Consider the following 72089-nt stretch of genomic DNA (forward strand, 5'->3'; position numbering starts at 1 on the left):
TTATACACAAGAGACTTAAAAATCATCTTTTGATTTTTGCGTGGAAGGAAAGGTTTCAGATGGGAGCATTGTTATCAAAGGGTCACTTAGCAAGTTGTTCAAAACACAGATTTTTTCAGACTTACTAAGTTCACATTCCTGGATAAAAGCCAATATTCTGTTTGAGCCACTACCTAAATTGAGAGCTTTTTCAAAGTGTGGCCACTGTGCATTGAATTTGTCAAATCACAGAACTCTATAAAAAATTTCTACAGGAAATGGTCACCGCTTACTTAGTTTGCTACACAGAACTGTTGTACAAATCAGCGCCTGGCTGAATGAATACTCCTTTGGGAATATTAGCTGGTGTTGGTACTGTCAGGGGCAATTAAAGAATACACAAGTAGCCTTCTTCAGCTGTAATTTTCTTGAGAACACCTCCAGTCTCCTCCCTCTTGGGGGCAGGGACATGGAAGTATCAGAGAGTCATATGTTCACTGTGGCCTTCCTACTTTGAGTTTATGTCAGTGGCAGCTCCAAAGTCTGTGTGGAGTTAACCATAAGCAAGATTCCATTTGTGCACTTACAGACTTGAAAGGGGACAGGCCTGGTGTTCTCTACTGTTGATCAGGGACACAAACAAAGCTATTAGCTCTACGTTCTGGGAAAGGCAAAAAAAAAATCACTTTTCATATTGTGCAACCAACCCTAAATCAGGTCAATCTCTCCTTCATTGCTGGCTAATATCCAAGCCACAGCGAAAAGCTGATGTTTTTGTTTAGAATGAATTTTTGCAGTGTTTATAAACCAAGTCTCCTTGAAATTTTCATTAGGAGGATCATACAGCTCACCTCTTCCTGCCCTTTATCCTTTCTGCTGGAATAGTTGAGTGATTTTGAAAATTCTCACTAGTCTAACTGATTAGTAAGGAGAGTTCGTTTTGAATGTCACCTTCTGCAAGGCAGAACTGAGATTGACATCCAGCCCAGATTCTGTGACCAAGGAGTGAGGAGAACATGACTTTCATTACAGCTCGGGTTAGATGAGGAGTAGGAGGGAATGGTTACGTATCAACCGAATGGCACATAACAGCCACATGTCACTGGATCCTAACAACTTAGAATCCTCTAATGTAGATATTTTTGTCACTATGTTTGTAGGTAGGGAAACTGAGGCTCAAGTAGTTTCCTTGTTAGTAAGTGATAGAGTCAGGATTTTTTTCTGTACAAAATTACCTCCAGATCTATTAAGTTATAGTGATAAACATCTATTATTGTTTATAATTCAACAGCCAGCATCTATTGATAGGCCAGCTGAGCAGCTCTGCTGGTCTGGGTCAGACCTAACTAATTTTGCTTGAGTGTGCTCATGCATTTAGTGTTGACTGGTGTGTGTGTGTGTGTGTGTGTGTGTGTATGTAGGGGTGGAGGGGATAAGGCCTCACTCATGGGTCTGGTGGTTGGTTGACTGTTGACTAGTGTGTGATAAAAGTGTGGCCATTTGTATTTTCTAAAGATACCTATAACAGTTGAACTCAGGGCCTTGCATTGGCTCAGTTTGCTTGCTTGGATGATATTCTACCATTTGAACTTGTCTGTAGTTTTTTTTTAAATCTTTAATAGTGTACAAAGGATTTTCAGTTAAACATATTAATTTATGGGTACAATGTGTCTTAATCAACATCACCCTTTTCATCATTCTCCCCGATCTCTCCCAACCCCACCCACACCCTCCACTTACCTAGTTCCATTTTCATATATGTACATAGAATATTATTTGCTCCTCCTCTTTCTCTCCATTTGTTTATCCTCTCTCTCCTTGACTACCCCCACTTCTGAAAACACACGTTTCATTTTCTGGTATTTATTTTGTGAAACAAAAGGAAGTTACACCATTACCAGGTTGGCTGATTATTTTGGAAGGTGAAGTCTTTTGATCCTTTTCTGCCTGAGCTAAAAAGGATCAAACTATGGTCCTTCAGATTTCAGCTTCCTGAGTAGCTAGGATTATATGTTGGAACCATCAGAGTCTAGCTACAATCATATATCTCTCATGCTGACAATGGGACACTGATCTTTTTTCTCATCTATATGTGCCTTTCACTTGAATTTGAGCAGACATTTGTGGCTACCTTTACCAATAGAATATGGTAGGTGTGAGGCAAGTCCAACTCCCAGTCATAGACTTGGGAATTTGGAAACTTCTGTTTTCTTTCTTTCATGATCTTGCTTTTGGATTGGATACATGCTGTTGGATGGAATCTGGGCAGCCACATAGACAACTCACGTATAGAATGTCCCAGCTGAGGTCCCATCTGAGCAGGCAGCATCAACCACCACATCTCACCAAATGTGAAAGTGAGTTCATGAGCCTTTGGATGACCCCAATGGCTTGGTGCCAAGCCATGCCCAGCTATAAAATCACCCTGGCCTTTGAGGTTTCCCAACAGATGTCAGGAACAGCAGAACTGAGCTATCTCTACCAGGCCCTTTACAAATTGTGGATCTGTAGGTAGAGTTTTTTGAGCTTCTGGGTTTGCGGTTGTTTGTTATAATAGCTAAGTAAATAGAGTGCCATGTGTTTATATAATTTGGCAGGATAGATTGAGTTTATTTTCATGGGATCCAGGAGAGAGGGGTGGGGAAGGAGGGGATAAGGAGAGGGAGGGAGAGAGAATGAGAAGGGAGGAGGGAGAGGGAAGGAGATGGGGAGGAGGAAAGGGGAAAGAGGGGAAGAGGGGAGGAGGAGAGCATAAGGTCTCTTGAGGCTCCAACTGGCACACTGTCACTTCTACTGAGTTCTGTTGTGCAAACAAGTCAGCCCAGATTCAAGACAAGGGGAAATATACTCTACAGTTTGGTGGGAGGAGCAAAATGTCATATTGAGAAGAGCTCGGCTAAAGGGAGGAATGAAGTTTTATGGTCTTATTTGCAACTTATTACGCCACCTCGTAAGGCATGTAGACTATTTAGGTCAGTAAGAAAGATGAAATAACACTTAAAAGAAGCCAAAACATTGTGATGATTGTGTTTCATATGACAAATGTATAGAGGGTAGTGCCTAATTTCTAACCAGATCAACCATATAGAATGCTATTTGTGTGAAAAAAACAAAAAAACTGTGCATGTCAGGAAATTGGTTGTCACAAATGTATGTTACCCATGCTGGATATGCAATTCCTAGCAAATAAAGTTTAGAAAGTATGTGAGCAGTTTTATTCCTTATGTTCAGAACACACAGGGCATATGACAAGGCCTGATTTACATTCATTCATCTGAGAATCATGTATCCATTGTGCTTGGTAAGAGATAGAAGCAATGGTCTGAAGACTATCGCTGAAGCCCTCACCCTGTCTAAGATCTGAACATGGGTTATGTAGTTCAGAAAGCTAGTTTGAGACAAACTCTATATTTGGGTCACTTTTGGAATAAATTTGGGTACTCTAATAATGGGTCAAAATTTGAGAGGGCTTTAGTCATGAGTTTGCTGGGTGGGGGAGGGGCCACAGGGATGTCTTCTTTGCTTGAGTAGACTGAGGAAGACTAACTCACCAGAATTATCTGAACAAGACTCATTGCAGTCAAGAAGTTCCAGTCACTGTTGAGGAAGATCAACACACAGAGCCAAAGCAATGTCTGGGCCTTTCTTCAGAGGTGTCCCTGGTCTTGTAAGTGAGTAAATGAGTTCCTGTCATTCAGTAGGCTAAGTGTCACAATCAGATGATGGAGGCTGCAGGCAGGCAGCACCACCGAGGGCACTGAATATATAGCCTGTGGCTTGGGAAGGTCTTCAAGATGAGAAGGCATTTTCTGGGCAGACAAGGAGAGTCATCATATACAGAGTTCTAGAAGCATTTGGAATGCCAGCTAGTACAAAGTATGTCTGTGTGAGAGAGAAAATGCAAGAAGCAAGCCAGAGAGGATGACAGTAGCAGAGTGAAGAGATGAGAAAAGTGGGGAACGTGAGGAGTGGATTCCAGGGGGAAATAGGCAGGACTCCTACAAGTGGTAGTTGTCATAGTCAGGCCAGCAGCAATGACAGTCCTGCTCCCAGCGGTAGTCCTGGGCCTAGATATGAGAACACATCTAAACTACTGGACCAGTTAATTGTGCTATTCAATAGTAGGCCTGATAAATGGAACGAAGGAAGATGAGCAAGATGGTGAGTGTGGCATGCTGTATCAGAGAGATATATGAGACTCTAGTTCTGACAATCTGTACCTTTTAGTCTTTGATGGGTTGTTACATTTCTCATTTTTCTCCTTTTTTTTTTTTTTTGCCTGTTTCTATCGTTGTTTTCTGTACCTGCAACAAGCAAACTCCTAAGCCAGAATGGTGAGATGTGGATGTGATGGTCTGTGTGCCCAGATGGGATCAGGTACAGGTCTCTACCATCCTCAAGGTTAAGCTGTATCTTCTTTACAAAGGCCTTGTACATCCCATTAATGGCTGTTTTTATAAATATCCTAACGCATTAAAGATAACACATTAACATCCATGCTCCCTGTCACATACATCCTAGAGGGCAGGGATGGCTATTTTTGTCCCTTTGTGTAAACTACTTGGTATTCTGTCCCCGGAACTAATTACTATATGCTTCTCCAGTTTCACTGACAAAAAGTTACCTCTTGCAGCTTTACGCCATCTCACAATTTATAAATTAAAAGTATAATTTGAATTTTAAATGATCATTTGAGGTTTGTAGGAAAATCTTATGAATTTTATTTTCTTTATATAGAGACTGAGGCTCGGAAAGTGTGTGAGTTACCTACCGTGGCAAACACTGAATATGCACTTGGATCACCGATTCTAAGTCCAGTGTTCTCTCTCTCTCTTTAAGTCCAATGTCCTCTAGCATCTCCTTGGGAAAGAATAAAGAGATAGGTGAGTACCTACTTTGGCAGGACAAATAGTCAAATTGGAACGATACAGAGAAGATTAGCACATCCCATGTACACATCCCATGCAAATTCGTGAAGGATTCCATATTTAAAAAGAAAACGTGAGGGAGGAGACAGCGACTAATTATTTATAACTTGGCTTGTGTGACTATACTAAATAATAAAATGAGGGTTTCTTAAAAAAAAAAGGTGGCTTTTTAGGGCCAGGTATTAGATCCCCTAAGTAGGCATAGCATGATTGTTCAAGGTACATGGAACCCAGTGTAGTCTAGCCTCCTTCTTGGAGGTGAGCCTTTGCCATTCACTTCCTGTTTATTCCGCTGGTCAGAGGCTTCGGAAGGCTGCTGCATTTGACTGCTGTGGTGAGGGTGGAATTGTTGCTGTCGTTTTTGTAGCAAAAGTTAACGTTCTACTTTTTGCTTTTATGTATAGGTATTTTTCCTGTTACATGGCATTTGTTTCTGGTTCAATAGGGAGAGAAATTGAAGTAGTACCACTAATCCAAGGGCAAATTTTACATCTGAAACAGATCAATAGCAGCCTTTCACAGATAGCCTAGGTCAACAGGCCAGTGACTGGCAGAAGAAAGCACAGGATAAGAATATCTTGCTTTTGGGATTTCTTGTTGGACGGGCCTTGTTAGTTCACTTACCTGGCAGCTAATTCACACAGAGCATGTTTGGGAGAGTGTGTGTTTTAAAAGGGTATTTCATAAACATTTGCTGATGATCTCAATGTTTTCAATGATGCTATGAGGATAATATCACCCATGACTGGTCCCTTGTGGAAGTAACACTGTACTGTGTTCTCCTTTTATGAGCTTCCTGTGGAGCTAGTGAAAAACTAATTATAAAGGACTTTAATTAGTGTAAAAATAGGATGTTCAATATAAAAAATAAAAAAAATGAGTTAAATGGGAATGTAAATACAATTCCCACCTTAATATATGGCCATAATCAAAACTCAAAGTATCAATGATTATATTTATTATTGTTGTTGGCCAGTCAGTGGCTTTGGACAAAGATGAGGCAGAAGTAGAATATCTGTCCTGCGGTTCCCAGATGCCACAACAAAACAGGCTTTCTGAGTTTCCTTGGTGCCTGCCCCACCCCTACCTGGTCCCAACTATACATGTTCACTGCTGGACTTCAATTGACAGTTCCTTGAGGGTGCTGTCAGTTCTCGTCACCTTGATAAGTAGGATCAACCAGTTTTCTGAATGTTTGGCAATGTGCCCAGTTGGCCTTTCTGAGACTCTCTTAGATGTAGCTACTGCCAGTAAAGCCATCTGACTCTTTCTCCAGGTTCACTGGAAGAGCACAGAGAAGAGGATGGTTGGTGTTAGGTGGATGCCAGTTGCAGAGGGTTTTAATGATACTAATCACAACAGCAGCAAATACCCATTAGAATATCTGTTATGGATTTAGTTGGTTTCTCTTATCATTTCATTTAACCCTTATTGTATTCTTTATTATCATGCTTGTTTATCGTCACGCCTAATCAAACATGAGGTTGAACATCCTTCCTTTCAGGATTTGCAAAGCCTGATGTTTCAGAATGATGTATTCATTTGGGATCAACTAAGGAGCCACAGAAATAGTAAGTCTTATTACCTGATAGTCATAGCCGGTTACCTTGTAGTACCGATCTGCACTCTATTGCATATTGGACAGTTTATGAATATTTTATACATTTCAATATGTGTTTATTATGAGAGTCTCCAAAGCTGTTCTGAGTCATTCTGGACTGCCACCGCCCCCTGCTTGAGTTTCTCTGTGTCTTTCAGGAACATAGCCAGGCTCAATAGTAGGAGTTGCAAAGAGGATCAGCTAGGAGAGAAGTTCCCTTGCAGGTTGGCCACCATCCTTAAAGAACAAGCAGGGAGAAGAACTCTGACTTGGATCTGCTTGTGTACTTATGAGACTGGTTCAAAATTCAGGTGTGTGTGTGTGTGTGTGTGTGTGTGTGTGTGTGTGTGTGTGTGTGTGTGTGTGTGTGTGTGTGTGTGTGTGTGTGTGTGTGTGTGTGTGTGGTTTGTTGGGTTTCAGTTGGATGATTCACAATCCTGTTTGGCCTGGGGCACAGGACTGGGGATGTTAGAATCAGGACATTCCCAGGCAAACTGGGGAGGCTGGTCACCTTAATGTATGAAGGAATCGTGTATTAATTGTTGGGGGGGGCAATGTACCATCTTGGTTTGTGGTGTTGGGGCTAGTGTCAAACCTAATTTAAGGCCCAGATCCATCACATACCATAATACCCTGAGCAAGATGGACCTTGTTTCTCAATCTCCTTATTTATAAAGTGGTGATATTAAAAATACCCACTTTATAGGCTTGTTATTGAGATTAAATAACACCCCACATGTAAAATCCCTGGCACATAGACAGTCTGAACCACTGATAGCCTTTGGGCTAGTCTTACCTGAGCATAGAATATCATTTGTGTGGGCACTTCATGTTGAGTCCAATCTACACAAGATGCCCTGGTGTTAGCTTTGATACAGTATGTCACCTGCATGGCTGTATGGCCACTTCCTGTGGGGGTGATTGCTACCCAAAAGCTTGGGCTGGACTAAGGCTTCTCCCGCACTTAACATCCTTTCCATGGGCAAGAGTCTGTGTTCTGAACACCAACGATGATAATTATCATAGCCTAAAAGAAGAACCTTGGGTATAGCAATCAGAAGACTTCTGTTTATGTGAATTTCCTTCACTGAAGAAGGTGTGAATGGGGAGAAGACAGGGAGGGTGTATAAATATGGTAGCTAGTGAACATGACAGCCAGTCCTTCAAAGGCACAGTAGGCCAGGCCATGTTTGTTATCTGATAGTCACACTGCACACACACACACACACACACACACACACACACACACACACACACACACACACACACACACACACACACACACACACACACACACACAGACTCCTTCTGGAAAGCAAGTTATAGGGCTTGCTTCTCCAGTTGCTTGCTCTTTCTTCTCATCTCCATGTCTGCATGGTGCAGACATTACAGACCTCCTCATCTAAATTTCTCCTAGTGCCTATTTTTGTCTTGTGCCTGACTTTTCTTCCTTTTGCTTTGAGGAGTGGGGACCCTGCTTTGTCGGATAACAAATAGAACTGTCAAACCCATCAGTGCTGCCGCCTGCAAAGATAAATGGGGCGACACGTGGAGCAACCTCTGCGGATCCCGGGGCCCCAGCAGGAACTGACATGGTGACAGATGGGGGGACAAGTGGCACTGACACAATCGGGTCGCGTGAATGTCGTGAGTGTCGAGGGGGTGAGGGTGGTGTCTTCTCCCCTGTTGGCACCCCCCCCCCCCCCCGCCATGGACACACTAGATTCCTGGGATCATAAAGACATCGCAGGCAGTTTGCTGCCTCCCTCACAGCCTTGCCAGTCTTGCCCGTGAACAGCACAGGGCAAGGAAGCAGGTTTTCTGCAGAGCGCTCTGCTCTCCCAGGGGTGACAGCCGAGTTACCTTGTAAAGAAAGCTCTTCCTGGGCAAAGGACCAGGGCTAAGTTTGTCTTTAACCTTCAACCTCCTCTTTCTTCAGAATTTCCCTGCGTGCTCATCTGTTCTCATCAGTCTTTTCACACGCTCAGTAGGCTTACCTGCTCTCTGGCTCTCACCCAGAATACCCTCCCCATCTTAATCTGTCAATCAGCCTACACATTAGAGCTTTCCATGTGTTTCTTGTATATTAAAATCACCTTCTGTGTGAAATGTTCCATTTCCCTGCAGACGGAAGTAGACTCCCCAGGAGAGGCTGGGTAGGTTCTTTGGGGTCCTTAATGGGGGTGGTGGCTCACACTAAGGAAAACTCTACTTTGAGAGTATCCAAATACATTTTGGGCGGTAATTGTTCACTTTCATTTTCCCTTTTCATTCTGGCTAAACCAAAGTTATCCTTTGAACAGAGGTGCAATTCTGAATGGAGACTTTTCTCTTGAGTCTCTGCCTTCAGTAGCCTAATGTTGTTAATGGCTGCCTGGGACCTCAGTGAATTCAATTCATTAAACAGTCTGTGAGGACTCAGTTCTTATCAAGCAATGTGGTGACTGGTATGAGTTGGAGGAGGCAGCAGAATGGTTAGAAAGATAAATAAGACGTGGGCTGTTGCACTTCATGACTTGTTGAGAAGAGAGTTATATGTGTGAGTAACTTTCATACATGGCCAGCCTCAAGAGGGGAATTCAAGTGGCAGAGTAAGACCAGGAAGAGGAAGACTAACCTTGACTCAAGTGGAATGGGACATCGTTGAGGACATTGTTGAATCGGGACAGGGCCTTGAAAGATGAACAGGCTTTGGACAGGTTAAAATGATGGGGAAAACCTCCTTATATTGGAGGAAGAGTCTGGATTTAGACAGATGGAAAGTGTGAGTGTACTAGGGTCTGGATGTAGTCAAGTCTCACTTAGGTACAAGAGGTATGTGTGTGTATATATGAGAAAGGGAGACAGGGAGAGGGTGAGAGGGAGAGAGGGAGGAAAAAAGAGAGAAAGGAAGGAGCTAGGGAGGGAAAGACAGAGAGAAAGAGAGAGAGTGAGTGGAGACAGAGAGAGTGGAGACAGAGAGGGGATATAGAGAGGAGAGAGAGAGAGAGAGAGAGAGAGAGAGAGAGAGAGAGAGAGAGAGAGAGAGAGAGAGAGAGAGAGAGAGGAGAGAGAGGAGAGAGAGGGAATATGAAGGAACATTTGGTTGGAAGAAAAGATTGTGCCAAGGCTTAGAAATTTAAATTTCTTTCTATATTGAGCTTTGGGTGAGGGGACAGAATGGTTCTTCACCCATCATTTCATTTCTCATTGCAGAATTCTCAGTACAATTGGATGCTGCCCTTGGTGATGAACAAGAAAATACATAATCAATCACACAGTTTTCTTTGATTTCTTGAAAAAGAAACACACAAAACAAAAACAAAGCTGAGAGCAATGGGCAATGAGGAGGGGAATGGGCAAAGCGGGGAGCTAGTGTGGAGAGCCTAGGAGTAGAATGCATGAGCTTGTGTCAATTACTTAATGTCGTTCAGCCTCAATTTCCCTGTCTTACATAGAGAGGACATATAATACATGACCTAAAATGATATTTTCCCCATGTAAGGCTCATCAGAGAAAAATGCATATAAAGTGTTTAGCACACTGCATCTCCTATCTGCTGGCTATTGTTATGATTATCTTCTTAACTTTTGATCCCTTTTGAGCAGGCAAGTACTCTGCTAATGGGCAGCTGTATGAAAGGAACACGTGGTTTGTCCACAGGAATAATGCTGTGAAGGGATGCTCAAAGTCTAGATGATGAGGAGACTTAACAAGATCAATACCACTTTTGGAAAAGATTATATGCTATACTAGGCAGCAAATAGACCATTGAAACTGGATTTGGGAAGCATTTATGGCATCTATTAGAGTTGGTTAAACATACCAACACAGAGAAAAATAGTGAATTATATACATCCACCCCCCTGGGCTATCTCGTTTTCTTTGGTGTGTGTGTGTGTGTGTGTGTGTGTGTGTGTGTGTGTGTGTGTGTGTGTGTGTGTGTGTGTGTGTGTGTGTATGTTCCTCTCCTCTTCCATCTCTTCTCTATTTTCAGGATTAGGTAAGTAGGACTGAGAAAAGTTGGAGAAAACCATAATGGTATTATGGCTGTGCATATCTAGTCTATTTACAGTGTATGAAATTTTCAGGAGCTGACTAGGAAGAGATGCCTTGATTTACTGCAGCCAGTGGATGAGTTCTCCCTGATTAATAAACTGATAGGCTTTCTACAAATAACCTAAGCCTTTTGGTTAGCTTTTGAAGGTTACTAGTGAGCAATTTAGTGCACCGAAGCAGTAATCCTGTGATCCCTACTGGCTTGAAATAATTAGATTATTTTGTGTAATGAATAAATGAGAAGTTAACTCCCTGGCATGGATCAATGTGGTAACATGATTTATTTCTTGTAAAAGTAAATGCTCTGGAGTCTTAGACCCTGCAAATAATTGTTTTTGACTCCCTCCCTTTTCTCATCTATAATATGCTTTAGGTCATTTTGTGAGAGAGGCTTCCCAGTGGGATGGGAAGACCATATGGACTTAGAGATCAGCCAAAACTGGATTCAGTTTTTACTAAGTGTGTGACCTTGGGTAAATCACTTAATATGTTGTTTCCTGCTTTCTTCTTAGTAAAAGATGGTGATACTTACCTTCTATGGAAGGTGCATGATTTAAATTAGTTACCAATAGAAGAGGTCCAGCCATGGCTCCTAGTTCATACTGAACAACACAGACATAAAGGAGGTTTTCTTTTTCCTCTCTTACCACTATATTATTTGAAAATGATGAATATTTATAGCAGGATAAATAGAAAGCACATTCATTAGTTCTGGTTTTACTCACTTGTTAGGTTAAAAAGAAACTCTGCCTTGATACATGCTTTAATGAAAATGTTTACCGAGCCTGCATTTTTGAGTGTTGTGAAAGGGACTTGAAACTGAAGTATTCTTGTGAAAATCTAAATGAGCATTGTATTTTATGGCCACTAATGACCTAATTTAAGGTAAAATCTCATAAAATTCATAGCAAGCAATGAATACCTTAATATATAAAATTTAGAGAGCATCTTGATGGGGGAAATGGTTTTACAATCTCTTCTGTTATGGTATTATGTACAGTGGATGTTCTGTAGCCCTTAGATAAAGTACAGAAATGAAAAAAAATCAATACCCAAGTAGCATTTGGAAATTGGAAGACGTTGTATTTTGGAAAGTTGGTGATGGAAGCAGACCTCGCTTTTCACAAGTTTGCTGGTTTTTGGATACTAGCAGACTTCCCAGCCCCAATGGGTTCAAATGAATTCAGCAGGGCCGGATTGAGAGGTGTGCTCTCTAGCCCTGCTGGGACATTACAACATTGGAATTCTTGTTATGATTTGTGGCAAACCTTACATCTGTGTATCACTTATCTGCTGCATTGAACAAATTGAAAGTGATCACATTTAGGGGCTATTGGTGGGAGGTCGGAGCTTCCTCCTTTTTAATAACATCCTGAGTGCAAACAGGGCTCTCCAATGTTCCTCAAATTCATCCTACCTCCCTCTGCACAAATAAACTCAGCTGGAGGTCGGGTTTATTGATGTTTAAATGAGTATATTTGGCTCACTGTGGTGTCTAAATGAACACTGCTTTGGCGCATTGAAACAATGATTTACTCTGCATCGAGGTGAACGAGGGGGAAGGTTGTGGCATTCTAATGAGGGGAAACACATATGGAACCCATTACCAGCAGCCAAAAATAATTGCAACTTAAGTTAATTTTTTGAATATGCCATAGAAGGTCATTTTGATGTTTGGATGGAGAACTGTAGGAATGTTCTACCCAGGCGGGTAAGGCAAAACAACAGCCAGGAAAGGGGGAAAATTCTTGCATCTGGATTATTGCAACTACCTCTTTCTTGGTCTTTTTCTTTCCCTTTTGGTTTTTCTCTATATTGTAGTCATTGTCTCCACAGCAGTAACTTCCTTGTGCAGAACCTCACACATTTTCACTCTACCTCCAGAACACAATTCTAGCTCCTTACCAGACTTTGCTTGTTCTGTTTTTCTTGCCTTCCTTATGTTTTCAACTTTTTTTAAAAAAAAGCCACATTCCCTCCTCTTTTACCATGCTTTACTGTCTTCCTTCCATCCCTTGGACATTTCATATGCTCTTAGACATCATGAGCTTTGTGTTGGGCCCCCTTGGAAGGGTAATTTCAACTCTTATCAACATTATCTTTCCAACTCCTCCATGTCCTATCTATCAACTAATCTGGTCAACTCAACCCTATGTTATGCCTTGCTATTTCCATTTCTATGGCCATACCATTTCTAAGTGCTTTCATGGAGTGATAGATTAAATTCTCCTGTCACGTACAGATAGGAACTGTGTGCTTCTATTTGACAAATGAGGAAACTGATTTACAAGTTACTCATTTGAATGCTCATTCTCCCTTTTCATGTGTCAAGTCCTCTGATTTTTTTTTTAGGTCTTTACTTAAATATTCCTCTCCAAAGATACTTTCCTTGACCTCTCCACCCTCTAAAGTGCTAATTTAATCCTCACTCCTTGCTTAGCCATAATTATAACTCATGATTTCTTCATTTAGTTGTGTGTTCTGTAATGTGAAATGGGGTTAGGTCTCTTCCATTCATTGTTAGACCCTCATGACTATTTCCTTAAATCTTAGCTGAATGAATGAATGTGGGAATGAAAGATCATATTCCTTAAACTTAGGCAGAGAAGAGGAGTGGGAAAGGTATGGTATATGGAGTCATAGCTGTGGTATTTAGGTCCACATGCTCTGTTCCATTCCATTTTTATTCTTTCTGAAACAAGCATAACAAACAAAAAAGAGAGAGAAATAGATTGAAAAGACTTGTTTCTTATGTATACTTCTCTGATCACAGTTGATTTGTATATGCTCAGTGGGAGAAATGGCATAGGCAGAAGTGTTAAGACTAGAATCAGGATTGAAGGATTACCGGCACCAGGTTCTCTGGGGATTAGGAGATTTGGGACTGATTGTGTGTGTAGGAAACTTCAGGAAATCAGATCAGAGTTGCCAATGCCAGCCTAGGGAGCGCAGTTGTGAACCATCATGGGAAAACTCAACCAAGAATCTTTGCACAAATAGTTTGAGGATTGACAAAAATCACAAAACCCTCAAGGTATTATGATACTAACTCTAAAGTCTTTGCTTATATATGCTGGACTTGCATTGAGGGAAGTTGTAAGAAATGTATTTTCGCTGTGCTCACTCACTATCCTCTCTATCAGGAACCAGTTTCAGTGCCGGTAGAGCTATGTTAGATGATTTACTTCTAAGCTAGCCATATTTCTGCCTATATTTTAGGGGGAAAGGAATTTGGACATCAAATTTTAGTGACTTGTTCAGATCTTTTCATCCTGCAGTTATCACTCTGATTTTATATTGCTGTTAAATCTTGATTTTCCTTCATTGTATTGCTAATTGTTATGTTTCTTACTGCATGCATTTTCATAATTCCAGCCCCAAATCCTTTTTGGCACAAAAGAGTATTGTTTGATTAATATATCCAGACATTTTGACATGAGAAGTTTTTTAGGGGACATTCTAGTCTTGCTAGTGTGAAGGTGACAGTATTCATTTGACATGGAATTTGTCTGTGGATCATTGATTACACCTTTTTCTTTCAGCAAACTTCTTTTACCCTTGTGAGTCATTTGATCTATAAGAGGACTGAATCAGATTAACAAAGGGGAAAGACTAATGTAGCAAGACCCTGCCTCAAATTTCATGAGGTTAGATGTAAAGAGTATTAAAAGTTGCTAGAAATGAGACAAGGATGTCTTCTCTCTCCATTCCTCTTCAATACAGTACTGGAATTCCTAGACAGGGCAACGAGGCAAGAGACAAACATAAAGGGGATACAAATAGGGAAAGAAGCAGTAAAACTCTCTCTCTTTGTAGATGACACGATCCTGGATTTAAAGAACCCCATAGATTCTTCTCCCAAGTTACTTGAGCTGATTCAATACTTTGGCAAAGTCACAAGGTATAAAATCAACCCACAAAAATCAATAGCTTTTCTGTATGCCAACAATGAGCCAAGAATGAGGCTGAAATTAGGAAAGCAACTCCTTTTGTTATAGCCTTAAAAATATCTAGGAATTAACTTAATGAAAGATGCGAAAGACCTCTATGATGAAAACTTTAAAAACCTGAAAAAGGAAATTAAAGCAGGTTTAAGGAAGTGGTAAAAACTCCTGTGCTCCTGGTTTGGGAGGATTAATATCATGAAAATGTCAATACTCCCCAAAGCTACCTAAAATTCAATGCAATACTCATCAAAATCCCAGCAACATTCTTCAATGATAGAGGAGAAGCAATATAGAAATTCATATGGAATAATAGAAGACCTCAAATAAGAGGAACAATCCTTAGCAGGAAGACCAAGTGGAATATCAATACCAAACTTCAAACTATATTACAAAGCTGTAGTAATAAAATCAGTTTGGTACCCATGAACAGGCTTGAGGACCAATGGAATAGAACTGAAGACCAATAAATGAACCTATAGACATATACCTAATCTTTGATGAGAGAGCCAAAAACACAGAATGGAAGAAAGACAGACCCTTTAACAAATGGTGTGGGCAGACTGGACTTTGTCAACCACTCCTCTTCACATCCTCCTTTGGCCACAGTATGTGAATGTGTAGATTCCTATATAATTTATCATACCCCTATGTATGTGTGTGTGTGTGTGTGTGTGTGTGTGTGTGTGTGTGTGTGTGTGTGTGTGTGTGTGTAGTGTAGATGGGATTGTATCAAACTGAAGAGCTTCTGCATGGCAAAGGACATAGCTAGCAAGTTAAGTAGAAAGCCCACAGAATGGGAGAAGTTCTTTACTATCTATGCATCAGATAAGACCCTCACTTCCAAAATATACCTAGAGCTCAAAAAATTAAATCTCCTCTAAACAAGTTTTCAAAGAAACAATAATTCCATTAATAAGTGGGCTAAAGATTTAGAGACTTCTCAGAAGAAGAAATAAGAATGGCCAATAGAAACATGAAGAAATGTTCAACATCCTGGTCATAAAAGAATGCAAATCAAAACACTGAGATTCTAAAACCTTACCCCAGTTAGAATGACTGTTATAAAGAAAACAAATAATAACAGATGCTGGTGGGGATGTGGCTAAAAGGGAACAATAGTACACTGTTGATGGAAATGTAAACTTGTTCCACTACTCTGGAAAGCAGTATGAGGTTCCTCAAAAGATTAAACATAGAGCTTCCATATGGCACAGCAATCCCACTCCTGGGCATTTACCCAAATGACCACAAAGCAAGCCACACTAAGGCTACCAGCACACCCATGTTCATTGCAACATTATTTACCATGGCTAGGATATAGAATCAACTCATATGCTCCTCAGTAGATGAATGGATCAAGAAAATGTATGTATACACAATAGAATTCTATGCTTCCATCAGAAAGAATGGCATTGCCCCATTTGTAAAGAAAAGGAGACTTGGAAAAAATCATATTAAATGAAGTAAGCCAGAGCCTAAGAAACATAGGCTGCATACTTTCCCTCATTTGTAATAACTAGAATACATCTAGGATATTCTTAGGAGAGGATCACAATGGCTCAATACCTATGTGCATATGACCATATAAAATGGTGCTTATTGAAATGAACAATGGTGCTTATTGAAATGGAAACAAGAGGGTTTTTTTCAATTGTACTGTTTGCAGTTGCTTCTTTTTTTCTTTTATTTCTTTAGTTTATTCCCTTTGTCACTTTTTGATTTCTGTATCCTTTATCTTGTATATAAGTTTATCTTATTTGGGGAAGGGAAGGGAATCACAGAACCAATGGGACAAGGAGTAAACCAATTCAATACTCACTAGACACTATGTTGGAAATGAACTTTACAACTTGGGGCGAGGAGGAGAGTCGAGAGGGGAAACATGGGAGAAAATGAGGTGGAGAATAACACTTTTCAAAAAGAAATCTACTCATTACCTGACTAGTGTAACTGTAACCACCCTGTATATCAACTTTACAATAAAAGTTAAATTAAAAAAAGTAAAGGGAGAAAGAGAGTTGCCAGGTAACCTTAAAAAAATCATTAAGTGGTTGTAGAGGAAGATAACATTGGTTGCTCAGCTTGAGTTTCTACAAGCTGAATGGGCAGCTGCTTAGAGGCTTGATACACCTAGGCATTAACTTATCTTTTTCTTTCATAACTTCCCAATTTCCCTCTTACTTGTTTTCATTGCAAGAGTGGAGGTTGTCAGAAGTACTCTGGTGATTGTTGGGGGAGGGTGGAGGAAGGTCAATAAGACCTCCCATGGCATTTAAACTATTTTCACAACATAACACTAGAATGCTATTTGCTTTCTTTTTTAAATACACATATTCTGATGGTAGATAGGTTTCCCAAAGGCTACATGCTATGTACTATCTATCACAAGGGAGTAAATAAAGAGGTGGACCCTTAAAAAACAGAAAAACAATGTACATAAGTGGTATAGGAAGTGGGAAATGTGAAATGAGTGAGGGGGGGTACAGATGGTATAGGGGAGGAGGAATGATGAAAACGGTGACTCTGGACAGGAAGCACTGGACACTTGGATGGACACATTAAATTGTAATCCTGTTGTATAATCTTCTGACGTTCAGGAAAAAAAAACCCAAAATTAAATTAAAAAACTATAATTTGAAAGTTAAAAATTGATAGTCATCTAAACAAAACAATTCCCTGAACTCATGTACTACAATTATTTTCATTTTGAATGATATACCTTAACATTAAAACTGTTAAAAAGCATTTTTTATATTTCTAGTCAATTTCTTTTTGAGCTGGTCCCAGGGCTTGAACTCAGAACCTGAGGACTGTCTCTGAATAAACTTCATTTGCTCAAGGCTAATGCTCTTCCCACTTGACTTCCTCAAATGTGTTTTTGACATTTCTCATTTTTATTTTGATAATGGCAGCTATGGACAGTTCTTATGGAAAACCAGGAGACTGCATTAAGAAGAATCCCTTTGTGGTTCTCAACAATTTTTTAAAAAAATACAAAAAGAACTGGATGCTTATATCTCATGTCTATAGTCCTACCTATGTAGGAGGCCGAGATCTGAAGATCACAGTTTAAAACCAGCCTGGGCTCCTTTTAATCTCCAATTAACCAGCAAAAAAACCAGAAGTAGAGCTGTGGCTCAGATGGTAGAACACTAGCCTTAGTGCAAAGGCTTAGAGACAGCAGCTACACCTTGAGTTCAGCTCTAGTACTGGAGGGAAAAAACAAACAAACATATTTCTATGTGATTAGCTTTCTTATATTAAAAATAGATTCATTCTAGGACCAAATAGTTTGACTACCACCACTTCAAACCTGCTGGCATATCACTAGTTTCTTTTCCTCTGTACTATGGGGAGTCATGCGTTAAAGGATGAAATATGAGATAGTATTGGTGAGATAGCATATAGGAAGAATAGCAGGGAAGTGTGTTTTACCATCACCCTGAAGATTCTTGGAGAGCAGAGATTGTCCCTTGCCTCAGCCCATCTTGTCCCCTCAGCATCTACCACTGTATCAAGCACTTAGAAGCAGCTCAATAAAATTTGGGTATGGAATGAGTTGTCAAACAATTTCTCCTAGTAAAGAATGTGTTTGATAGTGTGCAGATAGGACCAGTTCTGTCATCTGCAGTCTGGATGAGCTTTCATTCACTAAGTTTCCAATTCGTTCCTTTAGCTAACATGTATTTCTTGACTGCCTATCATGAGTCAGGCCTGACACTAAGTCACATTCCATCTTTAATTATCCCATCTCTAAGAAAGAGCACCAATAACCATGAAACCCCTTCTAGCAATGTCTTCTAGATAATATAAAAGCTATTCTCTCTGTCTCTCTTGGATACGCTAACATTAGAAGAAAGATAACTTCCCTGAGGCAAGAAGTATGGTCCATTCTAAGTGCTCCTGAAGAAACTTAAGTGGCAGATGGTCCACTGACTTAGTGTTTTTGCAGATAGAAATGGTCAAGTTTGTAAATGAAAAAAAAAAACTTAAAGCATGAAATCAGCTAGCTTAATCTTATTTCCTAGATTTATTACTATTACACTTAGACTGCATGATTCCAATAAAAAGAATTTAGACACTCTACCCATGTTTCTGCTCTAATAGAAAGATCATGTTCAAAGGTCTTTTGTGAGAATCTGAGAGATTTTATATAGTGCATATGAGTTATAAGACTGTTTCAATGCTCTAAATGGGCCATGACTTGGGAAGAATAAATGCCTCTTTTCCTTTAGTCATTTGTCCACATTTTCATTCTAGTTGGCAAAGTCTTTAACATTAAACTGCCATATGGAGTTTTAGATGTCTAGATCCTGGTATGGCTAGGTTCCCACGTGCTAGTTATCTGTCGGTGATGTAAAAGTAACAAGTAACCCTCAGATCTCAGTGGTTTACCACAAAAATTATGTCATAATCATATTTCTGATTGGCCTTGGGAGAGTGACACAGTTCCTTCTCCAAAACCAGCTTCCTTAAAGAATTAAAGTGGTAGAGATGGATGTGGTGGTGCATGCCTGCAATCCCAGCCACTTTGGAGGGAGAGACAAGAAGTTGGTGATCAGAGGCTGGCCCTTGGAAAAGCACGAGACCCTATCTGAAACCAAACAAATGGACTTGTGGGAGGCCCCAAGGTCAATGGTAGTCTTTGTACATGCCAAAGCACGTCACATATATCCTGAGGCCAATGGGCCAGGGGATATACTCCTCCCATGGAGCTTCTGAAATGATAAAGGGCAAACAAAAGAGAGCATAAATAATTTCAAACAATAACAAAACCTTATATACCATTCCTTCTTTGCAGAATAATATACACGTGGGTTTTTACTGTGCGATATTTAAGAAGTAGAGAATCTTTCCTTAGTTCATGAACTTAGAAATATGCCTATGACAAGCTGAGCACCTGTGGCTCACACCTGTAATCCTAGCTACTCAGGACTGAGATCTGAGGATCACAGTTCAAAGCCAGCCCGGGCAGGAGTGTCCATGAAACTTTCATCTCCAATAAACCACTAGAAAATCGGAAGTGGTGCTGTGGCTCAAGTGGAAGAGTGCTAGCCTTGAACTGAAGAGCAGAGAGACAGTGCCCAAGCTCAGAGTTCAAGCCCCATGACCAACAATAAAAACAACGAAAAAGAAATATGTTTATGACTCTGCTGGAGCAGAGTTCTGGGTTATTTCTTCTCCTTGGACATGGATTTTGGAATTAAAAGATAGAGGAAAATGGAAAAACAAACAAAAAAAAACAACCTATGATCCTTCCCAAACAGAAACAAAAATGTCCTCCCACATGCTAGGATGGAAAGAGGCAGTGGAGAGGTTCTGTCTAGGATACACGTCTTCTTCATCCTATGCCTTCTTTGTGCAGACTCCACCTGCTTAAGAGAATACCATTGAACTTTAGAAAAGAAAACGTGACCCAGAAATGCAAAATGTACTCATTATAGCCCCTTTCCCTAAAAAAAAAACCCTCTAATTTTTCTGCTTCTGCTTTAATTGAGGCCATTAATAAGTTGAACCTGGACTATTGCCCTATTCAAATTGGCTTCTCTGCCTTCATATTTATATCCTGATAATCTATTCTTCACTTAGGAGCCTTTCTAAAATACAAACTAAGTCTTGTTATTATTCTGTAAAAATGACTCCCCATTCCCTACATTCTTTGAGCCAGGATTTAATTACTTGAAAAATTGAAGAATGTCTGCTTTGTAGGGTCGAGAATGAAGAGAAAAGGAGATAATATATAAGAAGTGCCTAAAATGGTATCTCAATAAGTGTCGATTGATAGTGATTATCTTGATGAAATTCAAAAAACCTTTATCTATGACTAGATCCCCAAGATGTGCTTGCCAATAACTTCATCATCTGTGTTTGGTCACCCAATCCTATCCCCCATTACCACCTGTACCCAAATTATGCTTAGATGCCTATTCAGCCATCCTGTCCTTCAGCTCTATGTCATTGTCTTTGAACACATTCTAAGAGTGCTTTCCATCATCCAGTCCATTTGGGTCCCTGCTTAGGATGAAGACATGTTTCAATAGTGACACTTTGATGATGCTCTTGGCCCTCCATTGATAGACCTGGATCATGTCATTTCTACCTGCGAAATGCCCTGTTTTGCTTTTGTATTGGTCTTTTGCTGCTAGACTATGGATCCACTGCAGGCAAAGACTGTCTTTTTTCCACAAGGAAGACAATAAGTGCTCAGCTACCTTCATTCAACATGAATGAGCATGGTTAATAGAGAAAACGGACAGACTGCAGAAATTGATTGATTAAAGATAGATTAGTGTTAAACAAAGGCCTCACTAACATTTGAGGAGTTAAGGCGTGGGTTGAGAAAACAGAACAGGTTTACTTCTTGTTTTGTGAGGGTTTTGACACGTTATTGTGTTGACATTAGGACTTGAACTCAGAACCTTGCATACTCCCTTAACTTTTTCACTCAAGGCTAGTGTTCCCCCCAATTGAGTCATGGCTCTACTTCAGGCTCCACTTGCTGGTTAATTAGAGAAACCTCACAGTCTTTTCTGCCTGGGCTGGCGTTGAACCATGAATCTGAGAGTTCAGCCTCCTGAGTAGCTAGAATTGCAGATGTGAACCACCAGCACCCAGCCAAAAACTGGTTTTAGTCCTAAGTTCTTAATAGGATAAATCCATTGGGAAAGAAATTTTAAAAGGATCTACAGATGGGCTTCTTCCCTACCTAGTAACTAGGCCCTTTCTAGATGTGCTTCATAGCTTCCTAAATCTTGACCTGTCACCATGCTCCTGAGCTTAGCCAGCTGCCTTAAGTGGAGCAGGCATGCAAGGGTAAGATTAAACAAGTAATTCTATTTGCCTGCTGCACACACCATTGTGCAGCTAGAAAAATTAAATTCCTATTCAAGCCTCTCAGCGTGGTTAATAAATGTTTCAGGTGCACAGAACCGTGTGTGAGGCAGGAAGGGGCCGAGCCGTTCCCTGAGAATGACATGTTTATTAACCTCACTGAAGGATGCAAGCCTGGGGCCTGGGATGCTGCTGCGGACTGGGGCAGCAGCAGCCAGTGGACCTGGAAAGCCGCACACGCTTCTGTGATACACCTGCTGCTCCAGGTCTAGGATCAGGAAGACCCATATTCAAATAGGAGTTTTTCTCTTGGGTACTTGGTCACCTTGGATGTGTTACTTGCTACTAAAGCTTTGGATCCCTGTGTTCTCAGCAGCTGCCATTTATAGAGAAACTTTTAGGTACTATACAACGTAGGTGCTTAACCTTGTTACTTATTTTTGATTGTGGCAAAATATACAGCACAGAGAATTAGCCACTGTAAATGTTCAGTTCCGTGACATTATGTACATGTATCTTGTATCCACTTTAATCTTACACCAACCCTATGAAAACGGCATTACTATCTTCCCAGATAAAGAATCTGAGGGTCTGGAAAGTTAATGATTCTTTTAAGATTATTGGTACATATCAGGTGCTCAATATGGCCCAGCTTTATTATTATTATTTTTTAAAAAATTTATGCCACAGGACAAAATAACTTATGGGACCTTTTCAAAGGGAAAGCAGCAAAGGATATTTCTAGATTTTTTTCTAGACATACCTGCACCAACAGCAGAGGGCGTGTGACAGGCAGCCTGCCTCCTGGGTGCAGCCTGGGCCTCAGCATTCAGCTCCCAGGGCTGACCCATGGCAACCACAGCCCCAGGGGGCCGAGGAAATGAGTCCGGCCTATCTTCAGACACGTTTGTATTGATTCTGTCAGTTTCTTGCTGCTTGCTGACAGGAAATAGATGGCTCATAACCCAGCTGGGCACAGCACATTACGTCCCCTTCTTGAGACTCCTAAATCATTTCGAAATTTTAAATTTCCTAATCAATATTTTATCTGAGGCTCAGGACAGTGAGCAGGCTTGCTTCTCTCTGGGGGTATGTGCTTATACCCCAGGAGCTGGGGGCTAGACTGTTCTGGAGGAGACTGTGGGCTGTGTTCTCCCTGAGGCCAATCATTTATGTCTAGCTAGAACCAGAATGGCCCTCTGAAATCATGTGGTCTGCTATACTCCTTTTAGACCTCAGCTTGAAATAATTCCTTGTTCACAGAGGCTTTCCCTGCCTGTCTACTAGACAACCAATACTACCTCTTAGAACGGAGACTCATCAGTGCCAGGCCCTTCATCCTGAGTAGTTAGGAGAATGTTAATTCATTTTGAGTGGTGAGCTAATAGAACTGAATGGAAGAAGAGAAGTTAGAGAGTCAAGTAGGAGGGGAAATTACAAAACACTCTACCAGAGAGTCAGAGACCCCTGAGCAAACTTCTCCTGGATCCTATTTCTCACACCATATTGGGGGCAGTTTTGAGGGTTTCAAAGTCCCTCCTTCTTTGAATATAAAAGTCAACTCTTGTAGCGTTCACCCATCAGCCTTTGATCAGATCTTCGGCTTCTTGAAAGCTGTGTTCATCAGCAGAAAGCACTTGAGGCCTGGGAAGCTCTTCCCGTCCTCTCTCAGGGTTGATTGTGCACCGCAGAAGCCAGAGGGAAGAGCTGTTGGCTCTGAGTTGTGGAGATCTCACGATACATGGTGGACCAGTTTTAGCTGTCAGCATTAGCTTGCTTTCCTGAGGAAAAGTGCTGGGAATTCTGGGTCTGCACTTTTTCTAGAGTCATAGGTTTTGCCAAGAGCAGAGCAGCCAAAGACTTGGCTGTTTTCCCTGTAAAAGGTTCTGTTACAGAAGCAGGGTAATAATAACGCTTGCGTACACTTCCCCATTGTGTTATATGCTGTAAAGCTCTTCCAGGTATATTAATGGCTGCTCTCTCATCAGTCTTACAAAATATCTGGGACAGGTGTCACTGCCTCCAGAGAATAAAGGATTTGTCTAAGCTAGGCTGCTAGCAGGAACTCAACACCCTCATTTCTCCTCAAATGCTGCGCTCACACACCATAGATGACTTCAAGCTTATCTGTGATTACATAGTGCCATGCTTCTCCAACCTGAGTGTACATAAAAACCATCTGGAAAGATTGTTAAAACAGACACTCAGAGGTTCTCATTCTGTAGATCAGTTGTGGGGCCTTGGAATTAGCAGTTCTAGCAAGCTCCCAGGTGGTACCAAAAGCCCCAGACCTGCCCAGGTAAGCAAGCCTAGCTGTTACATTACCTCTCTCCGAACTCCCTCGAACTCAGGGAAAGCAAGTTGTAAAGCCTCTTTTGGTAAGAGTCTTATTTCATCTTCCCATACCCATGAGATAACTATATTTATATTATTTATTTTGCGTTCAGAGAAGGTAAGTACCTTGTCTAAAGGCCCTTATTTGGCTAATATGTCAGTGGAGCTTAGCTAGACTTCAGAGCAATAGATTTACTATTATGCCAAGATTCTTACCTTGGTCTTCAATTTTCATAGGAAGAATGACCCAATATCTTTATAATAAAAAATAAAAAAAGAAACTAAAGTCTTTCAAGTTTAGAAATGAGCCTAAAGTTCTCTCCGGAGGGCACAGGTATCCTGACAGCTGGCTTCTTCCTATAGAGCCTTGGCTTATAACACATCAGCATGAAACACAAGCTCATTTTAAACTTCTTCACAGTTCCAAATGCCATGGTGCAGGCCAGAGCAACTCTGGACAAACTTGCTAGATATCTAGGTTTGTGGTGTACATTTTCTATGTGCTCTTAGAGTGTCTCTGGTTTTTGGTGTTTGAACAGAGTGAGTTAATACACTGTTAATGTATTAGCCACATCATGGACTCCTTCCATAGAGCTTTGCATTTAAAGAAGAATGAAGAGAAAAGATGATTAAAGTACAGCATTCCTTTCAAAAGAGTTTCATCAGATGGGATTGAGGATTTGGTACAAGCCTTTCCCCTCTCTCCTCCCCATCCTTTCCCTTCTATCCCAGAGAATGGTGCTCCTGTAATTGCATGATGTCTTGTTTAATGGCTGGCTTCTGATTGGGCCAAAGCTTCATGGAGGGTGGAGGCTTTGTCTATTTTGCTCTTTCTGTTGTCCCAAACCAGAGCATGTAGTGGGCTTGTAGCTTAGTCAGAACTCAGATACACATTGTTTTCCTATAACTATCATGTGTCCTTGTAGAAAGATTTACTCTTGGCATTCAAAGGTAGCTTAGTCAAATTCTGGCTTAATTTGTAGCATTTTCCCACTAATTAACCAATCAGAACTCAGCTGTTTTAAAATTCAAACTTCCTAGAGGAACCACTGTCCCTTCTTCAGTTCTTTCCTCTTCTCCTACCGGGGTATCATTTATTTGCAGAAAGAATCTTTATATTATTTGCGGGACAAGAGTTGGGAAGAAGGGTCCTGGCTAGTCTGGGCATTGGTTTCTATCCAGGCTGGTGTAGATGGTCTTGCTTGTTGGGGACATTATCCTTTGTTCTCACATATCTTCAGCGGTGTAGCACGTGATCTTTCCTCTTGGGTCAGCCTTGGTGATCATGCCGATTGTCCACCCAGAGTCAGTTCTTGGTAGTGACAGTTCTCCTTTGGAATATCCAGGGTGAATGTGTGTGGGTATGTGTATGTGAGAGGCAACTCCTTCAATGGAGTTGAAGATGCTCTGGGGAAGGAAAAAGTATTCTACCTGGTATTCTGGAAGGCAAGTCCCTGAGCAGGTGCCCTGGAAGGGACAAACTGGGTCATCTCAGGACTCTCCTCTCCGCTGAGAGTTCTCTGAGCTGCTTCTCCTGCAAAGCTGAGGTGCTCCGACTCCATGCCACCCGGGCTGCTGCTCCATGGAAAGCCTCGTTTTCTCAAGTGCCTGGTGCTTGCGCTGAAAGCTAGAGCTCTCAAAATTATCATTATTCCTGTGAATTTAAAAAGTCAAACTTGAATGTCAAACCAAGCTTCTTAGCAAACTAAATTTCTTGTTCCTCTTCTCCATTATGCCAGGAAAGCCATGGACTGGGGGTAGAGGGCTGGTAGGAAAGCAGGCTACTTAGTTGCCATGTGTGAAAAATGACAACACTGGTTTCATCCTTATATGTTTTTCTTGATAACTATTACAGCTTATAATTTGACCCTCACTTTATTAGGGAATTACACTGAGGTATAATGTAACCGTGTGTTCTTCTTCTCCTTTTTATTTTTGGTTGGCCCTGGGGTCTTAACTCTGGGCCTGGGAGCTGTCCCTCAGCTCTTCAGCTCAAGGCTAGCACTCTACCACTTGAGCCACAGCTCCACTTCCAACTTTTTTCTGCTTATGTGGTTCTTAGGAATCAAACCCAGGGCCTCATGCATGCAAGGCAAGCACTCTACCACTGAGCCACCTTCCCAGCCCCTGTAACTGTGTTCTTATATAAGGGGGACAACATTTATTAAACTGGGAATGTTTATAATTTTCCATTTCCCTATAAAATTATATCATCTAGCCCAATTATTTCTCCTTTCCATCCAAAGAGAAAGTGTTCATATTTATTGAGAGAGAGAGGGAGAGAAAGAGAGAGAGAGAGAGAGAGAGAGAAAGAGAGAGAGAGAGAGAGAATGAGCTATTCTCATTATTAAGCAGTGATAAAAAAACATATGGAGGAAAATATTTCTACCTTCTGTCCTCTTCCATTTCTTTCTTTTCTCTTCCCCTCTGCTCTCTTCCCATTCCACCCCTTCTCTCCCTTTCTCAGGGATTCTCATCAGGTTTTAGAGATTCTTTTCCTACGAAGTAGCCAGAAGTGGTAAGATCCTCTAGGTTATGATTCAGGCTTAGCAGACCCAAGACCCTTACGTAGAGTTCTGGTCTGACTTTCACGCTCCATTTAACTCTGCCTGCACTCCACATGGAAGAGATTGGGCTCTGGCCAGCTGATAATAGAGTTGTTCCTCTGTCCTATTGGACTCCTATTCCTTGCAGGCACAGCTCCCCTTAAGAATGTCCTGGCTAATGAAAGAAAATCAGGCTAGAATCTAGGCTATTATGTGCCACAAGCTTTGCTATTAAGACAGTTGACTTCAACTTGGGGGAGTTTTCCTCTTGAGGTGGAGAGGGACATGTGGAAAGGGACAGGTGCACAGCTAGTCATGGCATGGAATGGTGAGGTGGTATCCAGGAAGTGTGTTGGTTGCTAGGTCACCTCGATGTGTTCTCTATTAGATTTCACCTTCTCAATGAGTGAGATCTAAGCTAGAAGTCACAGCGCTGGCAGCCAGGACACAAGGAGTTGCTAGATTTTTGTTTTGTCTGTCTTGTTTTGGTGGTATTGGAGTTTGAACTCAGGGTCTTGCCTTTGTTAGCTAGTGTTTTACCATTGAGCTGGTTTTACCATTTGCCCTGGTTATTTATTCAGCCCTGCTTTTTCACTGGTTATTTTCAGGTTAGAGTTTGCTTCCTGCTTAGGTGTGTGCCTAAGCCAGGATCTGCCTATTTTTGGCTTCTCGTTGTAACTAGGATGACAGGAGTGGACACTACATCCAGCTTTCCTCTGTTGGAATGGAGTTCCATGTACTTTTCTGCTTGAGCTCCCCTAGAACTGTGATCCTCTCATTCTCAGCCTCCCACACAATTTAGGATGACATGTGCATAACAATGTACCCAGGTCAGAGTTGAGAAGAGGCCTTATGAACTTTTCTTCTCTGGCTGGTCTGGAGCCACAATCCGTCTGCTTTCAAACTTCCAAGTAGTTAGGATTACAAACATGAGTCACTAGTTTTGTGGAGTAATATAGTGATGTTGTTCTTAGGTAAATCAAGTAGAACTGAGACAGATTTCAAGTCAGCCAGCAGGAAACTTGATTCCAGAATCAGGATAAAGAAGACTAGGTAGAGATGTGGGGCTGCTTCATTTTCTTGGAGCTGAAAATAGCAGAGAGGGAGGAGAGAGCAGAGCAGAGGGCCAAAGAATCAAGCTTCAGGACAGAAAAAGGCAGAGGTGCTAGAGAAAAGTGCAAGCAAGGCAGCAGGGTCAAAAACAGGATTTCAATCGTATGCTGAGACATCTTGGTTGAATCAGGATCCACATTTTAATAACAGCACCTCACACACGTGAAAGATGATGAGCCCTGCCCTAAGTTACACACAACCATTCTACTCTTGCTGCTCACTGGGCCACGTGTTTGCTCTGTCCTTTGCTTCCTCTCCCCGATCCATCCTGTCTCCGATGGGACCTGCATGTTGCCTGCTTTATCTTGTAGAGTTGCTCTGCTCTGTGATGACAGGAGGCTTGCACTTAGAAGTCTTGATTAGTTTTGCATGGCACGTCAGTGTGGCTCTTGAAGTTTCTCAAAGGAATGGTTTATTAGGGGAGTGTTGCTATGAAGGAGCAAAAGCAGCCTTTCCTTGGTGACACTCTGTCCCTGAAGCTCTGGCACTGCGCTCTGTAGTATCTGTAGTTCCCCAACTGTGCTGATAGGATTCAGATCACTCTGATCCTGGCACTGTCGCTGAGCATACCCAGAGATCAGTAAGGCCCTCCCATTCCCCAGGAGGTTATTTCCAGGGTGGATGTTCTACCTGTGGTAGAGAAAGCAAATGGCTTTGGAATCTTATGGTCAGTTGGTATAGACATAGGGTATCACTCTAAAGTTATTTTTTTTGTTTAGGACTTTCTAGAGGCCAGGGACTGTGCCAGGTTTTTTGATCATATTAGATGACTTGCTTAAGGCCATGTGGCTAATAAATGACTTAGCTGGCACACAATTCTGTCTGTCTGCCTTTGACACTTTTCCCACATTACTCCTATTCAGGCACACTTTAATTGCTTAGGGTTCCTCATTTCTCTCGTTCAAAAGGACAGGTTTTCCTCATTTCATGTCTTTGTGAAGTTATGATGCAGTGGCTCTTGAAATCTTGGTGCACATCAGAATCACCTGGAGGGCACACAGATCCATAGAACCTCATTAATGTGGAGAATGAATGAATGCACATGAATAAAACAACTCCAAACCAAACCAAACCAAAACAATGAGCATTTCCAAAGCTATGGATCCAGCAGTTCTGGAGTCGGGCCAGAACATTTGTGCTGGTCACAAGCTTCCAGCTGCTAAGGCAGCTGTGGGCTCAGGCTTTCCATTGAAAAGCACAGTGGAGTAGGGAGGCCCCAAGAGAGCCAGTAGCCAAGCCCCCCGTGCAATCCCCCATATCCCATGGCTACCAGGGGGAAGGCTGCTGTCATGCCATGGCTTGTTTATTGTTTGCTGGACATTCTTGTGAATATTGCTTGTTTCTCTCTGTTTCATTTTAATATCTCCCCGTATCTGGGCAGTGTTTAGGCCATTTCTACTACAAGAAACCCACGAGGGTCACCTACTTTTCACAAGTGAAGCCTGAAATAGGAAAGCATGTTAACCGATGGTCACTTTCCAGGAACCAGTAGTCCAGTTCAGAGACTCACACTCCCTGCAGCTTCTACTCCATTAGCTGGCTCATCTGAAATTGAGAAGATTTACAAAAGTGAGCTTAACCATTTTCTTTCTCTGGAGTTCCATCCTTATTGAGCATGACTGGGGTTCCAAAAGGTTTCAGTGTTGCATTTCTATCCAGCGAGTGGATCACTAGGAGTCCTGTGTGTAGAAACCCACTGGGCCCTGTGACACCAGCAATCCTGACAGATGGAACCTGGTCTGTGGAGTTCGGTAGAGCTGGCGATGAGTCCTGGCTCTACCAGTTGGCAGCTGAGGGTCTCTCAGAATATTACTTAACCTGTCTCAGCCTCATTTTCTCCAGAATCAGGGCAGATATAAAAAAAATATTTAACCAACAGATATGTCATGAACATCCACGACAGTCGTGCTGGAAGGAGGCCAACATTAGAAGCGATGCCAGCTGCAAACAAGCCAGGACCAGGCTGGACTGCTGTCTTGCATTTCCAAGCACTATGAGTGTCAAATTGTGTTTTGTTTCTGTGCCGGGGAATGGGATTTATGAACTAAGATTTAGGTTGATGTATGTGTGCAGGCATAAATCTGTGTGTATGTGCACTCATGTGTGTGTGAGTATATCCACACACTCAGAGACCATTTTTGGGCCTAAAGCCACGCATAGGCTCTTGCCCATCTCGGTAGGAAGCCTCCCTTATGATCAAGTGGCTTGCCATGACCTCTTTGGCAATCTGGTAGCTGGTGGATGTAATTGCCAAGGCTGAAAGAGGGGGTCTTGTTGGTTGGTTTTTCCTACTGTGCTCTCTTTAGGGAAGTATAAGGCCAGAAGGCAATTACCACCTGAGATTTCATAAAGTACAAAAGATTGTGTTAAGGCTTCTCACCCCAGAGCCTGGAGAGGCCAGGGATACTATGCACAGCTATCAACCTTTGGCTGCTCTGGTGATCTTTCTCGAGAAATCAGATAACACAGTTACCTCCATTGACAGCTGGATATGGGAAAGAAAATGAGATAATGGTGTGAAACACTTGCCACCAAGTGGATGCTCAAGAAAAGGAGCTCTGTGCTGGATGCTAATCTCCTGACAGAGCAGGAGTTCTTTGAGACTTAGGATGCTGTGGTCGCCTGCTTGATAGTTAGCCTAGTAACTATGGGTCTTTCTCTGTATGGGTCTGGCTTGTGTTATCATTCTGGAAGAGTAAGCAAAAGAACACTTGCCACACAGGGCAAGTTTTAACAACCACAGGGAGCAAGTCTTTTGTTTGAGACCTCATGAGAGTGTGTCCAGGGTGGTGGAAGGAATGTGCCTGCTCAAGTGCCTACAGTGGCTGCAGCATGGATGACAACTAGGAGAGTGACCGAATCCGTGTCTGCGTATCACAATGTCCTTCTCAAGGTCAGATGGCTTCTGATAGGTCCTGTAGTGTGGTAGCCATGAATGAGTGAGTGGGTGGAGGTACGTCTCAGTTGGGCTATAACAAAATGCCCTAGACTAGATAGCTTATAAATGGGGAAAAAGAGATAGGGAAGTCCAAGATTAAGGGGCAATGGATTTGGTGACTGGAGAAGGCTGGTTGGCTTGTAGATGGAGGGATGAGCTCACTTCTGGTGTCTCTTTTATAAAGGCACTGATTCCACTCATGGGGGTGGGAGGAACCTCCCAAGAGGAAGCCTCACCTCTCAACGGCTCTACTTTCTCATGCCATTTGTGTGTGTGTGTGTGTGTGTGTGTGTGTGTGTGTATGTGTGTGTGTGTGTGGGTGGGTGGGTGGACGGGGTGGGGGGGGTTGTGGGGCTTGAATTCTGGGCTTGGGCGCTGTCCCTGCGCTCTTCAGCTCAAGGCGAGTACGTTTTCTAGTGGTTAATTGGAGATAAGAGTCTCACAGAGTTTCCTACCTGGGCTGGCTTTGAATCATGATCCTCAGATCTCAGCCTCCTGAGTAGCTAGGATTACAGGTGTGAGCCACCGGCGCATGCCATGTTTTGAGGGTGAGGGTTTCACCATTTGAATTTGGCATATATTCTGACCCTAGTAAGGTTGGTGATAACTGAATATCTGGATGTCCTCAGGATATGTTTCCTCTTCAGTTTCCACGGGCTTCTCACACTGACCTTCTGACTAGCTCTAGGCTCATTTTCCTCCTCCTGCCAAATTTCTTTTTCCCAATTACCCATTAGCTCAACTCCGTGGGCCACTGCAACAATTCACACATCTCCATAGGATAACTGTCTTGTAAGGGTTAAGGGACCTTCGATACCAGAGGCCTGTGCCTTTGCTGGTCTCATTTCATGTTGCTTTCCCACCCGTATCTCATTGCCTAGATTCATTGAACTTGTGTCAAGTTCTCAAATGATTCTGTGTACTTCCACCTCATCTTTAGTCAAACCTTTTTTTCTGCAGTGCTCTTCTTTCTCCCTGCTGCTGACATCTTATCTTTTCAGACCGGGCTTTAGCAGCCCTCTGCTAGCAGCCCTCTGCTAGGAAAGTTATCTGAACCCCCTCTTTCCCCACCCCCTCCCGGGTGGTTTCATGGACTCATGACCTGTGCAGTCACCCAAGGCTCAGAAGGGCTCTGTTTCATGTTTTGCTGTCACTGGTTAAACATTTTTAATCATTTTTGTCAAGAGTCCCTGCATTCCTATTTTCCAGTAGGGTCCATATGTTATGTATCTTGTCCTGCCAACATCAAATGGTAAAAGACCCACAGCAGTTGTGACACTTGCTTTTTGTTATACTTGTCTCTGTGGTTTAACCTAACTGTAAAACGAGGAGCCTGTCTGCAAAGCCAGCCTGATTATAGCTGGGCTGTGAGTCTCCAAGCCACTCCACCGCCATCTCTTTTTCAATGTTCTGGCTCTGTCCTTCAGGATAGCCTTAAGCATCCTCAACTTTTATCCTATCTTTTCTTATCTTCTTTCTCACATCACCTCTCTTTTATTTCGCGAGGAAAGGCAAGGCCAGACTCTTCACTCAAGCAAAAGCAGTATTTGTTGACATTTGGTGAAAAAGAAAAAAAAACCCCTGAAAAGTCAAAGATCCTTCAACATCTTGGCGTTTGAATATTTAAAGACTGTGAATGTGGGAAATGTTGACAGGTTCCTTGTCAGACTTCATTCTGATCCTCAGGCCCATTATTTCCTTTCTAAAAGAGAAAGTAGCTCACTTTAAGGGGCCTTATACAGAACAAGTGTTGTGTTCAACTTTCCTGCCTGCCCTCCCTTCTCCTGGTTGTTTATAGATGGCTCCTTATTAGAGGCCCCAGGGCTAGAGGCAAGAAGAGAATGAATTAGGCCAAAGACCAAAGACAAAGCCAAGGTGAAGACTCTGCTGTTTTCCCCCTCCACTTCTATCATTTTCATTGGCTTTCTATATTGGGGTTCTGCATAATATTTCACAGAATACCAGAGTTGCAATGCCAACAAATGTACAAAGCATGTGTCAACTGGTTCAAAGTCTGAGCTCAGTCTTGGTGTGGGGCCCTGGCTGAGTGTACTGGCTCTGTAGCATAACTACTGTCAATTAGAAAAACTAGAAATTATTAATGCTTCTCTTTCTTATTCTCAGCCAAATTATTCTGGAGGAGTTGGGTTCCTGGACAAGCTCTCTCACTCTCTCACCCTTTCTTGCTGTCCACAGGCTGGGTCTTGGCTGGGGGGGGTCAAATGCCTTGGCAAAAGTGAGGACAGAACTATATTGCCACAGATGTTTAATGGCCGTGGAGCCCACTTCTTTGCCTGAAGGCCTGTGCATTCTCTAGGAAGCCATGTACAGTAGGGCAAGGTGAGAAGTCTCTACCCTCCTACTCCAAGAGCCAATAACATGTCCATGGTCTTCCAGAGGAATGTCTCATTGGCTCTTAGAAATGTGATGTAGCCCCAGAGAATATCCAATAGAGGAAAGTCCTGGCAGGAAGTGTGTTAGATCTGGGCCTGGGTTTCACTATATATCTTAGTTAGCTGTTAAACAATTATATGTGCCTGGTCCTGTGTGAGATACACAGAGAGATTTATAAAAAAGGATTTTCATTCTTGTTGGGAAGAAAAAAAATATTATTTGGGTATCAAGACAGTTCTCTTACTTATTCTTTCTCCTGCTACCCCTAAAACAAGCCAGGCATGGAGAAACCTAGCAGTTGAGGGGAAGACACTTGCCATTTGGGAAAGTTAGGAAGGGCAAAGGCTTTGGTAAAGTAATTAGTTTACAATTACAGTAGTACAAGAACTATGTGTCTCTTCAGTAGCCCTGGTGATGGGTCTTGGCAGGAAATGAATCCTTGCCATTTGCCATGTGTCTGATCTGTTTAGATATTTGAAAAGAGCCCAAACTGCAAACTGGAAGGGTGGAACCTCACATCTTGCCCCCGCCTCCCCAATCCACCCTGAGACTCCAGAGACATACCAAGTAGCAGAAATGGGGGAGGGAGCAAAGAAGGGCCATCTTTGACATATAATTGCACCTGAGCAAGGTATAAGACAGCCAGGAGGACATGGAGAATCCAGTGGGCTCTAAAGCAGGGGTGGGAGAGCAGAGAGCAGTGGGGACTTCATGAGTGGGGTTAAGTGGGATGGGGGGGTGCTGAAGGAAAAGGGAGAGAAGCAGTTTATGGAGGAGGATGTGGTCACACAAGCAGCCTTTTAGGTCCCTAGGGGTGTTTCTGGTGTTATAAAAGAGGTTTAACCTGGGGCTGGGAAGGTGGCTCAGTGGCCTCGCATGTATGAGGCCCTGGGTTCAATTCCTTAGCACCACATAAGCAGAAAAAACCCGAAGCGGTGCTGTGGCTCAAGTGATAGAGCGCTAGCCTTGAGCTGAAGAGCTGAGGGACAGCGCCCAGGCCCAGAGTTCAGGCCCCATGACAAGAAAAAAAAAGAGGTTCAACCTCAGAGACTTGAGAGGATCTTGAGGTGGCTTAGAATGCCACAGGCAGGATTTGAGCCAGGGACAAGATTTGAAGGACAAGGTTTGACAAGTAGAGGGGAGTACTGAGGATATATTTGTTTATTTTGAAATTATATTTTTATTATAAGTAGTTGTACAAACGAGTACAATAAATCCATTTTTGAATGCAATATATCTTAATTGATGTCACTCCTTTCTCTCCCATCCTTCCCCTCCATTTTCTTAATTTCATAGAACATGCATTATGTATTATGACTTTATCCCTCCTTTCATTCATCTGCCTTCTCCCTCTGGGTCTCTCCCTATACCTTTCAAATGCCACTTTCCCAATATTCATTTTGTTGGACTGAGTTCATTGGTCTAGGGAGTTACATCATTTGAATTCTCCCCTGCAAAGAACTATACTCTGGTTAATACGTTTATGTATACTTGCATCCAACCCTATACATGTTTACCTGTACAACGTTTACATTTACTTTTTATCATCTTTAAGTAGTTGTACAAAGGGGCTTCAACTCAACATGGCCATTTTTGAGTACAGTGCATGCTGATCGGTGTCACCTCTTTCCTCATTCTCCCACATGTGGCCCCTTCCAATGTCTTTGCTTCTTCACACTCTCCTGTAAGCTGTGTGCTCCCTTCCCACAGGGCTGCTGAACCCACAGAGATTTACAATGACTTGGCAGGGATCGTGGCCCTCTTCTCACCGAGACTGGGGTGTCTACAGACACCTGGTCCTGGCTTTTTCAGGAGTGATGTCCTAACTCACTGTTCTCTGATGGGAGTCAGTAGCCATATTTTTTCAGCTGTCTTTAGGCCTGCTTTGTAGGAATGTTACTCCCTGGTTCCTGTTGCCTCATTTCCCTAAGCCTCCTCCTGCCTTCGCCTTCCCCTTCTTATGAGGTGATGGAAGGGGAAAAGGCTCTCATGCTTTCTTAATCATTGCAAACTTCATCACCCCAGATGTCTCCAGCCTTTCAAATCCCCTCACCCCAACTCTTATTCTCCATCCAGGGACTTTTATATCTCTTGAGAAGGAGATATAATGCCATTTCCCCCTCTTAATTGTGTTGATGTTGGGATTTGATCTCAGGGTCTTGATTACCATATATATATATATGGTATATATATATATATATATATATATATATATATATATATATATATATTATATATGGTCATGGGGCCTGAACTCTGGGTCTGGGCGCTGTCCCTCAGCTCTTCAGCTCAAGGCTAGTGTTTTACCACTTGAGCCACAGAGCTACTTCCAGCTTTTTCTGCTTATGTGGTGCTAAGGAATGGAACCCAGGACCTCATGCATGCAAGGCAAACACCCTACCATTGAGCCACCTTCCCAGCCCTGATTGCCTTCTTTTTATCTCTTTTACTAAAGGCAAAAAAATTAATAACGGTCCACATCTTTTTGGTGGGAAAGTGGAGATAAGAGTCTTGTGGATTTGTCTGCCTGAGCTGACTTAGAACCTTGACTTTCAGATCTTAGCCTCCTGAGTAGCTGGGATTGTAGGCATGAACTACCAGTGCTCGGCCAACCATTAGGGTTTTAAGATCTGACTTCTGAACCTGCATTTGACTCTTGAGTTTCCAACTTCTAATTATATTGTAATTCCTCACCTTTATTCCCTACCCATCTTTTCCATCCCATTACCAGTTCTCAGCCCTGTAAAAAGTAGTCTCACAATATTAATTGCAAAGCAATGGGAAATTTAAATGTAGTAGAAAATATGACCAGTACCTCTTTTAAAGCTAAAGCGTGGTTAAAAATGGCTTTCTCATTTACAACCCATCCTTTCTCTAATGGCTGAGTTGAAAGAGCCATACTGCTAAGAGTCACCCTAGCAGCCCAACCTTCTTCCCATTTGCTCCCATTTGCTGTTTTTCCATGTGTGGACAGTACGATTTTTTTTTTTGTCCTATAAACATATCAGGAATAGTTGAAATGAACACTATCCTCTTCAAAGTTATTAACTTCTGAGTACTTCACACATGCCATTTTTATGTTTAGAATTGATGATGCAAAGGTTTCTACATCAAAAGTTTATGTTTCTGTCCGTAAACAATTGAAGTCTGCTAGAATGGCCTCCAATTTCAGCCCCTTAATTCTGTTTGCAAGGTAGCCTCTTAAGCCTGCCGTTGGCTTACGGTGTCTCAATTTTTAGCTTCAGACAACATCACCTCAGGGCCCATACCTTCAATCCCACAGTGCTGCCATTAGGTGCAAGCATCAATCACCTTCAGTATCAGCTGGTCCCTCACACAAGAGAACCACACTCACTGCTTACCAGCTTTACTCCAAGGATTCTTGACTATGTTATGCCGGGAGATGAATTTTTTCCATAACCAAAGGTATCCAAAGAATGAGCTTCAGGCTCTGAATAGGGCTCCCAGAGAGGATCCCAAAATGTTCTGAATAGTGGCAGCATTGCAGAAAGAGACTATGGCCCAAGGAGTCCACTTGAAGGGAAGGGTTGTGATAAGTTGGAACAGAGGAGCATCTTCCCTTTATACCCTATGTGAAGGACTATCCTTCAGAACAATAGTGCTGGCAATTTAATTTAATTTTACTTTTTTTCCTTTTCCTTTTTCCTTCCATCTCCTTCTCCCTCCCTCTTTTTCCCTTCTTTTCCCTTCCTTCCTTCCCTCCTTCCTTCCTTCCTTCCTTCCTTCTTTCCTTCCTTCTCTCTCTCCTTTTTCTCTCCCTCCTTTTAAAAAACTTTCATTATAAGGGTGATGCACATAAGTCAGGTATTGTGTACATTTCTTTTTGAACAGTGTCACTTCTTGTTGTTTTTTCCTTCCCATTTCCACCCTCTTTCTTTATCTCTTTCTTCCTCTCTTTAGTTCTTTCGTCTCTTTTTCTCTTTCTTTCTTTCTCTTTCTCTTTCCTTCTGTCTCTTCTTTCTGTCTGCCCCCCTTCTCTCTCTTCCTTCCTTTTCCTTTCACCATCACTGGGGCTTGAACTCAGAGGCTCATGTTCCCCCTTGGCTCTTTTTGCTCAAGGCTGTCACTCTACCACTTCTACCATACCTCAATTCTGGCTTTTTGATGGATAATTGGAGATAAGAGTCTCACAGACTTTTGGCCTGGGCTGGCTTCGAACCGTGATCTTCAGATCTCAGCCTCCTGGTGCCCAACTTAGTGCTTGTCATTTTCTAGCCTCTCCTTTATATTCATGGGGCAAGAATAATTTAATCCTGAAGAGGACCAGGCATGGGCAGCTCTTATATTTGTTATATTACATATTTTTGGCTTTAATATTGGGGAAAAAACGTGTGTAGATGAGTCTGATTAAGTGGGAAATAAATTAAATGGGAAATAATGTTATTAGCAAATAATTAACAAACCTTCTTGGCCACACATTAAAAACTTCATTCAATAACATTGATGATCTTCTTAGTTCTATGTGTATGACTCCCCATGTATGTCTTTCATTTAGTTTTCATCTCCAGGTGAAGAAGAACAAGGTGTTATTTATTAGCCCTCTAAAACTCTATCAAGTATGTTCATTTGGGTGTATAAATTTCTGTTGCCTTTATATGAGACCAGCTTCTTTGCTTTATAGTTATGCCTGACATAGTAAAAAGTAAGGAGTCTCAAGAGAGATTATCTTCCCTGGTATTATCCCTTTACTTAATTAACTTTCAAAGTTCCTCCAGAAAATATAGGGAAAAGATAACAGGCCCATTTCCTGCTTATAGACTGGGCTGCAAATGACTCTTTCTGCTCTATGCAAAACATGCTGGTTGCATTTAGAATGTATTACAACCAACAACTTTACTAGGACTTTTATTTCTTTCAAGAGTTTAAGCTCCTAAAGGGCAAGGTCATGTTGTTCAATGTGAACTTGCTTTCCTTTGATGCAGGGTTACTGGCTTCTTCTCTCTGGGATGGACTGTGCTTGTTGAGATGCTCTGCAGGAAGGCTCTGGGATTGGTACCTCTGGGGCCATCTTTACAGCTGAACTCTGGGAAGAGCCCTTATTTTGGTTGTTTTTTTTTTTTTTTGTTTTTGTTTTTTATTTTTGTCAGTCATGGGGCCTGAACTCTGGTGCCTAGGCACTGTCCCAAAGCTCTTCAGCTCAAGGCTAGCACTTTACCACTTGAGCTACAGTGCCACTTCCAGCGTTTTCTGCTTATGTGGTACTGAGGAATCAAACCCAGGGCCTCATGCATGCAAGGCAAACATTCTACCACTGAGCCACCTTCCCAGCCCTTATTTTGGGAGTGTTTTCGGGCTCTTCCAGCTCCACAGGGAGAGAAAATTTAGCTGACACATCCTGTGTGTTTGTTGGGGAGAGGTCTGGAGAACAGTGTTAGGCTTAGGGTTAGCTTCAGTGCACCAGGAGGGGTTAGAGTTAGGCTAAGAAATAGGGTAAGATACTGCAACCTATTTTAAGAAGGATGAGTTCAATCAAACTTAGGATGAGTAAAGGTATAGCATTCAGTATAAAGGTACAGCATTCAGGTATAATTCCGATTAAGGTGAGGGTTAGATTTCTGGTTCCAGTTAGGGTTATGGAAGGGTAAGATTTAGAGTAAAACTGATTTTTCCACTAAGAAATAGAAGAAAAATAAGTTTGAGATTGTTTAGAAACTACAGTATATTCCTTACCGTCACTATTTTGTGTTAATTCAGGTTGAGGTTAAGGTTAGGTTACCAAATGGTTAAGGTTAGGGTATGGGTTAGGAAATGAGTTGGATATTAAATAAATCTAAAACTTATTTTAGGATCTAGGCGGTCAGGAAAAGTTAGGATCAATGGAAACTATAGTATTTTCCTTTATGTCAGGATGTGAGGTCATCTTAGGGAACGAGATAGCTTCAGAGTAAGGCTCAGGAAATCTGTAGGATTTAGGGCAAACTGCAATTTATTTCAGGAAGTACAAGTGTAATATCATGTGGGATGAATCAAAGCTCTCTCTCTCTCTATATATATACACATATGTGTGTGTGTATATATATGTATATATACATATATACATATATATGTGTATATATATGTATATATATATATATGTATATATATATATATATATATATATATATATATATATATATATATATATATATATATATATAGTTGTTGTTAAATCTAAGATTGGGCCAGTATTAGGATCAGGGTTTGGGTTAGAGTTCCAGTGGGGATGAGCTCAAACTGAAAATAAATTTTGAAAGTATAAGCCAAGTGAAGGTTCAGATGAAGGTTATTAGGATTCATGTATAATTAGGGTTATGCTTAGCCTGAGTGCTACAGTTGGAGTTCAGGGTAGAGTCAAGAAAAGGGCAAATATTGGATAAATTTCAACTTGTTTTAACAAGTATCAGTTGATTCAAAGTTGGGGTGAAATGAAACTAGTGTATTTGTGTTACTTTTAGCACTTGAAGGTATTTAGGGCTGGGGTTAGGGATAGTTTCCCAGTTCAGGTTTAGGTTAGGTTTAGGGAAGGGTAAGCTTTAGGGTAAAACTGAGAATTTTACTTATAATTAGGATAAAAACAAATGTAAAATTTATAAAACAATATAGTATTTTCCTTACATTTAACTATTTGGGATGAATTAGGGTTAAATTTAGAGTTTGATTTCTGGATAGCGTTAGGGTAGGGAAATTAGATATTAAGTAGATATGGAGCTTATTTTAGGTTGTAGGCATTTGAGAAAAGTTAGGATCAATGGAAAAAATAGTATTTTTCCTAATGGATTAATAGTATTAGAAAATAATATAGCTTGCCAGGTGCTGGTGGCTCCTAGATATTCAAGAGGCTGAGGACTGTGGTTCAAAGTGAGCCCAGGCAGGAAAGATTCAGAGACTCTTATCTCCAATAAACCACCAGAAAACCGGAAGTGGCGCTGTAGCTCAAGTGGTGGAATGCTTGCTTGCCTTGAGGTGAAGAGCTGAGGGATAGCGCCCAGGCCCTGAGTTCAAGCCCCACAACAGACAAAAAAAAAAAAAAAAAAAGAAAGAAAGAAAGAAAAAAGAAAATAAAATAGCTTGAGAGTTGGAGTCAAGATATGTAGGATTTTGGGCAAACTACAACTTACTTCTAGAAGCATGAGTGCAGTATCAGGTGGGATGAGCCAAAACTCAAGTATTTTTTGTTCAATGTAGTTGAATTGGGCAACCATGATAATCAGGGTTCTGGTTTAGGGTTGGGAAAATGGAAAATTTAGGGTCAAATTGATAAGCTTTAGAGGAAAGTTTAGGATGAATGTGAAATATAGTATTGCTGTTAATATTAGAATTCATGTATAATTAGTATTAAACTTAGCCTGCATACTCTAGTTGGGGTTACGGGTAAAATTAAGAAAAGGATAAATAGTGGGCAAGACCGCAACCTACTGAACAAGTCTCAAAGGATTCAAAGTTGGCATGAAAGAATGCTTTTGTATTTATATTACTTTTAGCATTTGAGGGTAATTGGGGTTAGGGTTAATTTTCTAGTTCAGATTAAGTTTAGGATTAGGGAAGGATAAGTTTTACAGTAAAACTGAGTTTTCTTCTAACAATTAGATGTAAAATAAATGCAAAATTTAAATAAACTACAGCATTTCCTTACATTCACTATTCAGGGTGAATTAGGGTTAAAGTTAGAGTTAGCTTTCTGGATAGGGCTAGGGCTAGGGTTAGGGTTAGAAGTGGGTTAGATGTTAAGTAAATCTGAAATTTGTTTTAGGATCTAGGTATTTGGGAAAAGTTAGGATCAATGGAAACTACAGGGTTTGAGGTCAATGATGATATAAGGGATCATGTTAGGGAACAAGACAGCTTCAGAGTTAAGAGTCAGGATATCTGTAGGATTGAGGGCAAACTGCAACCAATTTCAAGAAGTATGAGAGGAATACTTTTAACATGTGGGGTGAACCAAGCCTCAAATATTTTTTGTTCAATGTAGTAGGATTGGGCTATCATTAGGATCAGGATTTTGGTTAGTGTTCCAGCCAGGAATATGGTTAGGGTTAGGAAAATGGTAAATTGAAGGTCAAACTGAAAATAAATTTTAGAACTACAAGCTGAATAAAGGTTAGGATGAGTGTGAAATGTAAGAGTTTTATTAATATTAGGATTCATGTATAGTTAGGACTAGGCTTAGCCTGAGTGCTCTGTCAGGATTAGGGTTAGAATTAAGAAAAAGGGTAAATATTGGGTAAAAATGCAACTTATTTTAATAAGTATCAGTGGGTTCAAAGTTAGGATGAAAGAAAACTGGTGTATTTGTGTTAGATAAAGACCTCCCTCTCCCTGCTGGGATTTGTGTGTGGGAGGAGGTGATCCACAGCTACCAGACTCCGTTGACCTCTGCAGATTGTTACTTGTGCACATTACAGTTGTGTTTCCAGGCTTCCTGAAGACCCCCAGTTCCAAAAGTCTCCCATGTAGTTCCAGGTACTTTACAGATTTATCCTGCTGTGTTCAGTGCCCACAATTACATGCAATAACAAGAAACTGATATAGAAATACAAAAGGCCTGGGAAACTGGCTCAGTGGTAGAGTGCTAGCCTTGCATGCATGAGGCCCTGAGTTTGATTCCTCAGCACCACATAAAGAGCCAGAAGTGGCGCTGTGGCTCAAGTGGTAGAGCACTAGCCTTGAGCTGAAGAGCTGAGGGACAGCGCCTAGGCCCAGAGTTCAGGCTCCAGGACTGGCAAAAAAAAAAAAAAAAAAAAGAGCATGGTGTCCAAGCCACTATCTCTTCAGGATTTCTTGGCTTCATTCTATCCCAAGCAGGTGGTAGGCCCTTGTCTACTCCTAAGGACCAAATACCATCATAGAACAAGGGAATAGTAACATGATGGAATGCTCAGGAATTCTCTGGACATTTGAGGGCATCCTAGCTCTTAGTAAGGACAAAAAATTCCCTGGCCTCCCAGCAAGGGCTAATCTGAATTGATATGCAGTACAATATGACCCAATCTTAACCTGGGACTGGTAACTTATCCAGGCTCTCTCCTAGTTGAGGTAGCTTTGGAAATCTCTGCTTATCTAGTCCAGTCTAATTTCCTTTTAGACTTTCTCAACTAGCTCTGATTTTCTTGTCTTCTTTCCTCTGATCCTCTGGTCTGTTGTTTGGTGTTTTGTCTCATATTTTCCTGGGCTCTTTGTTCCTCTAGATCTTTTTTAAAAATATGTTTTGTATTGTAAAAATACTGTATGGAGGGCTTACAGTTACATGAGCAAAGTAATGAGTACATTTCATATCAAGCATTGTTGCCTCCTCCTTTTTTTCCCCTACCATCCCTTCCCTACCACCTCCACAACTACACTTATCTCTAGTCCTCCATAAAACCCCTAACAGTCCTAGGCTGATGGCTGGTGACCTAGATTGGGGCTATTGGGTCCTCTCTAGATCATAGAACTTAGTTAGGGGCCTTGACATTTAATGTGACAGACTTGGAAGGAGATTTTGGGGTTTGCCCAAATAACAATTAGTTCTTTCTTATCATCAGTCCTGGAAATGAAGAGCAAAATTCTGTCACCTCATTTCCAGAATTTGTCTAGGGACAATGGATTTCGAATTCCCCAAGTTAGCTCCTGCTTATATGGCTTTTATGAAGTTCACATATACTTCTCAGAACAAAGTTTTGTGAACAGAGCAGTAAGCTGTAAAACAGGATGAGAAGAAAAAGAAATGGGATTGTCAAACAAATGGAAGGAAATTTCTGTAAGACCGCTTTCTGTCCTACTGTCCTGGTATATATGCATGCAAAAAATAGGCCAAAAGAGGCTTAAATTGAGAAAGGGATTTTAAGAGTTGAAAAGCTGCCTCTTGATGCTTTATATTCTCCTTCCTCAATTTCCTTGTTGGTCTGGGGGTTTAATTCCTGTTTCTAGGACACAGAAGGGAATCAGAGGTTTATTGCTATAATAAAATTTGAAAACATTTGACTCAAAATGCTTGTTTTATACGTGAGAACCGAGTCAACCAGGTGACCAGCCGAGGCTGCATGGTTGATCAGTGGTGCCAGGTGTGGAACCAGGCAGGTATGAAATCAGTCCATCACCTCACTATCTGAGTAGCTCTCTGTTCACTTAGTCAATGCTGCTGGAGGAAGGAAAGTAGGCCAGAGTAGTGAGGTCTCAACGATCCCTTGTCAGGCTGATGCTGTGGAGGATGCTGGGAAGAGGCTAAGAAACCAAGGAATGCTGGGACTTCATTACCACATAGCATGATGCTTTTAAATGTCAACCTTAGCACAGCTTATCAAAATAAATACAGAATTCATATGTAGGTGTTCACTAATCTCCTCTAAATTTTTCCATAGAAGGTGTATAAGTTTTGTATTTAAAGTGGTATCCAAAAATCTCATAGAAGCAGTTATGAAATATTTTGTTTTACTGGCAATGGGACAAAAAATAATTGGGCATTAAATCAAAGAAATGGGTAAAAGGGAGCTGCAAATCAAAGAAAATGGTAGAAAATTAGGTCTTAGTGGAGAGAAATGTATGCATATGAACTTGCTTGATGTTTCAGGGAAAGAAATATGGTCCTGTAACTCTCCCTTTTAACCCTTTAGACTGTGGCTATGTTGCTTGGGTGCCAGCACCACACTTCTGGGAAGTTTGGGCCTTTTCCTGTTCCATGCTCTCCTAATGGCCCCGATAATTTAGTCACAGCTATTATTTTAAATGGTAGTTTGAGATCCATGCTGTGATCACCTTCCAAGGACTAGCAGAAGATTCTTTCTTCTGCCTCCAACTGGTCAGAGGCTGACTTGAGTTTCATAGCAGCTTACACCAAAGGAGGAGAGGATACCAAGTTGGTCTCTGGAGGGCGCTAGGGCCCAGCTAATGGGCCACCTGGCTTCATTAAATCATGCTGAAAGCTTGCTTTATTATCTGTCTACTAGATACATAATTTTTATAAATTATAAATTAAAAATAAATAATAAACACCTTTTTAATTGCTGATCCTCCTTTTCTCTTGTCAATTAAAGTGAACTTGCAAAGCTGCTTAACACAAAAAAGCTACACAAGCATCAACTCTTGTTAGATGTGGTACAAGCCGTTACACTGATTTTCCCATAGCTGCGAGGATTAATCACAGATAATCATCACAAAAGGATCGCACCCATATAAATAATATAAAAATAGCAAAATGCCCAAGGTAGAACTACTGAAATGAAGAAAACCACTTAAAAATGAATAGCTCTGAGTTATCACAGAGGGAGTGGGAAGGGAAAGAGGAATTGACTCTTCTTTTAGAAAGAGCCCCGGTCTTCTGTCTGAAAAGCAACTTGTGGGACTGGCCCTGAAAGCAGATGGCATTTTGATCTCTTGTCCTTCATGTTATTCTGCAAAGCGGGCTTTCACTCCCACTGCCCAGATGTGAATTAGGTCATTCAATCTTAGTAGAGATGGAGAAGTGCACAGCTTCTGAGAGTACTTCAGGGAGATATCACTCAAAGCTTCAACTGAGAGACTTAAGGAAGAACATTTTTTAGTGAAGGTCTCTTTGGATAAAGGAGGAAAGAATGCATTGGTTTGCCTAAAATTCTTGAAATGCAAATCCTGTGTCATTCCCTTGGGGGGGCATATAAACATATAAACATATCAAGACCATAAAAAAGGTTGATATCGAGCGAGAGCTGTGAAATATGGTATGTGAATAGTGACCTGTCTGCAGGATATGGCATGGAATAAACCATGTGGTCACCTATAATATGATAGTTGGGACAAGAGGAAGGTTGGCATGATGGTCCTGCTGGGAAAGAGAGCAGGAAGGGTGGAACAGACAGTGGGAGACTCCAGCATTTGTAACCAATGGCTGACCAAACCTCAATGGGGGGAAGCAACATGCAGCCTAATGGATAAGGGCTGCATCCACCCTGCCAGAAATTCCTATGGAATAGTATATAAGGCTCCATTCACTTAAAACTTATTGTAAAGGTGATGTACAGAGGAGTTACAGGTATATAAGTCAGGTAATGAGTACTTTTTTTTTTTTTTTTTTGGTCCGGTCATGGGGCCTGAACTCTGGGCCTGGGCTGTCCCTCAGCTCTTCAGCTCAAGGCTAGCGCTCCACCACTTGAGCCATAGCGCTACTTCCGGCTTTTTTTTCTGCTTATGTGGTGCTGAGGAATCGAACCCAGGGCCTCATGCATGCAAGGCAAGCGCTCTACCACTGAGCCGCCTTCCCAGCCCCTACATTTCTTTTTGAACAGTGTCACTCCCCATTTTCTCCCAGTTTGACCCCCTCCTCCAAGTTGTATAGTTCATTTTCAACATAGTGTCTAGTGAGTATCACTGCTGAATTAGTTCACCCTTTGTCCCATCTTTTCTGTGCTTTCCCATCCCCTCCTCCCAAATCAGATAAACTTCCATACAAGAGAGAGGCAACAAGAACCACAAATAAAACAATAAAAACCCTCTTGTTTCCATTTCTTGGAATTTTTCAATAAGCATAATTTTATATGATCATATGCACATAGCTATTGAGGCCTTGTGATCCTCTCTTAAGAATATCCTTCTTTGATTTCATTGTGTGAATGTTTACAATTCTGTTTACTTTATCGTGTCCTATGCATCATACCAGGGCCTTGCATCTAAAATATTCTTAGAGCTCAAAAAAATGATCCTCCCCATCCCAAACAAAACCTCAAAAAAAAACAACCACCCAATTAATTAATGGGCTAAAAGAGAGACTTCTCAGAAGAAGTAAGAATGCCACATGAAGAGATGTTCAACATCTCTGGCCAGAAAAGAAATGCAAATTAAAGCAACATTAAAGTTCCACCTCACCCAAGTTAGAATGGCTGTTATCAAGAGAACTAACAATAACAGATACTGGTGGGGATGTGTCCAAAAAGGAACACTACAACACTGTTGATAGGAATGTTCCACCACTCTGTAAAGCAGTATGGAGGTTCCTCAAAAGATTAAATGGAGAGTTTCCATATGGCCCAACAATTCCACTCCTGGTCATTTACCCAAATGACCATAGTGTAAGCCACACTAAAGCTACAATTACAACCATATTCATTGCAGCATTAGTTACCAAGATATGGAATTAATCCAGATGCCTCTTAGTGGATTAATGGATCAAGAAAATGTGGTATATATGTGTATATATATATATATATATATATATATATATATATATATATATATATATATATATATGGAAGCATAGCATTCCATTGTGTGTGTGTGTGTGTGTGTGTGTGTGTGTATATATACACACACACACACACACACACACACACACACACAATGGATATATATATACACACACACATACAATGGAATGCTATGCTTCCATCAGAAAAAATGACATTGCTCCATTCATAAGGAAATGGAAAGACTTGGAAAAAATTTGTGTGTGTTTGGGGGGGGGCATTGGTACTGCACTTTCAATTCAGGACCTCACACTAACTCAGCTTGCTTGCTCAGCTAGTGTTCTACCATTTGAATGATGCCTTTAGCTCAACTTTTTTTCTGTTTATTTAGGAGATGGAGTCTAGTGAACTGCCTGCATTGACTTCAAGCCATGATCTTCAGATCTCAGCCTTTCCAGTAGCTAAGATTACAGGTGTGAGCCATCATGACCAGCTTTTATTTAGTATTATTTGTGATTAAAAGCACTTCTTATGGAAGCTGCTGAAAGTGTTGGATAAGAAGCATATTGCACACTCCAGCTTTAAGCTTGCCAGGCTTGGCCAAATGGGGTTTATTTATTTTTTATAATAAGTTAATTATTTTTTGTGGTACTGGAGTTGAACCTGGGGTCTTGTACTTGTTAGGCAAGCACTGTACCACCTGAAAGCGCTTGAGCCAGGCCTCCACTCCTTTATTACTTCAGTTTATTTTTCAGATAGGGTTTCCTGGGTTTTTCTGGGAACCCACTTCAGATTTCACATTTCTTCTACCTCTGTCTTCCAAGAAGCTGGGTTTGCAGGTTTGCATATTGTTCCTTGCCCTAGATGGCCACTCTTAAGTTGCATGTCTTTTCTCTCTTTGTGGCACACACAGAGAGCAAGGGTATGTGGCACAGGTTCAGGCAAGCAAAGGTATTTGTCTTTACACCATGACCTCAAGGATTCTTTCTCTTTTCTTATTTTTTTTTGTTGGTCCTGGGGCTTGAACTCAGGTACTGTCCTTTAGCCTCTTTGTGCTCAAAGCTAGCACTCTACTACTTGAGCCACAGGGCCATTCCCAGCTTTTTCTGAACAGATGATTATAGATAAGAGTCTCATGAACTTTTCTGCCCTGGTTGGCTTTGAATTGCAATCGTCAGCTCTCAGTCTCATGAGTAGCTAGGATCACAGGCATGAGCCACTGGCACCTGGCTGACTTGAAGGACTCTTGAAGGAGTGGGGCCTGATATGAAAGGGTGCACTGCATGTGAGGGATCAAAGTATTGACTTCATTGTGCTGTCTTAGAATCGAGTGCTTGGCAACAGGCTGGAAGGGCAGGCTCAGATTCTCAGGAGCTGATTTGAATATTGCTCTGTCAGTATTTGAGGCTATTATTTCTATTCCCCCTATTGAAATAAAAGAAAATGGAGGTTAGGTGAGATCTCGGCAGGCTAAATATATTGAGGCCCGAAAGGCTTCCAGTCCATCGATGAGAACTGCGCCTGTACTCACACGGAATTGACTCAGCATTTGATTTTACAGGGGAGGTTGCATCAGCATCTTTTCCTGATGCTTGAAAGTTAGAACTTAAATAGGAGAACACTTTGCCCCTGTAACCTGTTCCCCACACCTGCAAGTGGATAGATAGGAGTATCTCTTGCAGCCTCGCTGGCGACTCTGTGCTGTGCTGACTCAGGCTGAGCCTGAGGGCACCTCACAATGCTTCAGGAGCATCTTCAGCTGCCTTGCATATTGCTTTCCATGTTCCCCTTCAGATGGCTCTTCTCTTCCTCCTTTAAACCTGGTTTAGTGTGCTTTGGAATAGTGTGGCTGTTGGCCACATGGAGAAGAAAGCACAACAAGACATGTGCAGGCTAATGAGCAGCTGCTGGAAGATGATTAATGCTCCTCCACCTTTCGTGCACCTTTACCACCTCCTCATGACACAGCTGCTAACATCTGTGCTTCCTAGCAGCTAAACTGTAAAACGCCCTTCCTTCCTTTTTCAACAGAACAACTGTCAGACGTGCCAATACCCATGTTAAGGGCAAAACTTACAAAATGCTACAAGAGATGGATGCTATTCCCAAGCCCTAGATGCTGAAGCTTCTCATGAAAGAAGACTTTAGAGGACTAGAGTGGGAGCATGCACAGTCCTGCTGTGCTTGGATGGGCGGCCAGAGGAGGGCAGGTAAAAGCAGAGCACTGAAGGAACTATTTCAAGTTCTTTCTTTCAGGACGGCTTTCTGAATCTGTAGGCTGTTGAATCAGCTCAGAGCAGCTTTGATAACTGCTGGAGGGGAGGAGAAGGGCACTGTAATCTCAGAAGGGGGATCTCAGATTGCCTAGTGTCTCATCCAGGGAAAATATTCGAAAGAATTAAACCAAATCCAGGCACTAGTGGCTCACACCTGTACTCAGGATGCTGAAATCTGAAAGTTGGGGTTTGAAGCCAGCCTGGGAAGGAAAATCCATGAGACTTATCTCCAACCAACCAGAAAAAAGACAGAAGTAGAACTGTGCTTTAAATGGTAGAGTGCTACCTTTAAGCAGAAAAAAGTTATGGGACTGTGCTCAAGCTCTGAGTTCAAACTCCAGTACTGGTACATGAGGAAGAGAAGGAAGAGGAGGAGGAGGAGTGGGGGGAAGAAGGGAAGGAAGAAAAACAAAATTATCCAAGCATCACTCAGAGAGATGGCAGCTGTGGTTATTTCAGTATGGACTGGCTACATAAAAGAGATTCTTTCCCATTCCCTCATGATCCTTCTTCAATTATAAACTTAATACTTACTGAATAACTTCTTTATAGAAGAAATAGTTATAGTTTCTGATAATTTTTCATAGGAAGGGTATCCTGGTACATTTTCTTCTCCAGTAATACAATTATTGAGGCTGGGTAATTTATAAAGAAGAGAGATTTGTTTTTACTCATGGTGAGGATTACAGGCTTGAGCTTAGCCTACTCATTTTCAAAGACCCTACCTCCCAACACTGTTATAACCAATCAAATTTCAAAATGAATTTTGGAGGAGCTAAAACATTTTCAAACTGTAGCAAAAGGTATGACTATAGTTGCTTTCATAATGTTAATCTTTTCCTGTTTTGTGAATTTGTATGAACAAGACTTTAGCTCCACTTGCATTTGCAAGACCTTGGATTCTTTAGGATCTTGCTTTATCCTATCCCACAATCCAGATATTTCTGGGTACTTCTAGGGGTGTCTCATCAATGATTAAGAATGGTACTCTTTCTTCTGGGCCAGCTTTCTGATGACAATTTTTACCCACAAGCACTTGAGGAGGGAACCCTGCTCGTGCTTTCCTGCCCAAGGTAATGCTTTCTGTTATTCTTACCTGCAAATTCTCCTGACATCACTATGTAAATAGAACACACCCAGGGTCATCGTTTGTCCCCTGTGTCTTGGTGTGGTACTGCTGTGCCTCAAGTATCACAGATATCCTTGTGAAAACAGTTCCTTCACTGCTGCTCATGGTCCATTTTTGAATTAGGCAAAGCCCAAATGGAAACCTTGCATCTAGGATTCTCACTACTTTCTTGCTCCCTGGATCCCCAGCTATTCTTCCTGTAGGCAAATCACTTCCATGAAGCTAAATATCTGACATATGTGATGGAGATGTCACAGGTCCCATACTGGCCAAGATCACTCACTATCAAGTAATAAACTAATGTCAAGTCTCAAATTGCCTTTCTCAGGGGATGTGTGCTTGTGTTATACAGGAAAGAAGGTGGTCCAAATAAGCTTAAATGGGGGCAGGAGAAAGACACTAAGCAATCTCTAAAACTACCCTTATTGGATGGAACACTGAAGAATCTCAGCATTCTATGGTCAGAGAAACCAGACACGGAGTTCAGGCTGGGGATTTAGTGCCTTCAGGTGATAGAAACACAGCTAGCGTTTAGTAGGTTCTTAGAGAATGAGAGTTAGTTTTCAAAGTTGTCTCCAGTCTGGCTTTGACTAAGCCGTGAGGCAGAATCATGAGTAACCTGCAGAAGGTCCAGGAGGGCCAAGGGCATCGGTTGTCCACCAGTGACTCATCAGAGAGGACTCACACAGAGGTCATTGGATTCTCTCCCTAGAGTGTGTCTTCAGTTCCCATTTCAGTTCTAGCTTCCGTTTTTAACCACCATAAATTCCTAAAATAAAAAACAACAACAACTCTTCAAATACTTCAAAAATATAGACACCAGGCTCAAAGGTTGACTCCCTGACATATAGAATTTGGTTTCTGATGTGTAGAACTGGAAAAACCATTACTTATGAAAGAGATTAGACTTTCTGTTTCTGCGTGTAGTAGCTTCTCCCTTAGACATCTAATTTTATTTTCTTCTTTCTTTTTTTCTCTTATCTGTGGATTCCATTTAACCTCAGCTCTGGCATATAAAGCTCCTTACGATAACCCATCCAGGGGAAAATGAGCTGAAAGACAAAACCCTGTTCCTCCAGCCACAGATAGCCTAGTGGGGAAACGGATGGGTAGGTGGTATAGGGTATGATCTTGTTATATAGAAATGCTTCAGATGCCACGTAAGCCTATAGATGCAGCCCTGCAGCAAGAGATGTCCCAGGTGAGAGAGAGATGAGAATAAGGAGAGGAGAAGGCTCCAGAGCTGAATCTTGAACACACAATGAAATGCTTAAGTATGTAAAAAGGATTCTCAAAGAGAACAACTTGTATGAAAGTAGAGAGGCTTGAGGAGCCTGGTGTGTCTGAGGACCGTCATCAACTGACTAGAACTCAAAAACATGACATGAGTGTATTGACACTGACTGGTGATAGTTAGAGAAAAGCCGTGTCACATAGAACCTTGTGGGTTCAGGAGATTATACGAAGGAGACCATCGCTCATGCAACAAGCCACAGAACCACTGGAGGATTTTAGGTCTCAGACTGGCATGGTCAGGGATTCATTTTGCTCACTGGAGTTCCACATGAAATGGTGGATGTGTCATTCAGCATTAGCTCTAGGGCAGAGAACTCTCAGCATGGAGGACTCAGACGAGTGTCTATGTTTCTTGGACTCTTCACCATTTTCTAAAGAGTACAGAAGAGAAAGCACTTTCCTACTCACTGGGTCCATTAGACCCCCACATCACCTCATAGGCTTGCTATCTGAGAGGTTTTGGCTGACCAATTGTCATTGTATATGCTCAGCCTATCTCCATCCTGGGCAACTTTTGGTGTACCCATTTGATGATGATTAAAGAATAAGTCTGAGAGCTGTTTTGGTCTTGACAGAAGACAGTATGTTGACATGGAATGAAGATGCCACTGAGATCAGATGGTCAGTAGCTGGCTTAAGGCAGCTTCACAGGCCAGTCAAGTAATGTCACGCTCAGCCCTATGAATTTCAGGAGGTTTTGTTATCTAATACACTTTCATTTGGAGAGAAGTAATATTTTTTTCCACACTGTTGTTTTTGAAATTTTGATGTATTCCTCTATTGCTGTACCTGCCCGGAAGATGTTTTTCTAAAGTCAGCCAGAAGAAAATACACACTGGCAGTGGAAAAGTGGATGTCTGCTATTCACAATGCAATTACCATGACAAGTATTTCTAATTGCCACTTCCCTTTCTCCAAGCCCTTTCCTCTCCAGACATTGTGAATTTCTGGTAATCTTGGGTTATTATCACACCGAGCTGCTAACTTGAGTCTTGACACTCTTCATGGAGACCTATGTCAGAAATAATTACAGCTGAAGAGAGGTGATTCTTTCTTCATTATTAGCGGTTGCTGGTGTTAGTATCTAGCATTGATTAGCAATTTGGAAGAACGCATTCCTTAGGCTCCTATACTAGTTTAGTTTCTTCTGTGCCCTGGAGGACAGCACACATTGCTTTTCATTCTGTCACCTCTCTTTGCCCTTGTGCCTGTATTTTGAGAAGGCTCCTTTCATGCTCCGGTGATTTACTTACTTCGAATGTTATTTTTCTCCTCTCCCTTATTTTTCAAACTATTTGTTGGTTCTATTGATGAAGTAGAGAGAATTTACCTCTTGGGACTAGATGCTGTGTGTGGCTGTGGGAGTTCTAAGAAAGGAGACAAGACCATTTAACATCCAGCAACCTTGGTCTTTGCAAGGAAAGTAGGAAAGGAAGGTAAAGGCAGCTGCTTGTAAAAGTGATTTTTTTTTCTCCCAAGAAGGAGATCTTTGTTCTTTTAAAACCATCCCCTCTCCTTGATTATTAGCCATGGAGCCTGACCTGCTATGGGGTTGGAGCAAGGTTTTTAACCATAGTTTTAGAAGGGCCTTCTCAGTTCAGTTCTTTTCCACCTTTTCTACGCAGAGCGTGGTTATATGCACTCTACTCAGAAGCTCATCACTGATTTCCCTTCTTCGGAACAGTGATTGTGTAAAGTTAAAAAGAACTCGGGAAGGTGGTATGGATATGGGAGATGCCTCTTTAGAATTCCAAACCTTGTTTATTTCTTTATTGCAAGAAAAAAACCCAGTAAATTAGACACTTTCTTCCTTGATCTTGCTAATTCATTTTAAGATTAAATTTAAGATAGAATCTTAGTCTCCAAGCACACCTAAGGCCTACCTTTTGTGTACTCATGTGGCACTGTGCCTTATCCAGACTTTTCCATATTTCTCTCCTTGGATAGACACCTCTTCCTTATCTCGCTCCTGAGAGTCCCCTCAGTAACTGAATTTATTGTGCCACAGGACTGGATTGCCATAAAAAATCTAGGACCTCAGTGTCATAACCTTTATGGGACACAAAGTTTATTTGCTCATTTACTCATTCATTCAATAAACATATATTAAAATACTTCATCATAATGGGTGGTATTCTAGACATTATGATATTTATTGATAATCTATTGTGTTCCAGGAACCTGCACATATATTATCCGAATTGCTGTATTGTGCAAAAGTTATCAAGATGGACCTTTTGGTGTTTATTTTTGGCAGTATTGCAGATTGAACTTATGGCCTTTTGCTTGCTAGGCAAATACCCTACCATCCCTTCCCCAGTCTTTTAGCTTTCAGTTTCTTTTTCAGATGGGGTCTTACACTTTTGCTCAGACAGGTCTTGAACTTAAATCCTCCTCCCTCTGACTCCCTAGAAGCTGGAACGAATCACTATGAATGAACCACAAAGCCTGAACGAACCACTATGCCACACCTGGCTTTAGTATGGGCTTCGAATTCAAACGGTGAGTACATACGTGAATTTAGACATCTCCCCCAGTTTCTCTAAGCCTCAACACACTTATCTTTGAACTGGGAATCACGTTAATTTTTATCTGGCAGGATTACTGATAGAAATTAATGCTTAATGAATATTAAATACATGTGTCCTCCTTCATCATAAGTGTATCTTGTATGTTTTATTTTTCACAATGGTCCTGAAACATAGGTACTATTAGTTGTTAACTGAATTCTGCATAGAAAATTCAGTGTTAGAGGTTTTGGAGAATTCATATTCTGAATTTTAGAACTTTAAATCCCTATGTCCAACTTCCTATTTTATACTTGAAGCAGCTGAGGAGACAGGCCCACAGTCCACAATCCCAGTTTCCAGGCTGAGTCTTCCGTGTCATTCTACTTTTTAATTTTTGTTCCCATCTAGAAGGAGGCTCTGTAAACTGTAATGTCTATCACGTATGGTATTAGTTTTAGTTGTCTCTACAGTCCATATTTTCCAGATTATTTTCATTTCCTCTCTCTGTGCACTTTGAGCTTTTCATTCTCATTAACATCTTGGCCGGAAAGGAAATGGAAAGGGAAAGAAAATTTAAGCCATTCACAATTTCTCCTTATTATCAGCTCTTTTAAAAGGATTCAGTGGCTGATGGGGAGGCTGACTTTTTAGCCACAGTAGGATTCTTGGTGATAGTCATGGATTTAATTTAGCTGGGCTTCCTTTCTTGCTGTGACCGTGGATAAATTTGTCAATTGTCTGAGCCTTCAGGGGCCTGTGCTCACAAAGACCCCCTGCCTACACAGCCAACTGCTATAGCCCCTCTAGCTCTCCACCCTCCCCATTTGTGCCTCCATGACTGACCTTCCACCAGAGTGCTTCATTTCACATTAGAAACCCAGAAGATGCTCTCCAAGGTCATGGAGCCCTTGGCCATGTTTGCTAAGGCCACTGTTCGGCTTCTGTGAGAGGAGTCCTGGATTTGTGCAAGACTGTGTCCCTGAGCTGACTTGAACTGGAAAAAATATAAAGCTGGAAACTGAAATAATAGGTCAGACATTTTCTCTCATTTGGAGAACCTGTTCTCCAATGGCCCATGCTCCTGGGAGGGGGTAAGCTTTCCTCTGCCCCAGCTCCATGGGGTTTCTCCACTGCCTTCAGCAATGGCCAGGGCTGCTGTTAGCAAAGGTGGCCTCCCAACCAGGCTGCCTTTAACCCTGTCAACCGAACCTTCTTGTTTTAGTTTTTGATTGTTAGAGTGGCAGCAGAATACAGTCCCTTGATGGTTGCACTCCTTTGGTCTCTTGGCTTCTTCAACCCTCCATTTAGTTTATCACAAGCCTTGGAGATATCTTCCTCTCATCTACTGTCCACTTAGAGGTTTTCTCCTATGGCCTGTCATCCAACAACCAAGTATGGGCTAGCTAGAGCTTGAAGGTAGATGTGATATGGGACAACCAGTTAGGTCCTGGTGATGGCAGTTCTACTGAGTTTAAATGACCTCGATGGTCATTTAAAGACCCCTATCTTTCTATGATGCTGAAAATATTTGTTTTAGGAAGTTCCCCATCAGGTTCATAGAGCCAAATAATGATTGATAGTCAGAAAACTAGGTAACCGATATATAGTCTAATGGTCTCATTAATCATGATTTCAAGTCTAATATCTCATTCTTTTTCTTCTTATAGATCATTCTGTTAAAGTCTAAGTGATATTGAGGGGAGACTAGGATACCATAGATGGAAGCTCTGGGAGTTTCACAAGAAAGCTATTGTTACAAATCCAAGGCATCTCTCCTGGCATTGTAAGATTTCTTGGATGAAACTAAACATAGCTAATTTAGTTTTAGAAGCATAAGGTAAGGCTCCCCCAGAAATTTGAGATGCTCTTTTCGTGCTGTATGCTTAGAGTACAAATAATTGCTTTTGTTACCGTTTTTTAAATGAAATGTTTGAAAGGTTTTGGCAAAATTAAAATGAGCTTTTCATTAACCAGATAATCACGCTAAAAAACTGTAATACATTGAAGGAGGAAGTATACTAGGCCAATATCAAGGTCTTGAGTTTGAGTCTCAGCCCTGCCATGATTGAATTATAAGCACCCAAGGGCAGTATTGTATTCCCAACAGTTAGAATAGCTTCTGGATTAAATCTCTGGACCTGAGATAATTAAAATGTACCAGAAGTATTCAATAATGGATAAAATAAAAGAAATAGATAAATAACCGAGTGACTTTGCACACTGTGTTTAACCTTTCTATATCTTATTATATTAGCTTAGAACATGTAAAGCTAGATTCTGTAAGACATGCAAGATTGATGTTTCTCTGCTTTTGGGAATCAGGTATTATAAGAGATAATATCCCCTTCCTAACCTTCCTGTGCAGTTATCTGAAGAAAAGAAAAGGAGTTGGACCATTGCATTTGTTTCTGTTTAACATTCAAAAAACGTGGAAAGGCCCCAGGCATCTCCACTCCTTGAGCCCACTAGTGGCCCAGGAAACCCTTCACATAGGAGAACTTCAAGCTGGGCTTTCCACTTTTCAACACTGTTTATTTCTACATTATCATCCTCCACCCTTAACAGGAAAAAAAAATCATCCTGCTGGAAAAGGCCTGAGCCTTCATTTCTTTTGAAATCCTCTGCAAACAACTGCTTGAGACTGGAGTCCAAGGCGCTGTAGTCATAGGGAATATTTAAGAAGCTTCTGTGAACACAGCAAGACTTGGTGGGGATACCATCACCTGCAGGTCCTGATTAGCAGCTCCCTTTCTTTGCTATCCCCTTCCTTTCCCTTTAAAGGGGGAAAAATCAACGCCTTTTATTTTATTCTATCTCCCACTCCCACTAGGATCTAGGACTGAATAACATTTTAACAATTTGAGAGAGAAAACGTTTGGAGGCAGGGAGATGAAGGAGATGAGTTCATTGCCAGCACGGTAGCTTTTATAGTTGAGGCTGGGGATGGGGAGAAAGGAGGAATCCAGTCCTGTCCTTGAGGAGAAAGGCAGGGAGAGGCTTGGGGAGCGGTGAGGGACCCCAGGGCTGAAAGCCTTCTGGGAGCTGGGACCTGAAATGAGAGCTCTCACTTTTAGTGGAGGGCTTAAAGAAGACACTCTGGTGAGCAGGGGGCACCCTTCAAAGTGAGATAGGGCCCCAGCCAGCCCAAGAAAACCCACAGCTTTGCCTCTCAGGAGCACAGAAGTTACTGTACATTTCAAGAATTATAAATGGGCTGGAAAAAGAAAAGAAGTTAACAAACAGGTTCGTCTCCAGTTCTGCGAGACAGGCATGCTATATAAGCTTAACAAATATATTTTAAACTCTGCTGGGTTTCTGATGACAAAAGTCATGCCTGTTTATGGCAGAAAATACACACACATTGTCTAGAAGAAAATAAAAATCACCTAGAACTCTCCCCTTTTCAGAGAAGGTGACTGTGAACATACTGGAGTGTGATTTTTTTCCCCTTCAAATCCTACATGTTTCTAACAAACAGGATCATAATACTAATACTATTTTGTGACTTAACATTCTGAATATTTTTTCTGTGCCTTTAAATATTTACCTCTAGCCTACAGTTTACTGTATGCTGCTCACTCCTGGCTGGTCATTCACCATCACCAGTGCTGATGAAAAGCTTAGGAAGATGTTCAATCATCTTTACCTGGAAGTTATCTTTGTTCTCTACCTCCTTTAGCTTTGCCCATCCCAGAGAAGGAAAGGCTCTTCCTCCCCACACAGCAAATGCTTCAATCCTTGTTATAAACACAGTCCCTTCAAGATCTTGCTTGCTTTGGCCTCCTACCCTTCCTAGCCATTTCATGCTCCTTCACTCTTCCCATTTAGTGTACCACCTCCAACCAGTTTTACCCATTATGACTATATTAATCTTAAATTACAGCCATGATCGTAACACTCCTCTGTTTAAAATCACTGTTTTAACATGTCAAGTCCAGGCTTGCCTGTAGAACCTTTTATCATATGACCTAATTTCTCATTCATAAAGGTGGAAATGAGAATTTTAAACCTTTACTTTTTTCTTTTTCTCCAACAAATGATCACAGTCTTCTGTGTTCACCTCCCATTTTCCTTTTCCTTTCCTCCTCTCTGACTTCTTGGCTGCTCTTTAGCTTAGGCCTTCTTATCTGAGTTACCACAAGGATCAAGGTGTCCCAGCTTCCCTGCCTTCAATCCTTCTCTTCCTCTACCTGGCTTTCCCAACTGCATACGGAATCATCTTCTCAAATGAGATAGGAGCATTGGAAAATTCCTTAAAATGTTCAATGTGTTCATAGAGCATTTGGAATGTATACTCCTTTCTTAGTGTAGCCTAAAGTCTCTTCCTAGAGTGGGTGTGTCTCATGACCCCTTAATTCCTCCTTTATGTGGGCTTGAATCATACGGAAAGCTCCAGGCCTCCAAATGCTTCACAAGGGCTCTCCAGTCTTGTATGCACCATTTCTGCTTCCTCTGCCTTCATGTCTTCCTTCTCAGAGAATCTGTCCTGACCTCAGGTAAAGGCTCAACTTAGATGCTTCCACAGCTCCTTGTTATTACCTTCATTCTCTCTCCAGTCATATCAAATGATAATTGCTCTTTTACTTGTCTGTAAAGCAAGGAGGATTGAACTCCTTGAGGATGGAGGTAGTATTTTATTTGTCTTATGTTTTCCCAGTGCTCAGTATTGAAGATTTATTCTTTTTTTTGCATATGATGAATGAATAAGCATCATCATAGTGAGAATGAATAAGCATCTCACTATTATATAGTAATGGTTCAAAGAGTCAGACTCTGAATGAAGGGGCCTGGGGTTGCCTTCTATCCCTCCTTAGCAATACAAGCAAAAGAAGTGTGACAAATGGTGAGCGGTATCTAACATGCAATTCCCATGATTGCTCTAAGTGTTCATTCTTCTGTATGTGCTTCGGGCCATTCATACATCTTCGTGGTTTCTTTTGGTGTCTTTGTAAACATTTGTGGCTGAGGCACTGAGCTGTCATGCTGGTGGTGGATCACAGGGAGAAGATCCCTTGCATAGGAACCTGAATGAGTCATACCTATCCCAGAGCCACGCTGACCTGGACTCACCATCTGGTGAGGTCAATGGTAAGTGATTATTATGGTGATAATGGGAAAAACACTAAAGGACACAAAGCTCATCTCTTGTCCATGATAAGCTTGCTACATCTCAGGTCCAAGTTATTAAATGCTATGATAGTTGTCTTCTAAGAGTCCCCTTGTTTTTATTCAAGGAACAGTTTCTGAAACCATCCAGCCAGGTCCTCTTTATACATTTTTAAGGCCCTCTCGCAGCCCTTTTGTTCTATTTAGAGTGGAGGTTTTCATGAGGTCTCGTCATCATCTGGCTTCATGTACACTGCAAACACCTCTGTCTCACTGCATGCCAGCCACTCTGGCCTCTTTGGGTTTCTGGCCTCCATTTCTTCCTCATGTGAGCATGAATTCCCATTCTGTCTGCGGGAATGGGCTTGCCTTGCTCTTCCCATGGCTCATGGCTTCTCTTGCTTCCATCCTGGCTTGAGATGCTCTGACCGCCCATTCCGTTGGGCCCTCTTTTCTGCCCCTACAGATTTTCCATCCTCTCCACAGCATCACTCACAGCTGCAGTGATGAATTTACCTTTTGGCCTTACTTGTTTATTGCTGCTCTTTAATTCTAAGCTCTAGCACGCACTGGCTGAATAACCCTGAGTAAATTATGTAGCTAACTTTTCACCCCAATGTCTGCCTCTGAAAATGGGAAATTTGAGAGCATGAAATAATAGTCATATACGTAAGTAGTGTATCAGGGCCTAATATTTAGTAAATGGCCAATAGATGTCAGCTATTGCCATTGTTCATGTTCTTTGAGAACAGGGCCCATATGTGTCCTGTTTACCTATGCTTATAAACATTGCATTTGTGAGTCAACAGCTGATTTTTCCTGAGAGCTATTGTTGTGTGTATGCCCAGTATTGGGCCCATCACTTAACATAAGGTTAACTTATTCAGGCCTTCTAATAGAGATGCAGAGAGAATACACATGTTGCTCAGGCTTACTCTGCCTGTTAATGGTGTAGACAGGATTTGAACCCATTCAGTCTGGCTTCAGAGTCTATTACCTTTCCCTGCTTGGCAAGCTAAATGCAAATGTTCTTGAAAGCAATCTCCTGCATGGTAGCGGGAGCATTGCCAACTCTTTTAGATCCATCTAGAATATGTGATATTTCTGCCTTGACCCACATTCCCTCCTTGGGAGGAAATGCAGCTTCCTTGGAGACAAGGAAGAAAGCTGCAGTTCCAAGGAAGAAAGCTGCAGTTCCAAGGTGGTCTGGATGCTGTGGAGGCGAAGGCCTCCCGCCTGCCCTGTGCAACAGGCACAGGTTTCAGACAAATGCACCGTGTGTGTGCACTCCTGCAGCAGCAGCTGCCTGCGAACCTCCTGCTATTACATGGAATTCACTCTGGGTTGATTCCTCTTTTCTTTTCCTTGACAAAAGGCAAGCGCTGTGCAGGGAGGAAAACCTTTACCCTGAAAAGAATTGTTAAGTGCAAAGCGGTCTTACTGTTCCACTGACCAATTCAGGGCACCCAGAGGACTGGCTGCAGGGCAGAGATTCTACCCAAGAGGACTGAGGCTTTGAAGCCCCATTTTCCTCAGTGATCCTGCTCTGAGCCCCTGCCTCAGGTGTGAGAGGTGCTGGGAGTAATGATGTTTGAGAAAGATGTTGTCACACACAGGTGCATTTCCGGCATCTGATCCTTTCTTCTTCTGCTATGAGCAGGGTACATTGAGAGTCTGTGGGGATCCCTCTGAGCACCCTTCGATTAGTCGAACCTTATGGAGGCTTTGACTACAGCAACTGTGCTTCAGTAGTCTGTGTCATCCTACCAGACAAGTCTCTGGCATCAGCTGCACAGCCAGTGTCCTAACTGAATGTGTAACCAGCCAGCAGAACCTCTGAAGCTACACCAGTTTAAGGCTTCCATTCAAGGGCCTTCAGGAGAAAGGAGAAGATGTGAACAGGGGCACAGGGTCAGGAAGTGGTGTGCGATTAGGAAATGATGAGCTCATGCACTTGACTGCAGATAGGATACGAGAAATGGAATAATGTGCAAGTTATTCTTCATGTCTCTGCTTTATCTGCTTCTTCTTTACTTTGCTTGCCCTTGCTCTGTGCCCCAGAAGACAGTTATCCGTGGACAGATCCCACAGGCTCCCATGGTCCTGAGGTTCCCCATCAGAGGCATGGTAAGCTACCCAAGTAAGGAGAATCAGATTACTTATTCACTGTCCTCTCACCACCTTTTTTTCACCCTCAACAGGCCAAGGCTCTGGCAGAAGCTATAGTCCTTTAGTCTCACTTCTGTCTGAGTCTCCTCTTCCTTCAACTCCAGTTCCTGTGAAGGGCCTGATAACACTGTTCCCACCTGTTGTATCTTCAGGCTAAGAGGCCTAATAGGGCTTCACTTCCTTCAAGAAGGCTAATGGGGAATTCTCTATAGTTGCACTTGTAGTGTGTACATGATCTGCTTTCTGGTGGAACCTTCATCAACACAGAGTTCTGGGAGACAAGGCAAGAGAGATCAGGCACAGCCAGATTCTGGAGCAAATTGAGGAGTATGTTTTAGAAGGTATCTATATTTTAGATAATCTATATTTAGATAATATATTTCAGAAGCAACTTGCTTCTGAACACAACAAGGACTTGAGTAGAGGTATGTGGCAGCAATCCAAAGACAGAGCAGTAGACGCAGAAGATAGACGGGAGAAGATGGAAAGGAGGAAGATGGAAGTGGCCATTTATTGGATCTGTGAGAATAGAGAAGAAGCCTCTGAAGTTGAACCATGATCACGGAGGGAATAAGGACCCAGATGCAGAAATGGGAAGAATGGAGGAGTGGCTGTTAGCCTGGTTTGAGATAAGTTGAAAATGCCTCAGTATTTCCTCTGTAAATTGTGTCCATGGCTGTCTGCTTCAGAGGAGCTGTGTTAGTGAGAAATAGTTCATCCGTCAGCCTCAAGCCTATTCGAGCTCAGGAAATCTCACATGGCAATGCTGCCCTTCTGTCGAGTGCAACCACTTAGTAATCATCCAGTATAGCTTTGAGACTCTCTGGAGAGTTGATCCACAGTCGCCACCTGCATTTGTGGACAATAATCAGACCTCAAATCCCTTTTGTAGATGGTATTTTTATATAGAAATGTTTTGAGGAATCCATCCTAGGAGGACATCTTGAGGGACAGAGGACTAGTGGATTCAGGGAAGAGAAGGCTGGAAGACAGAGAGAAAAAATAGTTCATTCTCTGCAATGCCAGAGGGCAGGTGTGATAGTGTCAGAGAGGTAAAGTGGAGAAGAGCTTTTCTTGTGTGTGGAACTTAGACTTATTTTTTATTAGCATACATTAGTTATATAGCAGTGATGTTATTGTGACATTTGTACTCACATATGCAATGTATTCCAATCAATCTACTCCCTTCTATCACTCTCCTTCCCTAAAACAAGTCCAACAGATTTCATTGTTCTCGTTTCATGCATGCAAACCTCCCTGTGAGCAAGGGCATTAACCTCTTCAACTTCTGTCCTTAAAAAGCCCCTTTTCATCGTCTAGATTTGAATTAGTGCTGGATTCAAAACCAGCTTGTACATCGGGCTAGAACTCCTAGTGTATTTTGGGTTGTCCTGGCTTCTCTCTTCCTGGCATATAGGATTAGCCACTACCACCAATCTCATGGTTGGAAAGTCACTTGTTCTCCTTGCCTCTTTCTTTCATAACTGTTCTTATTTAATCCCTCAAGGCAGATGCTTCTGATCTGAGAGTATCCCTACAGTTCAGAACAGTGTTATTTGAAAGAAAATCATGAATAAGGAGCTTTTGCAAAACCAGAGACACCGAACCGCATTTTCTTTCCTCTGCCTCATTTGGCAGCACCTGAAGGCTTCCTTTGGAGAAGAGCCTTGTAAATGCTCTTTGCATATTCAGACCCTGGCAGAGTAGTGGGCACCTGGTTCCTAAAATGGATTAAGCTAAAGCTTACTGTTTCCTAGTCATCTTTACTCTGCAAAAACCCGGGACTTTCTGCATTGTGCTGTAAATCTGGCTGAAGGAAGTCACATCACATTCCATTTCTTTGCGTTCTGGCCCAATGGGTCTATGATCATCCTATCCCTTAAACACATATGTACAGGTGATGGCCACAGGGGGAAGCCAGTAGCTGTCAGCACTTGACTTGTCATTACAGCTGTGTTCTAGAAGGATTAGACAGGGCCAAGGGTAAACAACAACAACAACAAAAAACCTCGTGGGTCAGAAGTTGAATAACCTATTTGTTCCAACCTTCTAATATTTCTCTTTGTCTCTTTTAAATAATGGCCCACTTCGTTTTGATTCAGATGAATGGTGTGAGCTTGATGGGCTGCTTGGGCCGTGTGGAGAATATGCAGAGGAGAGAACAAATGTGCTTTGATTCCCTAGTGGTTCTACCAGCTGGGGAGTTTCAAAGATTTCTTTTATAATCCCCATTGAAGATGGAATAAAGGGTATGCGCTCTGCTGAAAGCACGTCTGGAATGTAGAAAAGTGATGAGTGAGGAATTCCTTAATTGGGCCATAGGAGATTCTCTTCCTTTGGGGCAAGGGCTGCTAAAAAGACAGATGCTTATCTAGAACCACAGTGTCTTGAAGCTTGGAGATCTTTTCCCCCACTACCATTTTTCCATTTAATAAATCATGTAACATGTATAAATTGACTTCCAATGTGGCCAGATCTCATTTTCTCTTGTGAGGTAAGTATTGCAGGTTATTATTATTATTATTATTAATTATTCTTCCCATTGATTAAATAAGCAAGCTAAGACTAAGAGAAGTCAATTTTCCTGTGCAGATAATACATCCTTTTATATGTGTGGGTACTAAGAGCTTGAACTCAGGGACCTGGGTGCTTTCACTCAAGGCTGGTGCCCCACTACTTGAGCCACAGCTTCAATTCTGGCATTTTTGCTGGGTAAGTGGAGATAAGATTCTCCTGGACATTCTTGTCTGGCGTGACTTTGAATTGTGATCTTCAGATCTTAGCCTCCTGAGTAGCTAGGATTATAGGCACGAGCCACTAGCTGGATGACAAACTGAGTTTGGTTTGATCACATAGTCTTTTTAAAAAATCACATTACAATGAGTAATGAGGTTCCAGTCTAAACACTTACTGTATTTTATGACAGATTCTAGGCTGAACACTTTCCATAGATGAGCTCAGTCAAATCTTCCAACAATCCCCATTTTTCAGATGTAGCAACTGAGGATGCTCTGTCCAACCTTCTGGCTCTACCAAAACATCTGTACAGTTTATTTCCAAGGGTGTTACGGATTCCCTGTATCTCTAACACCAGGATGAACAAACGAATGTCAGTAGCATTCAGCTCAGGTGGGTCTGTATGGAGTATGTGTGTGCTGGGAGTTTCTCCTGAGCTCCACACTGTAATTTTAACTGTGAGTCAGGCAACTCCAATATTATCCAGGAACTGGAGACTCTGTTTCTCAAACTAATTTTATTACCTTCTTCCCCAAACCACTCCTCCTGCATTCCCTACCTTGGCCAGAGCTATCACTCAGCCTTAATCCTCACACTAGTGCGAAACATGTCTAGGTTGAATGTGTCAAACTGGTGCATAACCATTCCAACATTTCCATTCCCCCAATGTACCTTGGATCAGACAAATACCAACTAGGCATTGACGGTAAGTTTCTAATGGTGCCATTGTAAGACATTCCCGTTTCCACAGATTGCCTCAAATTATGTTTTGGTAAAACATAAGTCTTAATTATTTGCTTTCTCCAAAACTTTCATGTACTTTCTGTGATAGTCATTGAGTCCGCAGGTGCTTACGAAGCAACTACTAGATACTAACCACTCTTCTAGGTGCTGGGCACCTCAGAGTGAATAATGCAGTTCTAAAATCCTATCATGGTGCAACTTCACTCAAATTATTTAGCTTCACATTCCAGTTTCAGTTTGGTTCAACTTATCTTTCTGGGCCCTGTTTCCCCCTTACTTTCAGGTACTGTCTGCATTTCCACACTCCTTGCTTTCCAGTCATGTCTGGGCATTTATGACATTCTTTCTATTGTAGGCTTTGTCCTTGTATCTATTTTGGTTGGTTACCTCTCTCTGGGATTACCTTTCAAGTGTCCAGATCTCCTCCATTCTATTGCTTCAGTTCTGCCTAAACCATGTCCCCTCCCCCCTGTACTTTGGCTCTAGTCAGACTGAGCCTCTTCCTTACCTGCACTGGGTACATAATATATTTGTACATTTATGGCAGTTCACAGAGTCTGTTTCTTGTAAGTCTGTCTCCTTAGACTTAAATCTTTGAGCAGAGAAACTACAGTCCTATCCAGGTTTCTACTTACTTAATCCCTGGGACACCCAGTAGGTGCCTAATATGATCTACTTTGAAAGAATTAGATGCTAAAATTCTTGATAATACCCAACATCTCTATCGCTTACATCGTTTTTGTAACACTCTTTCAACAAGCTTACACAAATTTTGCACATCACTGTCCAAGTTCAGGGAAGCACATTTCAGCCTCTAGGTGGCAATGTGACTGTGCTCTGTGTGAGGAATTGCTGGAAGTTGAAAAGTCTATGAAGCCCCTTGGGCACCTGCCTTCTGGTCTCTTCTTCCTTCCTCATTTCTCCCCTGATTTCTTTCCTCCCTCCCCTTACCCTACTCACCTTTCCTCTCTCCCGTTTTGGTTTCTGTTCCTCCTTGCTGTCTCTTCACAGATGTGTAAAAATCCCAAGCTGTAGTCATTGTAGGACAGAGGAAAATGTACAAAGCCTTAGAAACCCTCCCTTTCTTCTCCCACACTAGGTAGTTTTAGAATTAAAATTTCTTTTATCGAGCATTTACATTTTGTAGATGTGAGTGGATATAATCATCAGAGATGGAGCTATAGAACATCGTTGTTTTAGAAGCAGCAGTTGTTTTAGAGGGGATCATTGAAAAGGGCCTTACCACACATCTGATGCTCTGGACTTAGGATACCCACTCCTGGACCCTAATGGTCATGGGGTCAGGGCCGAAGTGGGAACTCAGCTTTGCAGGGTAGGGCTGTGGTGTGTGTGTGTTGGTCAGGTTAAAAGAGAGTCTAGGCTGTCTCCATAAAAGATGTTTCAATTCAATTCAGGACAGGTGGCTGGCAGAATTTCTTAGGATCCTAACTCAGTGGGATCAGACAGCAGGAGGGAGATGGTGATGGGCACTGGTAGAACTCTGGAAAGGTACAGGAATGCAGATGGCTTTACTCCTTCGATCCAATCTAAATCTCTACCTGTCTGCTTTTTTCCCTCATGCCCACTGCTCCAACAATTTAGTGTTTCAAAGGGGGAATGGTGGAGGAGGGAATGGGTAATTTAAGCATGAAAAATGTCATTTTGCCTTAGAGCAAACTGCCTTTCTATGGCCTGGCTCCTTTTGTGTGGTTTGGATTTAGGCATATCTGGAAGATCATTTGCCCAATACTAATAGGAGGGCTCACTGTGCTCATTTGTCATGAGATGTAATGGGACTTCCTCTCGCTGGGAAAATAGCAGCTACCCAGTGCCACTGATTTCTATTTTTCTGTCACCAGGAAAAAAATCCTTTCTCTCCTTCTCTCTCCATATACATACATGCATACACGTGTTGCTGTATACAAATACATACACAATCATTCCCCACAAACAACTTCAGGATTCCACTTGGAGACAATTAAAATCTACCCATTTCCCTCCCCAATGCTTTTATGTACACGTGTGTGCTGTTTCCAGGGCTTAAACTCAGGGCCTCAAAATCTTGCTTGGCTTATTATTATTATTATTCTTTGCACATGGCTCGTGCTCTATCACTTGAGCCACATCTCCAGTCCAGATTTTTTGTTGGTTAATTGAATACAGAGTTTCAAGAAGTTTTCCGCTGGAGTTGCCTTTGAACCAGGATCCTCAGATGTTAGCCTCTGTGTAGCTAGGATTGCAGGCCTGAGCCCCTGGTGTCTAACTTATCCTCTGCTTTATTTTTTTCTTGTCTTGGGTTTTTATCTTTTCCTGACATTTGGCTTATAAGAGGAGCTCTTTACTTGTATGCAGTTAATTAATCCTACTCTTGTCTCCTACTCTTTGCTTTCTAAACATGAGCTGTAGATTCCTCTCCCTTTTCCTTCAAGTAGCATGTGTTTATTATCTGTAACTTTTATAGATCCTTGTTTATTGTTCAGAATTTGATTTCACTGTTATTTATTGCTCTGGGAAAAAAAACACCTCTGAGTTACAGCTTCAAAAATGGTATAGAGCTCATTTAATTTTTCCCAATTCCTTTTAAAAACATGCCTGCTCCCAATGTTTTGATCAATGCCATTGATCTCTGCCACCCTTTGGCTGTTCAGAAGCCCATGCATGAGATACGAGTTTCCCTGAGGCTGTTGCTCCATGACATCTGGTTAGCAAGCCTTGTCCTCTGCACTCTGAAGAGTCTGGGAGAACGAGCAGATGCCTCTGGGTGGGAGATCCAGAATGCCAGAATATGCTCAGAGTCTTTTCAGCTCCTTCAGGCTCCTTGAGCACACAACTACTTTTTATTTTTCTTGCCTTCTCAGTTGGTTCATACTAACCTGGTTCCTGAGACTGACTGACATCCTCTGTAGCTCCTTCTTGCGTTTCTCTTGCTTTGCTAGGATTGCCTGACAGTTGACCCGTGCTTTAAGGACCTCCAACCCATTCTGGAACCATGAGGAAGCAAAGGCGGCCCAGCGTGAGGCTTGTCAGGCCCGTGTGCCATGCTGCCCACTGCCACAAACATTTAAATTTTTTGAAAGCAATTTTCTGAGAAAAAAAAATCAGCTACATGGAAAATGAATCTGTTCAGGAGAAGTGATATCTCCAAGAGCACCTAACAGCCTGAGGTGTAACTGAAGAGGAGGAACCCATCTGCCTTAGTGGCTGAGAAAGTGAGATGCTACAGTAGTCAGATTTAGGATCTAACCCCCTGTTTACCACTGGGTATCACTAAGAAAGTTACTTCACACCTCTAGGCCTCCTTTCTTTGCAAAAACTAAGGTGGGGGGGAACCCATAGCAACTCAAAGAAATCTTTTGAGAATCTCCTGAGATTATGAAGAGTTGTGCATAAAACACAGAGGGCTTCGAGACTACTATTCCTGATGAAGATGAGTCGTCAATGGGAAGGGATCTTAGAGACCATCCACCCTTCCTTCATCTTCCAGCTGAGCTCATGCCACTCAGGAAGCTGTCACTGTGGAAAGTGGTGGCCTCTGTGAGAAGGTGGGTTTCTTGACCCTTCATTCAATGTGTTGTCTCCCATAGGTCTTCCACCTTTGTGGACGGATGGTGGCAGGTGGTCACTCACTATGTACGATTCTGTAGCCATTTGTTCAATAACTGTTTATTAAGCAGACGAAACAATACGTAATGCACAGGTCTTGTATTCAGTGATCCTGTTGTGTCAAAGGGGAAATTTGATCAGTGATTCTGTGGTGTGGTATTCTTGCCTAGCTTGACTACTGTTATAAAGCCAGCTGAGAGGATTCTGCTGCATTCTGCCGCTTTGGCTGGAAGATTGAGAGGAACTGTGTGGGTAAATTTAGTTCTCAAATAATCCTCCCCAAGAACCCGTGTTGGCTGACTTTGTGGAACAAATGGATCTCAGCTGTGTTACCGACTTGACCTTTCCTCCCCTCGCTGTGGGCCGTGTCTATACCCACAATGTTCACACTCTTGGGTTTGGGAAGACAAGTTAGAAGCATTTCTAGGAAACCTCTGCTCTTCCCCTTGGCGTTTTGGAGGAAGGGAAACATTTTGGCATGAACACAAAGCAATCAGGTTGTACTAGTCCAAACTCAGGAGAAATGGCACACTGAAGCCAAGGAAAAAAATTGGTCGACATGGTTCTAAAGAAGAAGTTCTAATGGAGGTTCCCACATTGCTGGGAATCTAGTTGTCTGGTTAGTTTTCAGGGATTGGGGGTTGTTATAGGAAAGGAAGCATTCTGAGTTTTTCCTCAATCTGCAGTGTGGGAAGACAGTGCTCAGAGAACTTTGTGTTATGGGTCAGGATACCTTTGACTTCCTTCCTGAAAGGGAAAGGGGCTGAGGACAGAGAAATGCTCAGGAGTATAGGCCTGAGTAGCACAGTCAAGACGCCAAAGAATAACCTTTATATTGTCTGGCTTTCTTATAATAAAATTTACACATGTTCAATGGAGACAAATCAGGAATCATATTTAAAAATTAGAAAGAGATTAAAACGCTGCAATGATACCAGCGTATACTACCCATCTTTTCAATCCTAGAATAAGCAAGTATTATAATCAGAGGACAGAAACATTCCTTAAAAACAAATCCAGGCAACGTTATGTGAACTGAAGTGTGAACATAAAAACAATCTTGTATTTGTATACTTTATTTGGTTTACAAAACATATTTAAGTATATTTTCTTAGTTTCACAATGACTTTCTGTTTTAGGATTTTTTTTATTCTCAGAGCATATTTAGAAAATCCTAAGACTTAGAAAGATACAATAACTATCTCTAAATAATAGGTAAGTGGCAGAATTTGGACTTAAATGGAGGTCCTTTGATTTCCAAACTAAAATGCCATCTTTTAGATTCATCTACCACAGTTTGGTAGAAGCTCTATATCTATCAGTTATTACTACAATGATGCTGTTATCAAACCACCTCAAATCTCAGTGGCTCACAGGTACCTATGCACTCATTGATGGTTCTGTCTAATCACTATGATTAGATGTTCTAGTCTGGACTCACTGGGAAGCTTTGCTTCAAGCTTCACACTGCATCTTTGGTTCAGGTCTGTTCCATATGTGTTTACTCAGAGGACCAGATGCGATGCTCTACTCACAGCAGATCACAGACATACGAGATCCAACATAAACCACATAAGCACATTTAAATAAGCACATTTAATGCCCCAGTTCATACCATGACTAGTAGCATTCATTTATCCAAAGCAGGTCATTTGATCAACCATTAGGAAGGACTCCTCTATACAATGGAAGCAGAAGGGAAGTCAATACGAGCTATGACAATCTGGAAACTTATTCCTTCTCTCCCTCTCTCTCTCTCTCTCTCTCTCTCTCTTTCTGTGTGTGTGTGTGTGTGTGTGTGTGTGTGTGTGTGTGTGTGTGTTGTGAGGCCTGAACTCTAGGCCTGGGCACTGTCCCTCAGCTCTTCAGCTCAAGACTAGCACTCTGCTTTTGCTCAAGGCTAGCACTCTACCACTTGAGCCACAGCACCACTTCTGGCTTTTTCTGCTTATGTGGTGCTGAGGAATCGAACCCAGGGCCTCATGCATGCAAGGCAAACAACTCTACCACTGAGCCACCTTCCCAGCCTCTACTCATGATTCTTTTACATGCAAATTATACTTACCCCCATCCCACTGGGGGTAAGTCTAAAGTCTAAAATCTTAAGTCTTAAAATCATTCCACATGCTGATGTGGCACTTATGTGTTGAAGGTACCTATGAATCAAAGAGAGAATTGGTTGACTTTTTAACTTTTCAGCATGTGATGTTGAACAGAGGTAGAAAAACTGCCCGAATATTCTCCTCTGAAGAAGGGAAGAATAATAGGCACAGCACAGTTGAGTCTCAGCAATTCTGAGATTCTACTGTGCAAGCAGAGGCAGGTTTCTTAATTCTGTGGATATGGCAGGTTCTTTTACTGACAGTGGTAAAGGGTATTTTAAGCTTTGCAAGTTTCATGGTATTGTTGCAGCTAAAATCAGTGAAAATAATTCATAAATGTATAACTTCACTAATGAAGTGACCTTGTTCATAGTGTGCTGACCCCAGGATGAGACCATGGTCCCCTTCAGTGTTTCCTCATTCCAGAAGTTCCTTCCCTGGGGTCCATCACGCATGACCATAACTTTGAGGAATGAGCCATTTTTTTTCTGGCTCAGTAAGTTGTAAGATCACTTTCGACTTTGAGAAATATGGATGGGTGGGGGTCAGAGATCTTTTCACATTTCAGTCATAGTTGCAGGTTGATGACATTTTACTAATTCAAGTAATTTCAAAAGGATTTTATTTTAGTCGATTCTATATGCCAAAAATCGCATCTATGATGCATTTTGAGCCATCTCTCCTTTTTTTTCTCACTGTCTCTTAAGACTTGGGCTACTTTGGATTACTTTGGATGTGTTAGGTCTCTGTAGGAATATGTCTTTTATGTTCTAGGAACACTTTGTTCAGCTGAAAAGAATGGTTAGACACCACTTCAGTCCAATAAAGGATGTGGCAGCCACACCCTTGATTTAGTCTTTGTCCTGAGACTGAAAAAATGATAAGATGAAAAATAGTTTCACTTTTCAGACATGCAAGTCCTAGAATTTTGGGACTTTCTATACTCCCTCTCAGTTTCTGCTGGCAAATTGATCAGTTCTTTTTTAAGCTCTACTTTGTCTTGTAATAACTTATTTGGCTAGTATCAACTAGGTTATCCAATCAATATTCTGCCTTGACACTTTCTTGTCCGATGCTTCAAGTTCATTAGGCGTATTTTCTGTCTTCCAAATCATTACAGATGAATTTTGCCAAGTACTTCTTCTTAAAATAACATGGGATGGCATGTTTCCAGCTTTCCATTACAGTTTCATATCTGTCTGCTGCCTACTCCCCGAGCTGCAGGTACATCATTTAGGTTTTCATTATGGCAATACTCCACTTCGGATACCAATTTCTGTCTTCGCTAGTGATTGCTTCAATAATATTGCATGACAAACTTTCCCCAAACTCAATGACTTACAACAGAAGCACTTAGGCTCACCTTTTTAGGTCTTCTGTGGCATTGTTCAATGCATGTAGGCTGAGTTCAGCAACTAGAGCTGAGTTAGTCTGCACAGTGACTAGCATTGGCTTCAGGTCATGCTCTGGCCTTAGATGGGCTCTACATTCGTCCACTTTCAGCCCAGCTGAACTGGGAGCTGCTGGTTGAGGATAAACTCTTCTTCCAATGTATCACTGAAACACTAGCTTGGATGATGGAACACATTTAGAGCTTCTGACCAGGTGTGGTAGCTCATGTTTGTAAGCCCAGTTGGGTGGGAGCCATAGGTAGGAGGATTAAGGTACAAAAGGCTGACCCAGTAAAGACTCTAGCTGAAAAATAACCCAAACAAAAAGGGTTGGGAGAATGGCTCAAGTGGTAGAGTGACTTCCTTGAAAGTCTTGCCCCACTACCTCTAACATTCCAGTCAACAAAACAGACTATGGGCCTATGACTAACATCAGTGGTGCAGGGAAGTGTATTTTGTCCACAGAGGTGTGGGGGACACAAACTTTATAATAAGAGTGCAAATGATTACACTAGAACTTATATTCAAGATACTGACGTCAAAGAGACAAAGAAGTGGACATCTATCATTTGTTATAGCAGCTTAGACTACATGTAGTACTGCTTTGAGATTAGTGCACAGGAGAGGGAAAACTCTTGTTTAAGCCACTGCATTTGTAGGTATCTTTGTTAGAGAAACTTAGTTTGTTCCTTAACAAATATTATATTACTACTACTCTCATGGTTATTGCAGGACTTAAATGGAATAGTTTGGAAAAAAACCAAACAGAACCTACTTGACTTTATTCATCACAATACAAACCTGGAAATAGTTATAAAAATATAAAACTGAGTGCCCTGGCCATCATCACACCTATAATCTGAGCTACTCAGCAGGCTGAGATTGGGAAGATGTGATTTTAGGTCAGCTGGGAAAAAAAGTTACGGAGACTCAAATCAACGAATAAAAAGGTAGGTGTGGTAGTATACACCCAGCACACCAGCTACCCAGGAGACATAAATGGAGGATCACTGTCTAGGTTAGCTTGAGCTTAAATTCAAGATCTTATTCAAAAGCTAAAACTTGAAAGGACTAGAGGTGTAGCTCAAGGCCCAGAATTCAAACACTAGTATTGCCAAAAAGTCATATTATGGACACAGTTAATATATAAAATATACTTTGATTATTAACATATTATTGTTATTTTTGGCAGCATGAGGGTTTGAACTCAGGGTTTTGAGCTTGCTTGGTTTATTTTCATAGCTGGCTC

General features: G+C 41.7%; 1 long non-coding RNA gene and 1 other non-coding gene across 3 annotated transcripts; both read left to right on the plus strand.

The window, feature by feature from the left end:
- The first annotated feature begins 3765 nt into the window (after positions 1-3765).
- On the plus strand, positions 3766-54842 carry LOC138835657 (uncharacterized). Of its 2 annotated transcripts, XR_011374685.1 has the most exons (6): positions 3766-4140; positions 4717-4862; positions 6412-6478; positions 46170-46251; positions 52892-52981; positions 54657-54842. It is a non-coding gene; the product is annotated as an uncharacterized lncRNA (long non-coding RNA). The 2 variants fall into 2 exon arrangements; XR_011374686.1 differs by lacking the exon at positions 46170-46251.
- LOC138835869 (U6 spliceosomal RNA) lies at positions 4867-4971 on the plus strand. The gene has a single exon (XR_011374758.1). It is a non-coding gene; the product is annotated as a U6 spliceosomal RNA (small nuclear RNA).
- Positions 54843-72089: the final 17247 nt, after the last annotated feature.

Source organism: Dipodomys merriami, unplaced genomic scaffold, assembly GCF_024711535.1.
Source record: "Dipodomys merriami isolate MVZ:Mamm:240054 unplaced genomic scaffold, mDipMer1.0.p SCAF_24, whole genome shotgun sequence".
Classification (NCBI taxonomy): Eukaryota; Metazoa; Chordata; class Mammalia; order Rodentia; family Heteromyidae; genus Dipodomys; species Dipodomys merriami.